This window comes from Neomonachus schauinslandi, chromosome 4 (assembly GCF_002201575.2).
Source record: "Neomonachus schauinslandi chromosome 4, ASM220157v2, whole genome shotgun sequence".
In the NCBI taxonomy this organism is placed as follows: domain Eukaryota; kingdom Metazoa; phylum Chordata; class Mammalia; order Carnivora; family Phocidae; genus Neomonachus; species Neomonachus schauinslandi.
This window is the reverse complement of record NC_058406.1, coordinates 64,220,230-64,292,318: the sequence shown is the minus strand read 5'-3', so window position 1 is coordinate 64,292,318 and position 72,089 is coordinate 64,220,230. Positions and strand designations below refer to the sequence as shown.

The window sequence follows — 72,089 nt, the reverse complement described above, 5'->3', positions numbered from 1 at the left end:
AAGTTTGCAACGAAATCTAAGGTTAGATAGAACAACTATTTCAGTCCTAATAGATGGCGCGAACTTTGTTGCAGTCCCCTCAATCTATTCTTACTTATAACTTACTTATAACTTACTTATAACTTCTTGCTTCGAAGTTTTTCTTCTTAATTCTGTTTACCATTATGTTATGATAGCTGTTTGTTAACCTGCTTCCAAATCTTTTGTGGAGGCAAGGCATGAATAAATGGGAATTTAAATTACATGTGTACTTTTTGTGAAGGCATCCACAGGCAAACCTCCACCTGCTCCTCAGCATATTCTTAGTGTGCGTGGGGTCTTAAAATTACTAAAGATGAGGACCATCAGTGACAAGGGGAGGCCACCATCATCCTTCCCAGGTAATACTTCATTCTAGCCAGTTTCTTAAGCAAGCATGACCTGTGCATCTGTTTCTTATTGGTATGAGCCTAGGCATAGTTTTAACCCTTGACTTCTGCATCCAGTTAACGGGACTTATGGTGTCTATGAAACAAAATTTTCATCAGATTCAATAGTGTCATCAGTGTCTTAAAAAAAAGGGTGAGTTTAATTTTATAACGGTAGGTCAAACTACAACTTCTTGCCAAGAGATAAGAATATCCACTATACTTCTTTTCAAAAACAGCACTTGTATTTCCTTTTAGCAAATTCTGATCTAATTTGATAATCTCTTCCCTTGAGGTTTTGTCTCAAATGAGTGATCCCTTCTAACCAATTAGCATGGCAGGAATCATCTCAGCAGAATACTGATGAGTAAGGAAAACTCCCTCTTGTCCACCGAGGGCACCGTTTGCCCTGCCTACACCCCCACTGTCTCCACATCTCACCTCCGCGGAAGGCACTTGTGACTTCACCTCTCCCCATCTCTGTTCCACTTCTAGGAGTCCGGCACTTTTAACCACCTGTCTTTCCCACCTCAACCATATTTCCTTCACTCCATAAACAAATATTAAGTGGCCCCACCTACTAGGCACTAAGTTGAGGTACTAGGAATACAAAGAACATGGTGGCAAACAAGCTAGAGTAAATGCCTTCAAGAGGCTTATAATCTTGAGTATCCTAGGGAAGGGGAACATCAGTGAACATGGGAGAGGTTTCCATTGGGAATTTAATTTGCTCCTCACTTCTCTTCCCACTGGGTTCTTCTCTAAGACCTGTTTAAGACCGTACCACATCATATCCCAGGCCTCACACTTTTACTTCCATTCCGTTATTTAAATAAGCTCTATTATCACACACACAGACACACACGTCTCATACACATGTACCATGGACTTTATATCAAGGACTATACAGACTTCTTCTCTAAGGTGATATTCAACTTGAGATATGTTTGCCACACAGAAATACCTAAATTAAACTGGTAACTTAATTAACTGAGTAGAGAAGTAAGTGCTCATAGTAATTTTGCTCACAGTAGTAGTTCCTAACTAGGGGACCTTTTAGATCTATGTGAGTAACAGTGAGAGGGACACAAGTAGGTCCTTGAGATACAAGCAATAAATAATAAGACGGGCAAAATCTTATCCACCAAATTTTATTCAACATTAAATTTTTGAAATAAATGTATAAATATATTGTTTTGGGGTGTGCCTCCAAAAGAATGATCATGCAATAAAAAGTGGTAAACTGCTTCCTAGGAGTGGGGGTCCAGACAACTGGCCAAACAATGTGCTTCATTAACTACTATGTAGAGGATTGAGTAGCTAAATTTAAAATCTCAGGAGCTGGATAAAGCTGAATAGCTATGCAATTTCCAAAGGAAAGCACTGAAATAAAAAATAACAAAGCCAGGAGTTTCTGTGTGTGATCAGTAAGGGAAGGGGACTGTGGATACTCTCTACTGCCATCCTTACCCCATCATTCTTCCCATTCGTTGACTTGACAAAGCAAGGAGTTTGGAAAAGAATGACTAAAAATGATTTGCTTTGTTGTGATGAATTTAAATCCACCACAATGACCCCATTGCCCCTTCAGAAGTCTGAGTTAATCTTCAGTAGAAAATTGATGTTTTTGCAGGAGTTGATTTTTTAAGATCTGAAAGGTGCTAACTGCTACAAACATAGTGACCACTTGCATGTGCACAAGAGCCAGTGGACAGGAAGGCAAGTGACCTTTAGTATACTGATAGGGTTTAGGACATGCTACCCAATATGGCACCTTGGCATATTGGCTATCTTAAGCTGAAGGAGTTTGGGAAAATGGCAGAAGCAGGAAAGTCACTCTGACCTCCCCACTTTACCTCTCTTCCCTGAAACAGGTCATAAAACTTCAATGTGAAAGGCATCCTCCCTGTGCCAGACGGAAGGAAGACATTCTTACTACCCGAGTCAGGAAATTTAGGGCTAAGAAATCTATGCAAAAAAAAAACTTGATGAACTAACCTTTATCGTCCTAGTTACTTCACCATTTACTATCTTTAGCCCAAACCCCTCTCTTTTGTCAATTCTTCACAAATTTATTTTTCTTTATCTAAAAGGTATAAAAGCTTTCTGCTCTGGTCACTTTTTTGGGTCTTCATTGTCTTGGGAAGGATCCCATAAACATGTAAAAATTCAATAAAATTTGTATGAATATGTATTGCCTATTACTTCTTGTTAGTTTAATTTTTAAATCCAGCCAGGGACACTAGGAGAGCTAGGGCAAACTTTTTCCTCCCCTACAATAAAGATGTTGAAATTCAAGTTGAATTGACACTCTACCTTCAATCTAGCCTCATTCTAAAAGAAATTTCTAAAAGAAATTGCTTTGATTTGACTGGAAATGCAGCAATTCTTTATGATAACCTTGTTACCTCATACTGTTCAGATGGTCTGATCTATAAGTGTCCACACACATGTGCCTTTGCTTATGGTGTGTCCCTGGCCATGAATGCCCCCTGCCCCTTGCTCAGATGGCCTTCATCTCTGGGCCCCTGGGACCATGCAAAGCAGTGTCCATTTTTCCTCCCAACCAATCTAGTCAATACCAACACATGCTACAGAATCCAGCTTACATATCATCTCCTTGTCAGATCTTCTTCATCCTTCCAAGGCAAGGTTGTTAAATATGTGTTGTTTTATTCTTTTGTAATTATTTTTCAAATTCTCTCATCAATAGACTAGTCCTTTAGTTCCTTGAAGGACAAGTCCACAGCTTACCCATATCTGTATCATTAGATCCTGATAATTTTAGGATATTATGCTTTGTTGAAAGATTAAAATATGAGTAAAAGAAACAGTAGGTGAACACCAATTAGGCTTAAAACAAGGCTCAAAAAACAAGGCTAAAAAAAATACCTGTTCATGACCATAAATTTATCAGAGCTGCAAAACTCATAATATGAACACAATCATATATAATAGTAGAAATGCAAATCAACTATATTGCACCAGTCAAAAGCTAGAGACTCAGTTATTCATTGGTGAACTAAAACCCTTTAATCATTATGTTTTGGAGTTAATGATCATAAGCATTAATTTCAGTTCTATACCATTAAGTCTTTAAACTGGACCTTAAGTCTTTAAACTGGACCATTTCCTGACAATTGTAGAATGCTTTCATCAAGACTATTGGTTTTATTCAGAATCGACTATAAAATTACCCCCCCTTACCTCAGAGGCATGTATAAAATTTTTCTGGGTGTTAAAAGTATAATTACGACTATTTAATTTGTTGGAAATAGTACTGTCTATGAACTAAAATTAGTACTTCATCTCATTCCAGAATATAAAGATATATCTTGCATCATTAAATCACTATTTAATTTTGAATATCATGCTGATATTGATAAGTGGTTCTGAATATGAGGGTTGATGTATTTTTATTATGCCTTCTACCAAAAAGGAATTTTAAACTAGTTAATTAAACCATACATTACTACAATTTGTAAGGTGGTGAGATTCTCTTAGAATGTTATAGAGTTCTTTACTTACAAATAATTTTCTCTTGAGAATGAAAGTCCACTCTTAATATGTAATAGTTTATTTCTAAGTGTGTTTTCATATATTAACTCCATAGAATGCTATATTTAATGCTGTAAAACTCAGATTTTTTTTTTCCTCAGGACATATCAGCTTCATATTAATACACTAAAGTTGATGTGCAATAAAAGGACAGTATCTGTCCCTATCAACATGAATTATAATACCAGATAACACCCATTTAAAATTTTAATGCACTTTAAGCTTCTCAAATACATCTATTCTGACTGGCATTGTCCATCTGTGTTTGTTCATAAATATAAAAAAAAAAGGAAAACCTAAAATTTTTTATTACATTGATTATTAACCAACTGCTAAATCTCAAAAAACAAGAGGCAATTAGCCACATGTATGAGGTGGGAAAAGGTAATGTAGCCCAGTGGTTCTTAGCAAGGGAAGATCATGACAATGATCTATGACCCTTTTTCAAAATACAGAGGTCTTCATCAACCCTCTGAAATACAGATACAGTTATTTAAATGTGAATCCACAGTTGAGAATCACTATGTTAGGCAAAGATAGTGGCAAATGCTAACAGAAAGGTATGGAATAAAAAAATAAAGGAAGAAATATGAATATGCAAAAGCAATCAGAAAATCTCTAAATTTTACTTCTACAATATGAACTAGAGATCTAGAGTGATATCCTAATGAAAAATTATTTAAATTTTAATTCTTTCTGATTTTTAATGTTATCCTTGTGTATTCTTAATGTTTTTGCAAATGAATTTCATTAATTCTTTCACAAATATTACTTGACTTCCCATTGCAAACCAACAACACATAAGGTGCTGGGGACATAAAGAAAAATAAGATGAGGCTGCTCCCTCACTGGAGACATGATTTTTACTGGAAAAACATGAATAATCATTTTTATTTTAAACTCCATACTTGCATGATACATCTGACTTAATAATTTGTCCAAAGTCTGCATAGTTTTGAAATTCATATATTTTCCTTAACAAATATTCAGATTCTAGTAACATCCATTTCAATCATCTCAGCTTCCTAATCTCAGAATCACTCAATCGCTAATTGCTCATTCCGGTTTTGTCTTCGATCTTGACTTTTTGCTAGTTTTATCTTTTGTTATGGTTCTGGCCATAACGCCATGGTATTTCACCTCACCCAACATAATATCTTAGTTTGCAAAGAAACTAACCTCTTCCTTATAGTGGTCATGTGATGGTATCTTGTTCCTCCTCTTTTTTTTTTTTTTTTTTTTTTTTTGGTGTTTTGGTGTTTTGGTTTCTGGGAGTTTAACCCATCAAGGACCTTAAGAGATGACTGATCAAAGAAAACCTAAAGAAGTGAACAAACTGAGTTCTAAGAGAAGTTCCTGTTCATTAGCACAGGATCTCAGTAAAACCAAGACCCAGAAGAGGACAAAAGTGAAAGTCTCTGAGTAAACAAGGTGACATGTAATTGCTCCAGCCTACTGCCTACGCAGGCTAATAAATATTCATTAAGCAAGTGTCCAACATTTATTTGTAAATGGGTTACGATATAGAAAGCTCTTAAAAACACCACCTGGCACAAAGTAAGTGGCCAATAAATGTTAGCTGTTAGAGAAAGGGAAGGAAGGGAGTGAGGGAAGGCTGAACAGCATTGGAGAAAGTAGAGAATGACATCCCCTTGGGACAGAGCCTAACTTCTCTTCTCTTAAGGCCCCCAGATTGAGTGCTATAAACCTGGTTCACAGTCTTCACTCCACAAAACCAAAGCCCTACCACCTTAGAAGACAATTCTGTTTCCAGCCCTTGTTGGGTTTCATGCCCCACCAAAGGGGCTTGTCAAAGTGCTGTATTCCTTTTATCCACACTTCTCCTGAGAAGTATTGATAAATGCATTCCATTTTATTTCACCAAGGTTCTAGCACCCTGGCCATGTTTGAGAATCTCTCATGGATTAGAACCTATGAGCTTTCTCCTTGGCCTGTTCATTAACAATTCTTTCATTTCTTCATCTAGCCATTCATTCAGTTATCCAGCCTGAAAAGCAAGTCCATGAGGGGTTAAATGATGTGCCTGGGCTGCAGAATTGGTGGTTTGATAGAAACTTAAACCTAACTCTCTGCCATCATTCGAGGACTCTTGCCTTCCCATTATGATTTCTTAAAATTCAAAGAGAGAACTTTTTATGCTATGTATTTCAAATGTAGAAATTAAAAAATCATTTTTAAAATATCTTCTGAAATTGTAAAAACTAACAGAAAATAGATAAGTGGCCTTTAAAAATCCTTTTCTGATTTTACTGCAGTCAGTGTCAGTGGACTCTGTTATTATAAGCTAGTGCATTAACTTATGTGAGTAGCACATGAATTCAATAAACCTTTATTTACAATATGACCTGACAGATGCTATTCTCGACTCTATAATTGTGGTGAAGAATCCTTTTTTTTTTTCCTGACCAGAGACACTATGATCTGTAGAGCACAACCTGTAAAGTTCAAGGGTATAATGATAATGCATATTATCATAGGGCAATGGCCTTTTCAAGGATTGGGCTGGAATTTGGCTAATAATATAGCAGAATATGGTTCTGAAGTTTGCCATTAAATTCTCATGTTCTCTATGACCTCACTGATAGGAGGAATTCTTAATCTCAGGAAACAAACTGAGGGTTGCTGGAGAGACTGGGTGATAGACATTGGGGAGGGTATGTGCTATGGTGAGCGCTGTGAAGTGTGTAAGACTGATGAATCACAGACCTGGACCTCTGAAACAAATAATACATTATATATTAAAAAAAAAAAGATAGCAGGAGGGGAAGAATGAAGGGGGGGAAATCAGAAGGGGAGACGAACCATGAGAGACTAGGGACTCTGAAAACTGAGGGTTCTAGAGGGGAGGGGGATGGTGATGGGTATTAAAGAGGGCACGTTCTGCATGGAGCACTGGGTATTATACGCAAACAATGAATCATGGAACACTACATCAAAAACTAATGATGTAATGTATGGTGATTAACATAACATAATAAAAAAAAATTCTCATGTTCTTCAGATAATATTGTACATCAGGTTCTTCAGATAATAAGACAGTAGATTATGAATGTTTTTATTCCACTTTCTCCACTCCTCTAAGAACTAGAATTTACCAAAAATCAAAACTTAAAATTTTTTCAGGGTTGGTAGAATGTAAATAATCTTGCATCTCCCTAGAAACATTAAATGCGAAATTCATGTTGGCCAGAATCCTAAGTGGTCTTGTAAAAATAATAAGTTTTTTATTCACTTAAGTTTTTGTTGCTTTTTCATTTCTAGAAAAGAAAGATTGGTGGATTTCTGATTTAAAATCCTCCTATACTCTCCCGAGTAAAATAATAACACGAGGTTGAGAATTGTGACAGATAGTATTTTTCTAAAAATGGCTACACCCAGACGTAGTTCATTCCACATGTTCTTACAATATGATGTTCATGTTCCTTCATCAAGAGGTGGGATCTAGGGCGCCTGGGTGGCTCAGTTGGTTAAGCGACTGCCTTCGGCTCAGGTCATGATCCTCGAGTCCCGGGATCGAGTCCCGCATCGGGCTTCTTGCTCAGCGGGGGGTCTGCTTCTCCCTCTGACCCTCTTCCCTCTCATGCTCTCTCTCATTCTCTCTCTCAAATAAATAAATAAAATCTTTAAAAAAGAAAAGAGGTGGGATCTATGAATATTCCCCTATAACTTGGGTGGACCTTTGTAACTGTCTCCACCAATAGAGTATAGCAGAAATGATGCTATGTGACTTCCCAGACCAAGCTACAAAAGATAATTCAGCTTTTTTTTCTTGAGACACATGCTTTCGAACCTCCAAACCACTCTATAAGAGCCCAGCTATAATGAAACTTCAATTCAGCAGAGACTACAAGGAGAAAGAGAAAAATGCCCAAGAACTCCAGCTGTTCTAGTCCTCAGCAATTTGAGTCGTTCCAGTCCAGCCCTCAGACACACTGAGTCAGAAATCTTCAGATAATTCCAGCCCTCAACCACTATACTGGCTCCGCCATGAGTGGAAAGAAAATGAGGTGCTCTCAACAAGCCCAGCCCAGACTGCTGATTCTTGTTATGTAAGCAAAATAAATGTTGTTGTTTTATTTTTTTTAAGATTTTATTTATTTGTTTGTTTGCTCGAGAGCACACCTGAGCAGGGAAGGGCAGAAGGGCAGAGGAAAGGGAGAGAGAGAATTCTAAGCAAACTCCATGCAGAGCCCAATGTGGGATTCGATCCCATGACCCCGAGATCATGACCTGAGCCAAGATCATGACCTGTGCTAAAATCAGGAGTCAGATGCTTAACCGACTGAACCACCCAGGCACCCCTGAATGTTGTTGTTTTAAATCACCAAGCTTTGGGTTTGTTACACAGTCACAGTAACTGAAACAGAGATGTCCATTCTATGCAATTACCCTGAGTCAGGCAAATATGGCAAAAAACAGCTATATCATTCATTCATTCATTCATTTCCATAAATATGTATTAAGTGCCTAATACGTGCCAGTCACTATGCCAGCCAAGTGGCTTTATAGCAGTAAGCAAAACAGGCAGTGTTGGCCACCATGGAATTTAAACATTGGAAATGTGCTGACAATAGGCAGGCCTATGCACAATCTGATGTCCTATCACAGTGGGCATTACTAGAAGATGATTGTTATAGAAATAGTAATGGAAATAGCTGATATCTTTCTTTTCTCAATGGTGACAGGTCCTCCCCTGCCAATCAAATCTCCCTGTGCACAAAACAGAATACCAACCTTGGTCAAAATTTACACTAAAGAACAGTAGGGAAGAAGAGCAGGTGAATGAGATAACTCAGAATCTTGCAGTCAGACATCTAACTCTAGACATCTCTTTCTTTAGATCAAATTGTGTATAACAGACACCATTGGGATAACACTTTATGTGTTTGAAACTTTGGGGTTAGATTGATCAGAAAAGCATAATTCTAAGATGACCTTAATATTGCTTGATTTGGCAAACGGATGATGCTGAGAGTCCCAACTCAAATCTACAGTGTAATTTGGATTGTTTTAAACAGTTTTAAATTTTCTTCATATGCAATATATTGCTCATAAATAGCAAAGCCAGGAAAAAAAATTAGGGAAGCTTTGCACATTCTAGTTATGCAAACTTAATCCAAATGGAGGCTCTAATACTCATCTCTATACCATGATAAACCTCCAAACAGTTGAAAATTTTTATTGGGAGGATGAATCATATTATTCCGTTTAGATTATTTCAGCGTTAAAGGATATGGCTTATTCACGCTGCAGATGATAAAGCCATGTGGTCAGGTTAATGCTAAAACTGACAAATGCTATGCCAGATTTGAGAATATATGGAAATTTTTAATTAGAAGTTTATAAAACTCTGAAAAATCTCCAAAGGTTTTATCCTTATGAATGAACTTAAGATAAATTCAGAGCTAATATATTAGCTAATATGCAGGCAGTGATTAAGGGAAAACAGGTGGCTGGTGCATGATTTCCACAACGGTCCCCTTTCTGAGGCTGGCTGTGGAAGCTAACTCCAGTTGCCTGCAAGAGGTTGTTTGTTCTCAACAAAGAGCAATCAGGAGTAGGCTTCACTTTGTCAGAGAACATGACCCACTCTCAAGCTTGCTGCTACTTCTGTCGGACTGAGACATTTGGCTCCACCTCTACAAACTATTTTTAGATCTGTTTATTTCTCCTACTATTAATTTATAATTATTCCACTTTCTTCACAGATTTGTCAGTAAACTTGACTGACTAGAAGATTACAAAAGAAAAAGAAGCATTGTTCAAAGAAAAGGGAAAATGGGGAGACGAGAGATGTTGATTATTGATTATGCATGCCTGAATGACCTTTTTTTCCCTTGAATCACATCTTACAAGTTGCTCTAAAATGCTAAACCACTATTACCCTGGAGTAACACCCTAGCTATAAATGGGTTATAATAGATGCAGTAAAACATTTTTAAAATATGCTCTAAAAGAAAGATAAATCCAATGCAATTCACATAAAGCCTAATGCATTATGTACCGTCTGTGCTTAATAATTGCACTACTCATAAAATAAACATTCACACGTCCTCCTTTCTTATCAATAAAGCAATCAAACTGAGCATAAGATTTTCCAGAAATTCTGCTCCCTCCTCTTCAAAGATATAATCATATTATCCCCTTTTTAAATCATGCTCAGATGAAAAGAAACAAGATATGGGTACCTTTAATATTTCATTGTATAAAGTATTTCATATTTAGCCTACTAAAAATACTGCATGTGGTTTGTTTTTTGTTTTTTGGTTTTTGGTTTTCTGTCTTTCATGTTTCCCAGCATAGAAGAGAAAAAAAATTGCAACTTTTTTACTCCTAACCCAGGAACTAATCTTAAAGTATAATACAAATCAGTGATTGAGACTGGTTAGGGTTACCCTGAAGCTTTCAGGGACTTTCTGTGCTACAAAGACCATTTTTTGATTATTAGTAAATGGACATAATGCTAGTTCCTGATCTCTAAAGGTATTTGACTCTGTGTTTGTTTCTTTTAATATTCTTCTCCATTTGTCAGATTGAACAACCCATATCCACTGTATGAGATGTTTGGTATCCAAATAACATTTCTCCAACAGAATTTGCCCAAAGCATTTCTTAAGCTAAGATCAAGATGGTCTTCAGAATGAGGATTAAATTGGGTCCTGACAATATGGTCCCCGCTTGTCTACTATTTTTCATCTGGATAAATGACCCCTTAACTCTTGGGTGTCCTCATATCTCTGTATTTTTAAAGCCCCTTTCTACTGATAATTAATTGTCAGGTTAAGTCACCTGTGGTTCATTCTAGTATATAGTTAGGCAGATTCTATAGAATGAGTGAAATGTTGGTAGTGTTCTCACAGTCAGTGTTATGGTTTATCATTATGGGAATAAAAGAATCTTTAGAAAGACAAAACAATGTGCAACAGCTTTTATTTCCTCCCACCATCACTTCGCCCCACCCCAAGTTCAGATTTTTTGGGTAACTTGCTGCACACCAGCAGACCCTAAGGCTCTCTCCAATACCTGCCTAAGACATCTTTGTATACTGGACTAACAAACATGTCATTTGGAAAGGCAAATACCAATTTACATGAGGCAGGACTTTGTATATCTCTCACATTCTTTTTTTTCTCTAACAGGCAAGACATTGTAGTTCTCATTTTCCAATCCTTATTAAAAAGTGTGATCCTGGTTGTTTAGAAGGCTCATTAGTGGCATTGCTCTGTGGTGGACTGCACATCTTTAAAAGAAAGACAGATTGCATGGATGCATCAGCACACCAGCCATAATGAAACCCAAGTGCAACCCCACAAGCCTCGGAATTCAAATCTTCATTTGCTTTTGTGAAAAATGATGGCCATGACTGTGGGCATTTGAAAATACAGCTACATCTTTGTCTTCCCAGTAACAGGAATGCACCACTATTGCCTGCATGACCTTCAGGTAAAGTAAAAGACAAAGCAGTTAGCCATGGACTGCTTTGCAACTAGGGCACTGAGGCCAGACAAGAAGCATGCTCAGTAGATGGGCATTAGCAGTGGGTTAAGAACGTACACAGGAGTAAACTCAGAGACTTACCATCTCATCAGTAATGAAGCACTGGTCTCTTGGGTGATAGCATCAAAGGCATTTAATTTTATCTGGTCTTCAACTTCCCATTCCAAAAAGATTGTTATATGGCGACTTTGTCTTGGTCACAGGCTGTCAAAAATTTAGTTAGATGAAAGCTTATTTTTTCAAAATAAAAGAAATCATGGAAACAATCTTATCAACAATAAAACAATTCTAGTAGTTCTGATCCTGGGGAAAATGAAGCAAAATGCTGCTGTAGAGTGAGTGACTATTCCAGAGCTCCTTTTGATTTTTTAAATAAATGCTTTTCTCCATCTCTATGAGCTGCATGTGTATGTTTCCCATTCTTAGCGTATTTCACAGAGGAGGTCACCATGGAGTGAGGAGTACACTGGTCTTGCAGTCCTAAGACCTTATTTTGCCTCAGAGCCTATAACTTACACACTAGGTGTCATGGATGAATCATTAAACCCCACCGAGCCACAGGCCTTACCTGCCTCATGGAGTTGCTTTTTCTAAAAAACATATATCAATATATAAATACATTTCTCAAAAAAGAAACCAAAAAATACCTTGGGACAAACCAAAATGGAAACAAAATATGCCAGTATTTATGGGATGCAGCAAAAGTAGTTCTAAGAGGAAAGTTTGTAGCAATAAATGCCTACCTCAGAAACAAAAAAAAAGTCTCAAATAAACAACCTAACTTCATACCTCAAGGGACTTGTAAAAGAAAAAAACCAAAAGTTAGAAGGAAGGAAATAACAGAGATTAGAACAGAAATAAATGAAATAGAGACTAAAAAGACAGTAAATAAAATCAATGAAATTAAGAGCCAGTTCTTTGAAAAGATAAACAAAATTGATAAGAGTTTGCCTAGACTTACCATGGAAAAAAGAAATGACCCAAATAAATAATATCAGACATAAAAGAGAAGATATTACAATTGATACCTCAGAAATACAAAAGATTATAAGAGACTACTATAAATAATTATATGGCAACAATTTGGACAACCTAGACAAAATGATAAATTCCTAGAAACATAAGTACCAAGACTGAACCATGATGAAATAGAAAATCTGAACAGACCAATTACTAGCAAGGAGATCGAAATCAGTAATCAAAAACCTCCTAACAAAAAAAAAAGTCCAGGATCAGACAGCTTTACTGGTGAATTCTGCAAAACATTTAAGGAAGAATTAATACCAATCCTTCTCAAACTCTTCTAAAATAGAAGAGGAGAGAACTCTTACAAACTCATTTTATGAGGTCAGCATTATCCTGATACCAAAACCAGACAAGTATACCACAAAAAGGAAACTTAGAGGCCAATATCCCTGACAAACACATGCATAGTCTTCAGCAAAATATTAGCAAATTAAATTCAACAATATATTAAAAGGATCATATACCATGATCAAGTGGGACTTATTTCAGGAATGCAAGGATGGTTTAACATCCACAGATCAGTCAATATGATATACCACATTAACAAAATGAAGACTAAAAATCATATGATCATCTCAATAGATGTAGAAAAAGCATTTGACAAAATTTAACAACCATTTACTATAATAAATCTCAACTAAGTGGGCATAGAAGGAATGTACCTCCACACAATAAAGGCCATATATGACAAGTCCAAGCTAACATCATATTCTTTGGTGAAAAGCTGAAAGCTTTTCTTCTAAGATCAGGGACACAAGAATGTCCACTCTTGCCACTTTTATTCAACTTAGTATTGGAAGTCCTATCCAGAGCAATTAGGCAAGAAAAAGATATAAAAGATATCCAAATTGGAAAGAAAGAAGTAACTGTTAATATTTGCAGATGACATGCTACTATATGTAAGCGCCCACCCTAAAGACTCCATCTTCACTATTAGAATTGATAAACACATTCAATAAAGTTGTAGCATACAAAATCAATACACAAAAATCTGTTGTGTTTCTTTACACTAACAGCAAACTATGAGAATGAGGAATTAAGAAAACAATCCCATTTATAATTGCATCAAAAAGAATAAAATACTTAGTAATAAATTTAACCAAGGAGGTAAAAGACCTGTATACTGAAAACTACAAGACATTAATGGAAGGAATTGAAGACACAAGTAAAAGGAAAGATATTCTGTGGTCATGGATTGGAAGAATTCATATTATTAAAACATCTATACTACTCAAAGCAATCTACAAATTCAATTCAATCCCTATCAAAATTCCAACAGTGTTTTTCAAAGAAATAGAACAATCCTAAGATTAAGTGTATATGGAACCACAAAAGACCCCAAAGAGCCAAAGCAATCTTGAGAAAGAACAAAGCTGGAGACATCACACTCCCTGATTTCAAACTATATTACAAAGCTATAGTAATTAAAACTTCATGAGACTGGCATAAAAACAGACATAAGTATCAGTGAAACAGAATAAAAAGTCCAGAAATCAACCCAAGCATATATGGTTAATTAATTTATGACAAAGGAGCAGGAATATACAATGTGAAAAGGACAGTCTCTTCAATAAATGGTGTTGGGGAAATGGACAGCCACATAGAAAGCAATGAAACTGGACCACTATTTTATACCATACACAAAAATTAATTTTGAATGGATTAAAGACTTGAATGTAAGACCTAAAACTATAAAACTCTTAGAAGATAGGTGATAAGCTCCTTGACATAGGTTTTGGTGATGATTTTTTGAATCTGACACCAAAAGTAAAAGCAAAAAAAGCAAAAGTAAACAAATGGAACCGCTTCAAACCAAAAGCTTCTGCACAACAAAGAGAACCATCAACAAAATAAAAAGGCAACCTACTGACTGGAAGAAAATATTTGCAAACCAAATAACTGATAAGAGATTAATATCCAAAATATATAAAGAATTCATACAACTCAAAAGCAAAAAAAAAAAAAATCCAATTAAAAATGGGCAGAAGATGAATAAACATCTTTCCAAAGAAGACATACAGATGGCCAACTGGTACATGAAAAGATGTGTAACATCATTAAACATCAGGGACATTCAAATCAAACCCACAGTGAGCTATCATCTCACACCTATTAAAATGGTTATTATCAAAAAGACAAGAAATAACTAGTATTAGCAAGAATGTGGAGGAAAGAAAACCCTTATGCACTGTTGGCAGGAATGTAAATTGGTGCAACTACTATGAAAAACATTATGGAATTTCCTCAAAATATTAAAAATAGAACTATCATATAATCCAACAATTCTACTTCTGGATACTTATCTGAAGAAAAGAAAAACATTAATTCAAAAAGACAAATGCACCCGCATGTCCACTGCAGCATTACTTACAATGGGCCAAGATGTGGAAACAACCTCAGTGTCCATTGACGCATGAATGGATAAACTGTGGTATATATATACATAATGGAATATTATTCAGCCATAAAAAAGAATGAATTCTTTGCCATTTGTGACAACATGGATGGGCCTCAAGGGCATTATGCTAAGTGAAATAAGTCAAACAAAGACAAATACCATATGTCTCTCTTATATGTGGAATCAGAAAATAAATAAATAAATAAATAAACCTAATCTCATAAATATAGAGAACAGCTTGGTGGTTGCAAGAGGCTAGGGGTGGGATGGTAAAGAAATGGGTAATTTTTTTTTTATTTAAATAAATTGACTAAAAAATTTTTAAGTTTAAAAAATGAAATAAAAAATTATAAGTGGGGGTGCCTGGGTGGCTCAGTTGGTTGAACGTCTGCCTTCCGCTCAGGTCATGATCTCAGGGTCCTGGGATCAAGCCCCGTGTCCCGAGTCGGGCTCCCTGCTGATCGCAGAGTCTGCTTCTCCCTCTTTCTGCCCCTCCCCCCATTCGTGCTCTCTCTCTCTCACTCTCAAATAAATAAAATCTTTTTAAAAAATTATAATTGAAGGGCGCCTGGGTGGCTCAGTTGGTTAAGCGACTGCCTTCAGCTCAGGTCATGATCCTGGAGTCCCGGGATCGAGTCCCGCATCGGGCTCCCTGCTCAGCCGGGAGCCTGCTTCGCCCTCTGACCCTCCCCCCTCTCATGCTCTCTCTCTCTATCTATCTCATTCTCTCTCTCAAATAAATAAATAAAATCTTTAAAAAATAAAAATAAAAAATTATAATTGAAGCCAATTTTCTGTTTATCCCATGGTGCTCCCACTTCTTAATCTTTTAAGGAGCCCTACATTTTGTGACACACTAAAATGGAAACAGGAAAAGCCTCAATGACTAGAGAAATATTACAAACATGACTGACATGCAACTCAGAAACAGAGTTTAAACCAAAGGTAACAGGATTATCACTTTTTTCCTGAAACAATTAAATATTTCAAATCATGGCTAATTTCTCCCTACGTTATCAACATCACCAGCCTCCTCCCATCCAGGTTTAGAATGTGATTTAAGTTACATGACAACCCCCCTTCATTCTCTCTCTGTTTCTAACCTAATGGGATATATTCCTCTTCTAAAAAGTGGACAGTAGGGGACCTGGCTGGCTCAGTCAGAGGAACATGTAAATCTTGATCTTGGGGTCATGAGTTCAAGCCCCATGTTGAGAGTAGAGATTACTAAAAAAAAAAATTTTTTTAAAAACTTAAAAGTGGACAGTAAATGTCATTTTCTATGGAACTGTGGAATATGCTACAGTCCTGCACACTGGCTGAACAGGCTATTTCTCTTACTCTGTAAGGATTTAATGAGCACTAACTATGTGCATGGTACTGTCCTTGTACTTTCGAGGATAAAAAGAGGACTCAGACGTGAAACATGCTCTCAAGGAACTTACCATCTAATAGAAGAAGAGCCGTGCCCCGCAGAACTAGCCCAAATACAAGTTGACCAAACAAACCAGCATGGATCTGCTGTCAAAGAAGGAAAGTTTGTTGCGAGGAGAAGAGCAAAGACTTCAGCATCAGGCCCCGTGAGAGACCATGCACAAAGCATGGTTCCTTCCAGCAAGCGTGTTCTAGGCTAGAAGAAGGAAAACACATACAAAATTAAACTTGGGAGAATAATTGTTCTGCTGCTACAGAAATACAAGATGCTTGAAAAGGAAAAATATACTTTGGACTGGGAGGATACACTGGAAAAAAGAGATGAAGAAGGAAGGAGAGAATGAACACGTGTTCAGTAACCACAACTTGTCGGGGACGGCTGGACACTGCGCACGCTTCATGGAGGTGGCAGGTCAATGGAATCCTGAACCACGGGTGAGATGTCAGAGCTGTGATGGCAGACATGGACATTCCAGAAGGAGGAAGTGATGTGAGCCAACTATGGAAGTGAGAGAATCCAGAGGAAGTTGAAGAACATTGAGAAACTTACAGAGGACTGAGTGACAGGAGCACACACCAGGGCAGTGGAAAATGCAGATTTCCGCCAGGTGCTAGAGGGTTTGCAGTCCATTCTAACACGACTAGACGCCATGTTCAGTGACAGAAAAACCATCCAATGTGTTCAGCAACAAGGATAGTAAAATGGATAATCTTTCTTATAGGATAGAATCTAACCACGCACTATGCATCAAATAAGTGTACTATAATATCAGTTAACTTACAACTACTTCCATTTCACAGACAGACTATTAAATATCCTGTTATGATAGCAATCATAGCGGTTCACCTTTCTTGTCAGATATGGGACATGTTTTAGAAAAATATGCATGTTTAGGCTAATCCCAGCCAGCCAGAATGAAACTAAAGTGTAATTTTCATAACTGCACTCAGTCTCAAACATCAAACTCATTTGTAAAGCCACTTTTCAAAAATAAGTGGAAGGATTTATACTCTTTATAAATGACAGATTCTAAAATGCTGCAGTACAGTTCTCCAAACCCAGAGGATCACTCTTGGAAACATCACCCCCTCAGGAAAACATTACTCAATTTATATCTTCAGAATCAGTTGAAAGCTCAAACAAAATGTAAAGAGAAATTTCATGTAATAAACTCTGTGGCATAATGAATAATGAAAAGACTACAGCAAGCCCTCTTTGCACTTGATAAAAGGTCAGAGGTCCACCTGGAAGACTTCTGTGTGACATACTTCCAGGTCACATACAAATCTGAGCGGGGTCTCAACTAAAACCTTCCACAAGTTCGTCAGGCTTTTATGGAAGATGATGAATGGTGGACCAAAAATGCTACTTTGTAAGCCATAAGTAGTGCTTTCAAGGGACCTGCCTAAAAACACAAGTACAATACTTATGGTAAAAGAAGAAAAAATGGGGTAAAGCATAGACGGAAGTTGAACTTTGGCTGGCCAAAGCTGTGGTTTCTCAATGACACTCTTTGGTATTTACACTGAGACTAGAAGATGATGCCCAGAGATACCTCTGAGGTTCTTGTGAGACTCTGAGGTCAGCTGTACATGTTTTCTTTGTGTAGAGGCATCATTTCCAAACCACACTTCCTCTTCTATCCCTGAGCGGAGTGTTCCTCTTAAGCCTTAAAAAAGCAATCCTTAAATTTACCAGCACCTATTGAAACCAAATGGTCTAATCCATTGACAAATGTAATGCTCTATAGTTATCAAAGTGTGTTAAGACCTCCAAAAAAACTTATTTTTCCAAGAGAATTTAAGAAAAATATTTAGCAGACTTAAGCCATGCATGATTTACTGTGAAAATAAATATGAAATAAATAAAATGTGGAAAATATAACTCAATAAAATAAAACATAGGGGATTTCCAGGATTAACTGGGCCTTCAAGACCATCTAAATTTATTTTTATATGATCAAATTTAAGCAAAAAAAGTTAAATAACTTCACCAAGGTCAACCAGTATTTAAGTAACAAAAATTAAGTGAATGTCAAACTATGATTTAACAAGATAATTTGTATATTATTTGTATTACTCTTATACTTACACAAATTAAAACTAAGTAGCATTTATCCCAATTAAACTAAAATCCAAACACTTAAATGACTGTACATAATTAATGGCATTTATAATGTATATCATGTCTCTCCTGAAAAGATCCTGACTGAATAAATAATCATAGTTTCTGACCTCACTCTACTTATTTTCTCGAGCAATTTTAGAAATACAAAAGTGTGTTGGGACATTCTACAGACAGAATACAGCCATATTAATGGGACCTAAGAATCAAAACTTTCTAATTTCTTGCCACTTTTGCTTAATTTATCAAAATCAGTGTGTTATAAACAAATCAATGGTGGTTGGTTTCATTTTTTCTGAAGATTTATGTTTTATGAATATATATTTTCTTTTAAAAATAGAACTAACTAAATGCAATGCAATATCTTGCATTGGATCCTGGCATAGAAAAATGACACTGAAGGAAAAACTGGTGGACTCCAAATAGAGTTTTTAGTTTAGTTAATAGTAATATACCAATGTTAATCTCTTAGTTTGGACAAAAGTCCCATGATTAGGTAAGACATTAACTTTAAGGGAAAATGGCTGATGGGTATATGGGACATTCATTTTACTATCTTTACAACCTTACTCTAAATCTAAAATTATTCCAAAATAAAAAGGTTATTTTTAGAATATAGAAATAGGGACACCTGGGTGGCTCAGGTGGTTAAGTGATTGCCTTTCGGCTCAGGTCGTGATCCTGGAGTCCCAGGATCGAGTCCCACATCGGGCTTCCTGCTCAGCAGGGAGTCTGCTTCTCCCACTGACCCTCCCCTCTCTCATGTGTGCTCTCTCTCATTCATTCTCTCTCTCTCAAATAAATAAATAAATAAAATCTTTAAAAATATAAAATAAAATATAGAAATAAAATTAAGAAATATCAGTAATATTTGGGGGTGGAGGACACACTGGACCAATCAAAACAATCTTCATTGATCAGAAAAATGATGGAAAATGGTAGTTTCAAATAAAGGAAGGAACAATGGAGGGAAGGAAGAAAGAAAGGAAGGGGGCACGGAAGGAAGGAAGAAAGAAAGGAAAAAAAGAAATTGTTCCACTTCCTTCATAAGGAGTTATATCATAGTAATACAGAGCCATATTTTCTCTAAACCCACAAATGGTCTAACTCCTATATTTATTCACTTAATCCTAACAAAACAATGAAGTAGTTGCTTTTATTACTCCCATTTTAGAGATGAGTGAACAGAAAGTTTGGTTACTTGCCTGAGGTCACATGGTTTAAATACATCGTGGGAACAGGATTTGAATTAGGCTCTATTAGACACCAGTCTTTGTAACAAGAGAATGACTTTGCTTCCCTTTCTATGAACTTCCGAAGGTCTCGTGCCCTAGTAATGATTTACAGTGCGAAGTGAAATTTTTCTTTCAGTTTTTCCTCGCAGCCTTTTTATATACTTATGCAGGAGGCTGAGCCTAGGTTTAGGCTCACTGAGGACACCGGACTTTAGGAGCCAATAGAGTGGGCAAGCAGAAAGTGGAGAAGACAGAATCGTATGCTTGTGAGCTTAAATAGCTCTGCCTTTTAGGTTGAATCCTTGAAGTTTTTGAGAGGCTAAATCTCTATGAATAGAAGCATCTTTTAGTACATCTGGCAAAGCCTCAATAAATATCCACTGCTATTTAGCAATTTCAAATTTACGAATTAAAAAAAAAAAGGAACAAAGGATTATGCTTGAAAAGCAGCATTTTCCCCAAGGTGGTTCCAGGTGCATGGGTACCTGGATTTTCTACCCCTGCAAAAGCAACAGTCCCAGGAGACACCGCTCATTAAGTGATAGAGCAGAGCCACACTTCCACAGCTGCAAATCTCAGCTCCACCCCAGAGAGGAGAGCCACCTGTGAGAATTCAATGGGATGATGTTGTGAAAATACGTGAAAACACTGAGGAGTCTTACCATTGTAAACCATGACTGTTGTTCAAGTATGATTTTCTCATTTCCTAAAACTGTTGAGAAGGGATGATACAGGGAGATATTGACTGGCATATTGTTCTCTTCCTTCCTTCTTGCCCTGTGATCATCTTTTCTTTTTTTTTTTTAAAGATTTTATTTATTTATTTCAGAGAGAGAGAATGAGAGAGAGCACATGAGAGGGGGGAGGGTCAGAGGGAGAAGCAGACTCCCCGCCGAGCAGGGAGCCCGATGCGGGACTCGATCCTGGGACTCCAGGATCATGACCTGAGCCGAAGGCAGTCGCTTAACCAACTGAGCCACCCAGGCGCCCGTGATCATCTTTTCTTAGGGCAACTCATCACCTCTAGGATGAGTAGGATTAGTGAAGAAAGAGGTCACATTCTTGGCTTCAAAGATCACAAAAAGCCAGGTCATTTGGTAAATTTATGGGAAAGAGTAGAAATATTTAAAATAATATGGGAAAACACTTTTTCCTTGGCATCTGTGGCCCACTTAATAAAGATCATCCATGACCTTTGGATGAAAGAAGAATTGGAGAAAAAGGAACCTTAGTTAGTGGCCCACTGACCTAAGCCCTACCTATAGCCTTGCGGGGAGGAATAATCAAAGGCCAAGATAAATTGAGGGATCTATGGACTGGGAGGTATGTGACTCATTACCTTTCTGGAGTCATGGGGAATATCCTAGGAGAGAAGAGAGAGCATCTACACAGAGATACCCAAGAGAAACACTCTAAGCCATCCTCATAGGGCTTCAGCATGCACCCCGACAGGATGCTGAGAAATGCCAACATTTTTTGTTTGTTTTTGCTTTTCATATCTCCAGTGTGGCATGAGTTTGCAAAAACAAAGTACACCAAAGGATCCTCAGAATCGGGAAGGGAGAATTTACCTACAGTCCAATATCATGCACTTGACTTCCAAACTCAGAAGACATAAAGGGATGACACCATGTGAAGGCGCAATAGGTGGTCGGACTACCTCAATGGATGCCAGCAGAAGGCAGGCCCCTCTGCCCACTGACACCACAGCAGTGGGTCATTGCCCCGGGACTGAGAATTATAATCAAAGAGAACAAGGAGGAGGGAGAAAATCTTGATTTCCTTTTAGTTGAAACTTGAAATGATCCCTCACCAAAAAAAGAATCCCTGAATTTGATTGAATGTACCTGTAAGTGTAAGGAGGAAAGTAAACACCTCTCCTGCCTTCGGACGGGAAGGTGGCTTGAAAGAGAAGTTAAGTCCAGTGATAGGAAAAGGAAGTTATATTTTTGCACAAATGATTATATATTCTGTACAAATTAATATCTGCTATGCTACTATTTCTAATAAGACACCATTCCATAAAATGGTGTAGTAATGTTTCCCTCAGAGATTCTACCTCAAATTTCTTGCAATGCATGTATCCTCTCTGGACCCCAACAGCACTGTGCCTCATGTTTTGCCCAGCCCATAAACATTAACAAATCAATTGATGAATTTTTTTTAAAAGACAGAAACAATAAAATTAACATAGGGAAGTTTTTCATGGTGTTTACTTGATTAGTAACTTCAAAGCTTTGTTTTATCCCTAGAGCCCCATCTCCACAATTAAAAAATTCCCCCCCAAAATGCATTCTGTGGAACCCCTCCTTTCTGGAAGTACCAACACATACAATGGAAACATAAATATCTAGAAAAAAATAATTCTGCTTATAATCTTATTCTTCACAATATTCCTCTTCCCTACCCACCTCAATGGAAGAAATATACTTCCCTGCTATACCATGACTTCAGAAAAAGTCCCACGACTTACTTTGACCAACAGGATGTTAGCAGACCTGACACAAAATGAGCCTTGGCAAATGCTTGGGAGTCTGGCTTTACTTTGTGCCTTTGATATCACTATACGAAGAGCTTCCCCAGATTAGCTGCTGCCCCCTCAGCCTGGGCCCAGAATAAACACAGGTAGAACAGATCTGAGCTCGGCCCTCAAAACAATTTCAGCTGGATCTGCCGTTTGAAGCGGAACCAGCCAGTTGCACTCACCCTATATCTATTTATCCCCATGACCGACATGGGCACATAGGCAGGAATAAATTATTGTTTGACATCTGAATTTTGGATTGGTTTGTTAAGCAGCAATAACTGATGATACAGGACCTAGTGTCATTTGATTCTTAACCTTCAGCTTATAATAGTAACTTTGCCCAGAATGGTTGGGTAACTTGTCCCCATTCACCTGGTGAGATAGTGGCAGAGCTGAAATCCCTAGGCACACCCAGACTGATGCATGCTCATGAAACCACGTTTACCTTGAACCATTTGGGCATACTTTGTTTTAGAAAATCATAGGCAAAGGAGAACCATGATTCATGCCCCCCCCAACCCCAACACTGTGCATGGGCCCGGAGTCAGGTCCACTCCTAAAGATAGACTCCCCAGCCAACCATCATCCCCAGGACCTTCTTCCAGGATGCTCAGCAAGCGCTGGAGGTGGGTGCTCCCTCCCACAATGAAAATTACTCATGCTTTTGTTTTAACTAACAATATGGGGGTGTCCAAACTTCTCATTAGGGAATATCAAGCCCTTAGCAGGGGAAAAGAAAAGGAAAAGGAAGGAAGGAAGGAAGGAAGGAAGGGAGGGAGGGAGGAAGGAAGGGAGAGAGGGAGGGAGGGAGGGAGGAAGACATGAGGAATACTGATAAGAGATCTAGTAAGTTTCTACTGCTTTATTTTTTTTTTAAGATTTTATTTATTTATTTTGACAGAGAGAGAGACAGCGAGAGAGGGAACACAAGCAGGGGGAGTGGAAGAGGGTGAAGCAGGCTTCCCGTCGAGCAGAGAGCCTGATGCGGGGCTCGATCCCAGGACTCTGGGATCATGACCTGAGCCGAAGGCAGACGCTTAACGACTGAGCCACCCAGGTGCCCCAAGTTTCTACTGCTTTAATGGCAAGCGAAATGCTGGCCTGACAATATATGTGGTTGTGCCCTATAATAGAAGGCATCTAGGTGCAAGAGACTGTGTTCATTAGTGGAGAAGGCGGTGGAGAGTGTAGGAGATAAGGTGACTGGAATGGTGAGTGGATATTTGGGAGGAAAACGGAATTCACCTCCTTAGCATATCTCATATCTCATGCAAACATATCTCAGGAAGTTCACAGACTTCAGACACTATCAACACACACATACATACACACAAATAAACAAAAACAACAATAAAACAGGGTGAAATGTGGACGAAGTATGAGTAAAGGGATTCTGTAGATTCTATGAAGATTGTTCTCTTGAACTTGTATCAAACCTCAGACACAACTTGTGTTATAGTTCTCTTGAAAATATGATTCTACACTGAACTTGTCCAAAAGCAATAAACATTCTAAGCAGAATTGTAGTAGCTTTATGTACACTTTTTACAGAAAATAAAGTAGAATAGGATGATCCCATCACACTGTAAAGAATTAGAGTTTAAATGTTTTAGGAACATTCAAGGAAATAACAAAAGTCATAGTTTCCCTTTGCTATATGTAAGGAATTCCCATTGAAGTCAATGGGGTTTTACATAAAAATCAATGGCAAATTATGGCCCTTAATGAAAGAGGAAATTATAATTATAGCGCTGCTGGTAACATCACTATAGTTAAGGCTGAGCAGTCTTTTCCATTATCACTTATCAGGATTTAATAGCTCAGCTGTTTTGAGCCCTACTTGGCTGAAACATGATATAAAACTCATCAAGCTGGATGTAATTAGTTATTATTATCATTATTACATAAACAAATATTTTAATCAGTAAAGCATTTTTTAATTATGAAGCTTAAGGGGACTATTTTTTTTTTTCTAGTGACAGGTGCAGGGGTGGGGAAGTAGACAGAAATAAGGACACGTGTTTAAAAGAAGGCAAATTGAACGTGGCAAGTCTCCCAGTTGGAATAACTCAATTTCCTTTGATTGTGGGTACCAGCGTGGCCTGCTATGAAACTGAATCTCCTGGGGGGAAGAAATACTGTTGAAGACTGAGGGAAACCACTCACCGGCTCCTTCAGCCCATTTTTCTATTATGGGCATAAGCACACGTGCAATGCAATTAAATAGGAACACACAACGGACCTCCTACAACCTCTCAGCACCAAATCTTTCTTTTCTGGGAAAAGTACATCATCTTTGGCTTATAAATGTTCTATCATCACTCAGTCCCCAGGCACGTACACCTTAGATATGGATGGACCTCAGATCAGAAACATTTGACAGATCCCAAGGAGCATTTTCAGGATCTGGTGCAAACATCCTCTTGCTCTCCCATGTGGGTGGCCTCCAGGAACTGAGATGGAGGTCTTTATGCTTAGTGCACATCATGCACAGGTAAGGAAACCAGAGCGGCAGAATCTTTTTTTTTTAGGAGTTTTTGTATTCACAACACCAGAGTTCCCTGGCGCTTGGAAAAGCCAGCTGTGACTATCTACATTGGAGACCTTCATTTCCTGAAGAAGAGGGTAGATTGAATGACTAGAATATGAGAGGAAAAAGTCAGTGGTACTTGTAAAGTGCCTATCATGTGCATTATGCACTTTCCTGCATTATTTCATTTAATCCTCATGACAAACCTGTGTGTGCTATTTTACACTCAGTTTACAGAGAAACACAATGAGATTCAAAGAAATTAAATGATTTTTCCCAGATCAGTCAATTAGTAAAAGCGGCAGAGATTAGCTTCAGTCTCAGGTCTCATGAGGCAAGTTCAGTGCTTGTGCTATTTTCCTTCTGAACCTTCAAATCCATACCCTTATTCTCTCCTCAACGTTGTCCATTAGGGCTTCTCTCCCCTCCTGTTAGAAGAGAAACTGCTCTTGTCGGTTCCATAGACAACCACCAATGACAAACCCAATGGTCATGCTCAGTCTTCATCCTTCATATACATATGTTCATTCCATTCTTAAATTTATTTTCTCTTGTTCTAACAGTGGAATTTGATGAGAGGACAAAAGCGAGAATGTTATAAAATTAAAAAAGCTGGTTAGTGTTTTATAACTAACATCACAATTATTTCTCACCTGACTCCTCTCTACATACATAATACTTTTTATGGAAAATGCATATGCGCTCTGCAACATTAAACACCAGTAAAATATTTATGCCAGATAGATGGGCAATGTGGTAGAGTGGAAAGATGAGATTTTTTGGTATAGACCAGGAGTGTCAAACTTTTTCTATAAAGGCTGCTATGGATGAATTGTGTCTTCTCAAAATTTGTGTTGAAGCCCTAACTCCCCATGTGACTATATTAAAGATGGGGTATTTAAGAAGGTTATTAAAGTTAAATGAGGCCATAAGAATAGAGCCCTGATCCACCAGAATTGGCGCCTTTATAAGAAAAGGAGGAGACAATAGAGCTCTCTCTCAACCATGTGAGGACACGGCAGGAAGGCAGCCTTCTGCAAGCCAGGTTAAGGCTCTCACCAGAACCTGACCTGCTGCCACCCTGATCTCAGCCTTCCAGCCTCCAGAACTGTGAGAAAAGAAATTTCTGTTGTTTAAACCACCCACTCTATGGTATTTTGTTACGGCAGCCTGAGCTGACTAATGCAAATGCCCAGATAATCAATATTTTAGGCTTGTGCACCAGGACCAGCATTACAAAGCTTATTCTGGAATGCCTTTCTAAGAAGGTGACAGCTGGCTGAGAAATCAATAATGAGCGGGATCCAGTTATGCAAAATTCAAGGTGTTCTTGGCAGAGCAAACAGTAGGTGCAAAGTTCTCAAGGTGGTGGAGGTGGTATCCAGCTGGTGGGGGGTAAGGTGTGCTCAGGACCACAATGGACCCAGTGTGTCTGGTTTAGAGTGTGAAAGTATGAGACATGTGGAAAAAGGAAAGAGAACGAGGAGGGTAAAGTCATGGTGAGAAGATGGAAAGAAATTTGGATTTTCTCATAAGGGTTGTAGGAAGATTTTGAGTGTGTGCCTGTGTGATCTGTGTTTAACTTTGTATTTCTTTTGGACATTTTAAAGCCTGGAAGTAATTTGATCTGATTTTTTTTTTAAGTCCCTTTGACTATTAAAGGGATAAAGGCATAAAGGAAAGGAGGGAGGGAGGGAGGGACAGAGGAAGAAGGAAAAGAAGGGGTTAGAAAGGAAAAAGAGCATGGGGGTATAGAAAAATAACGCTGGTAAATATAATTCTCTTGATCTCGTCAGTTCATTGAGTTTTTGGTCCTAAGTACCTCAGGATGTGTTTGTGGGACCGTTCTTGAACGTGAACTAAAGTCGCAACAATAGCTCAGAGTGCTAGGATCAGAGAGGCAAATAGTCCAGCTCAGACAGAAGCATTAGACATAAAAGTAAGGAGCTGCCAGAATGTTCTTTTCCTTTCCTTGAGCCTCTGAGTCTATCCTGACTTATTTATGCCATCTACTGGTCCTTTCAGTTAATGGCCTTTGCAAAACTCTCGCTTGCTGCTGGACTAGGACAACTCTACCGTGATTTGAGAGCCAGTACCGTGAGTCTTTTCACTCAAATACTCCATTTCTTGCCAAGACACCCTCTCTGAAGCAACCTCTTACTGTTGTCTTAGTATGTTCCGCCTTAACCTTTCTCTATGTCAGCGAAACTCCTCGGACTTAACGCCTTTTTTAGAAGTACTCTCTCAGGGAAAAACAGGAGGCCATTTTTTGATAGAGGTGAGAAAACCATTTCCCAAATTTGCTATAAACATCAGGTTTGATTTTCTTTTCCAAAACTGGAAACTTGCCTTGGAATGGGGTATCCTCACGTCCGCCTAAAACTCATTTCTAACACTTTCTCATTTGCATTGAAAAGATTTGCATAAACTTATTATAATCTTAGGGATAGATTTCTGGTTGGGTTTTTTTTTTCCACTTGAGTATAAATCTCTGAACTACAACAATCTTACAATTGGATGCGTACTATCGTATGCCCTTATTATCTTACTGCCATTTCGCCTTTCTTTTTTTTTGCATTTATCAGACTGTTCCTGGCTCGACTCATAAAGAAAAGATACATGTCAGTATGTTTAATGTTGCTTCAGCCAGACAGCTAGTCACTCGCCTCCTCACTGATGGCCCCCCCGGGCACGTGTGCAGGAATCTAGTGGTCTTATACCTGTTCATTAAATAGAAGCCATTCATTAACAAATGTAAAATTTCAACGACAAAAACATAAATTATGTCTCACTCCACATTACCTTCTTGACAGTACAGTGCGTCACATGGCATGATTTCTCATTCATGTTTCGAGCCTGTTACTCTGAAGAAGGAGAAAAATCAAGCAAGTTATTTCTGGAGCCACCACTGAGAATAACCATGAAACTAACAAGCCATCTTCTCTTCCTTGATGATGTGGCTATTTAGCAGCTGAAGTCGATTCCAGGAACAGATTATCCTCAAGAGTATTTCCCTGAAATTCCATATGACCATATGCCTTCATTACAGAGAAAGAGTACCAAAACTCCTGAGGATCCTGAATATCAGGGAGGACTTGAACCCTAAGGCAGAGATCAGAAAACCATAGCCATGGGTCCAATGCATCCATTACCTGTGTTCGTACAGCCTGTGACTGAAAAGTCGGGATTTTAAAAATATTTTGTTTATTTTTTTAAGTTTTTATTTAAATTCCAGTTTAATGGAATTTAATGGCTAATGCACAGTGTAATATCAGTTTCAGGTGTACAATCTAGTGATTCAACACTTCCATTCAACACCCGGCACTCATCGCGGCAAGTGCTCTCCTTAATCCTCATCACCTTGTTTTTTAGATTTTCAATGGTGGAAAAAAAAAGATATCAAAAGAAAATAGTAATTCATGATGCATGAAAATGAGATGAAATTTATTTAAATTTCAGTGTCCGTAAATAAAATTTTATTGGAACACAGCCATTCTCATTATTTACGTTTTGTCTCTGGCTGCGTTCCTCCACAACAGCAGAGCGGACTAGCGGCGACAGAGACTAGATGACCAAAAAAACTGAAAATATTGACTACCCAGTTTCAACAGAAAAAGTTTGCTGACTCCTACCCTAAAGTCACTTTGGTGAGAGGGTGAGGTGCTATGAAACCTTTGGTGGTCTCTACAACCAGATACCCAGGAACCAGTTTCCAGAAAAAAACATGAGAACTGATGCAGCCAGCCCCTCACTCGTCAAAATGCATTGTTCTTTCGTCTTCGTACATTTATTTATTTTTTTTTAAAGATTTTATTTATTTATTTGAGAGAGAGAATGAGAGAGAGAGCGAGCATGAGAGGGGAGAGGGTCAGAGGGAGAAGCAGACTCCCCGCCGAGCAGGAAGCCCGATGTGGGACTCGATCTTGGAACTCCAGGATCATGACCTGAGTCGAAGGCAGTCGCTTAACCAACTGAGCCACCCAGGCACCCCGTCTTTGTACATTTAATCCTTTCTTCATCAGATGTTGGTCTCAAGACTCTTGGGTTTCTTTTATTGTTGTTTCCATGGTGGATTAGTTCACCTTGAACTACACACACAAAAAAGGGAAGGGCTTGTACTGGAAATTTCCCCCTGTGGTGGTCTCTGGAGGCTAATTCTGAACAAAGAGTGGGAAGCTCCAGGTATTTCCACAGAAAACAAGCTGAGGTCCTTCAGAGTAGGCTCCTTACTCATTTTATAAAATATTATGAGGGCAAAAGCCAACTAGAAAGATGGCTTCACTTCTCCATGGTTCCCTTTTCTTCAGGACCTTGCCAGTGAAGTCAGGAATTCCTGGGTATTTTACATCACTAGCCAGGTGAGATTACAACAAGCTTTAAGCCTGTTTTATTTAGATTTTGACCTTCAAACCTGTTCATCAGCAAGTGCCTCAAGGGGCAAAAGTTGCAGAGGAAGAGGAAGTTACTTCAGTGTTGTTGTTTTTTTTTTTTTTCTTATTTCTGGTTGCCTTGGTTCCCTTCCAATGTTTTTATTTTTTTTTCCCCAGTGCTTTTAAATAGCCATTTTCATTTACTGATTTTTTTTTTTTATTGTATCCAGTGTTTATTGCTTGTTTTAAGACAGGAAGTTTGCTCTGATGCAAGCTACTCCCTTAAAACCAGAAGTGGCACTTTTTTTTTTTAAATCTCTTTTTAAAAGTAAATAATAGTCTCAAGACTTTTGCTACTAGGATTGCCAAATGATAGAGCTGTCTGTTTCATTCCAAGAAAAAGTGACCTTAGGCTGGAAATCCTGAGAGATGTCTTTACAATATAAAGTATATTATATTTTCACTGAGTGTCCAAGGGATTCACTTTGTGATAGTAGAGATAATACAATTATGTGACACAGAAGAGTCCAAACTATGACCTACCTGAGAATGGAATCTGGTCCCAAGGAGATCTTTGGCAGGTGAAATGCCACGGAGAGAGTATGAAGTTATGATGACTACTCATGTCTGAAATGCCATTGGATACCCTTTTTCATCCCTTTTATTATATTTCCATGCAGATACTGAGCTCTATGACAAAGTACTCAGAACCCAATTACTTCTATCTCTCTTCACTATTGCTTGCTGCTTCTCAATAACCATAGAATGCTTATTTTCCCAAATTATGGAAGTAGAAGGCTTCAATGTAATGTTAATTTCTTAAAGGCAGGCCTTGCTATAAGAGAAATCATAGGCAGTGCTGTGTTTTCAATGGCATTTCCCTGATGACTGCTGGTGTTGGTCATCCTTTGTCATGGGTTGTGATGTAATTGGCCACTTTTGTGAAGTATCTCTTCAAATCCTTTGCCCATTTAAAATTTTTTTATCTTTGAGTAAGAGTTCTTTATATGCTCTGGATGAGGTCTTCTGCTTATTTTTTGGCTATTGGCTCTTTGTTGACATAGATATTTCAAAAAGAAAACATTTTTGATTGGGTCTAGTCCATTTTTCTTATAATTCTTTTTTTAAAAGATTTTATTTACTTAGTTGACAGAGAGAGAAAGAGCACAAGCAAGGTGAGCGGCAGAGGGAGAGGGAGAAGCAGGCTCCCAGCTAAGTGGGGAGCCCAAAGTGGGACTCCATCCCAGAACCCCGGGATCATGAACTGAGCCTAAGGCAGATGCTTAACTGACTGAGCCACCCAGGCGCCCCTGATCTAGTCCATTTTTCAATTTTTGTTTCATGTGGGGTTTGGGTTCTGGTTAGGAAATCTTTGTCTAATCCAGTATTATAAAGATTTTCGTTTAAGCTTTCTTAAATAATTTTAGCTCTTACATTTAACTTTATGGCCCATTTGGGGTTAACCTTGGTATATGGGGTAGGATAAGGGTTGGAGTCTCTTTCTTCCCCCTGCATGTATTTATCTATTTGTTCCAGCACTATTTTTGAAAAGGCGATATTTTCCTGCTGAATGACTTTGGAACTTTGATTGAAAATCCACTGAACATTTAAGTGTGAGTGCCCTTTCTGATGCGTTTCTACAGCTCCAGCTAGGAAACACCACATTAAAACAGCAGGTCGCCCATTTGAGCCTAGGTAGAGCCGCTTGTAATGGGTCATTTTTAGGAAGAACTCTCAGAAATGTAGGCAGGTTTCACTGGTGACTTATACAGCCAAGAAGCTACCTGATTCTCCATCTCTGCATATTCAGGCACTTTTTGGCAGGCACCTGGGAAGAATGAAGTAAACAACATGTTTCTTTAGATATTTTAAGTGTAGTTTGGCTGTCCTTAATCTTTGATTTTGGTGAGGGGATTTGATCACTCTGAAGCATCATATAAATTAATAAACGATGATTGAAAAGAGTGCACGGGTTACGATCAGCCCTTGTGAGTCTTTGTCTTATAATCCTGCATATTATTCTAAATTTTTGCAATGTATTTATAATAACTGGCATTAAGGGAAAACAACAATAATAAGTGTGGTGCAGGGAAAATAACAATAATAAGTGTTGTGCAGGAAAATATTATTGTTGTTTTCCCTTGTCGTTATATGACTGATACTGGCTCTTAATGCAACTGATTCATTTTGTGACTAATGGCAAAAAAGAAAAAACATGAAATTAGCAGCTGACAGAGCCACCTAGCCATCATCCTGATCAATGATCACTGTTGAAGCTCCCAGGGCCTGCATTCCCATGATTCTTTCCCAGTGCAGATGTGTTCCCAGCCTCTCGAGTCCTCACTGCCCCGATCTGCCTGTCCCTTTCTATCTGCTCCATCTGTCACTCTCCTGCCCTCCCCACTGCCCAGGCCTCACTATGGATTATGAGCTTGTCTCTTCCTGTCTGCACAGACTTCACCTGCCTGGAGTAATGAAATGATATTCTCACTTCTCTGGACATACAGTCTCCTCATTTGGGCCCACAGATGACACACCGGGACCAATTACAGATCCTTGGCACATCATTTGGTAATTTTAAATGGTCTATGAAAACAGAATAAACATGGATTGATTTTTATGTCCGGCTTTGATTCTACTCAGCTGCAAATTGTGATAAAACTTGTTTTGAATAGAAAATGAGGGAAAAGTGAGATAAAAGTCACAGAAAGATGGTCTGGAACCTACAGGTTGCCAATGTCTTTCTGTATTTCTCCCACCACTTGCTCATCGAAGATACTTGCAAAATCAGGTTATATCACTTAGGACCTCATGTGTCAGAGGTGTGTACTTCATAGAGGTTTAGCTGCCTGCCCCATATATGCAAATATTTAAATCATAATATCATAGAATTTCAGAGCTGGAAACAAGCTTAGAATTAATCTTGTAAAGTCCAACCTCCTAATTTTACAAATAAACTAAATCTTACAAAGTAAAGAAATTAACCTCAAATCACAGAACTACTTAACGATAGAGCAAAATCTTGAATCCCTGCTTCCAAAGTCCCATTTTAATGCTACTTCCTCAGACTCTAGAATCTGGAACAATACTCTACATTGTAGAGAATCTCACGAATAATAATCTTGAAGGATGGAAGGAATCCATTTTCTCGGATACAAATAAGAGTCCATTCTTATAACTTACGATTTACATGATTTTCAGGATAAGCATATTTTCCATGCATAGAAATATGGAATGCATAGAAAATGTAGCCCAGATGAGTGCTAAATGTTTTAAAAGCAAAATATGCCTGGAAAAGAAGCAAAATTAGAACAGTACAGGAGAGAGTCTCACAAATCCATAGTCTGAGACTTTGAAGAATATCTCAAGTCTGTGACATCACAAAATAGTTGCAAGTTTCTAGATGCTGAGATCTTGGAATGACTAACTAAGGCCTATCTGTTAAAATGCATGCCCTTGGCATTGCTATGATTCAGTTAGATGGTATCATTTTAATTCAAACGGGGCCCTTGATAGCCCCAATCCACACACTGAAAGGAACCGCCTCACCATCCCGGGGATCACCGTAACCAAACTTTGTGCAGAACTAACCCTCCTGAAACATTTGCACGGTCCATGGCACGTGGATGCTTAATAGAGAAGGTTGTTGAACAGGTGAATTATCTGTTCGCAGAATACTGAGAAATGTGTAGTATGAGACGTTGGAAAACACGTAGTTTGAAGGTACATCTGCAGATTTTGACCAACCCTGATACTGGTGTTAATAAATCAGCCTCCTTTTCCTTGTAAAGGAAAAACATACTGACTATAACTTTCTCACCCTCTGGAGACTTGTCTTGAAAAAGAGATAGAAACCTTCTCTGTATTTCGAAGAAAACAACAGTCTTTAAAAAAATTCAATGCCCTGGAGTGCCTGGGTGGCTCAGATGGTTGAGCTCTGCCTTTGGCTTGATGATCGCCGGGTCCTGGGATCAGGCCCCACATTGGGCTCCTGGCTGGCTCAGTGGGGAGTCTGCTTCTCCCTTTCCCCCTGCTTGTGTGCTCTCTGTCTCTCTCTCAAATGAATAAATAAAATCTTTTTTAAAAAAATTCAATGTACTTATTTTTCTAACTACATTAGTTTCGTGCCAAAAATGGATTCTCCTAAAGAGAGAGCAAAATCTTGACATCCATTGTAGCTTCAACCTCCCCATACCTCAGGAGGAAATTTCTTTTCCTGTGTCTTGAACTAATAGAAGTTTGCCCTGATGCTGGAGTCCCTGGGCCATGGATGGAGGCAAACAATCTCAGGTAATGCCCTTTGGACACAACTCACAATCCACACATTTTGGCATCAAAGAAAGTGTTGAATCGGGGGGGGGGCTTTTTGGTCAAGCATTAGCCAAAAATATTTTTAATATTAGGAGAGAAGGATACATACATAAGTCACCATACTCTAAAGCAAAAATTATTGCTACAAAAGAAATATAACCAAAGTACTATAAAGTACAAGTGGGATACTCTATGTAACTGATAGCATGAGAAAAGTTATAAAATGCAGTCAAATTGGGCTTTGAACAATTTGTTAAATTCCAGTAGGAAGAAACAGAGACTGCATGCCATGATGCAGTAGTGAAAGCATGAACATTTATCCTGTGTTTAGGAATGGAGAGAAGACCAGAGGTCACAATGTTAAATCGTGGGGAAGAAAAGAGGTTATGGGATGATCCGCTGCACTTTGCCTCCAGATCTGTTCCTCAGGCAGGCACCTCATTCCACCCAGTGTCACAGAAAAGCCCACTTCTGGGCATCTGGGTGCTCAGTCAGTGAAGCATCTCCCTTAGGTTCAGGTCGAGATCCCAGGGTCCTGGGATGGAGCCCCACATCGGGCTCTCTGCTCAGCGGTGGGGGGTCTGCTTCTCCCTCTCACTCTCCCTTTGTGCTCTCTCATTCTAATAAATAAATAAATAATCTTTAAAAAAGGAAAGAAAAGGAAAAAAAGAAAAGCCCACTTCTGCAGGCTGCTTTCTCCAGGCTCCCACCTCAGTGGGTTTATATCTGGGTCTGGCCAGTGCGAGGTACCTGCTAGAGATGGGAGGGCAGACGTGGGAGATCTTGGGCTCCTCTCTTACTCTTGAGCATGACCTCTGGCAGCAAAAGCATCCTCTTCCTGGCTCTAGCTTCCTGGGATAGCCCCACCCGGAGCAGTGTCACTTGTCACAAGGAAGTTCCCACTAATGTTAGCTTCCTCCAAAGAGCTTTGCCTCTTGGTCCTGGGAACTCTATCTTGTCACATTGTTCTTTCTGCCCTGAGGGTGGTAGAGGCTTCCTGTTTTAGTTGAAAGAAATTAGAATACGTCACCCCCAAAATATGCCTCTTGGACATAAAAATTATTTTGAGCTAAAAGCAATTAAGAAGTAGGGAACGCAAGAAAAGCTCTCCCTATCCTCCCCCTTTCTGCCTAAAGGTAAGCTATAAATTCTCCTTTTACTGGAGACAGTCTCGTATCAGCCCAGAGCAATCTGCAAACAAACCTTACTTGATGAGAGCCCTCCCATGTATTTACCATCTCACAGCTTGCTATCCTTGGAAGCCTAAAACTGCTCTCCTTATCCTGTTATTTCCCTACAAATTTATTGTTCTTCATTGAAGATGCTACATAAGCTGGAGTTGTAAGCCATAACTTTGGGTGTGTGTGTGTGTGTGTGTGTGTGTGTGTGTTTTTGAAGTTGACATACAATGTTATATACATTTCAGGTGTACAACATAGTAACTCAATAATTCTGTACATTACACAATGCTCAAATGTAGTCACCATCCAATGTTATTACAGTATTATTCACTGTATTCCTTATGCTGTACTTTTCATCCCCACAATCTATTTATCTTATAAGTGGAAGTTTGTACCTCTTAATCCCCTTTACTTATTTGCCCACCCCCCACCCCCAACCCCTCTGACCATCAGTTTGTTCTCTGTATTTGAGTCTGTTTATAGTTTTTTTGTTTGTTTGGTCATTTGTTTTGTTTCTGTTTTTCTAAAGATTTATTTATTTATTTCAGAGGTGGGGTGAGGGGCAGAGGGAGAGGGAGAGAGAGAATCCTGGTGCAGACTCCCTGCTGAGGGCGGAGTTCAAAGACACCGGCTCAATCCCATGACCCTGAGATCATGACTTGAGCCAAAATCAACAGTTGGACGCTTAACCAATTGATCCACTGAGGCACCCCCGTTTTGTTTTAGGATTCCACACATAAGTGAAATCATATGGTATTTGTCTTTCTCTGTCTGACTTATTTCAGTTAGCATAATACCCTCTAGGTCCAACCACATTGTCGCAAATAGCAAAATTTCATTCTTTTTATGGCTGAGTAATATTCTGTTGTATATATTTTTTTTCTCCATTTATCCACTGATGGGCACTTAGGTTGCTGCCATATCTTGGCTATTGTAAATAATGCTGCAATGAACATAGGAGTGCATATATCTTTTTCTAAGCCACAGCTTTGAGTTACTCACTGAGGTTTCTCCCTCATGATGTGCAGTGTGCATGTGTTAATAAACTGTTTTTCTCTTGCTGATCTGACTTTTGTTAAAGAGACCCAGCTAAAAACACTTAAGATGGGTAGAAGTAAAGTTTCGTCTCCCATATTTGGCTAAACTATGGTTTGCTTCTCTGTCTTTCATTTGACTTCTTGGCTTTCCATCACTTGCGTAGTCAAATTTCTACATTAAATTACATTGCTTAAACGACCTGGAGTTCCTTCTATTTTCTGCCGGAGTCTGAAGAATGCAGATAGCCATTACGACTGACTATTAAAAGGAGTAATGGCTTCAGTTCCGCCTTTCTTTGCCTTTTCCTACTTTAGTTTCCTACATTTAAAAATAATTTTTTGTTATTGTTCTCAACTGGCATTAAATGAATCGGGTTCACATTCCATCAACCTTCATATGTTTTCTAATCACTTCATTTAGTCTCCCAAAACATTACTGGACATCTACTATGCACAGAAACTGTGTAATTGGAATCCTGCCCACAAGAAGCTGTGTGCCATGTACCCAGTCATGTAGCGAGGTAATTCACATAGAGTGTCATAATGCTTGAGTGGTATCTACAGAGTCAGCAGAAGGCCAATGGCAGAGAAAACAATCTGTTATTGGTAGGTGGTAGATGGGAGTGGGGGAGGAATATTATACAAGATCAGGGAAAAATGAATAATGGTTAACTGCCTTAACTTATAAAGACAGTTATTTAGTGCTTAATGTGTTTCAGAGGCTTTTCAAAAAAGTACTTTACATATACTTTCTCATTTAATCCTCAAAATAATCAATGTAGGTAAAGTATCCTATTTACCAGATGAGAAGACAAGGCAAAGAGAAATTAAGTAACTGCCCCCAAAGTATGAACAAAGCCATGGAGACAGGAGGATGCACAAAACAGTGAAGAGGAGGAAGTCACTCAGTTGAGCTCTTTTTTAGGGTTTGAGATCAAATATGTCCAGATTAGGAAAACCGTCCTAAGAAAGGGTTGGACTCAATACTACGTAGCTGAAAGGAATCCACTGTAAATCTCAATGAAGGCAGCACTGACATGGAAACGGGGCATATTTTCATGTTTTTATAGCAATTTACTATAGTAACTAATTCGCAAACTCTTGGTTCATATGTAATAATCCTAAATCAAATAGAAATTCAAATTGAGAGAACATGGCACTTGAAGTATAATGTTTCTCCTGTTCCCCACAACTGTGATTTATCTATACAAATTAACTCCTGTATAAGTGGGTTCAAGACTTCATTATCCAAAAGTAATATAATTGGGGGTCACATTTATGAAAAGCAAAAGGCAAAAGTACCAATTTTGTGTGTTCGTTGGTCACCATAAGCCTTAAGTATTACATATTAAATTTCTATTCTGCAGGTTAGCAAAAATGCTAAAATAGGACACATTAATGTTTAGCTTAAAATGCAAATATGCGTACATAATAAGTCTAATATAATGCCAGAAACATTAGAGAATGCAAACCACAGCATTTCCAAGTACTGCCACATCTTCAACACCAGGAGAAAATTATCTTCTATTTAAATGTTGCGTACCTTTAACAAAATTACACATTTGAAAATTTGTCTGTTGTGATAGTTTTTTTTAAGATTAGAAACCTCAGCACTTTCTATTCAAGCTTCCAAATTCAACCTTCAGCATCCTTTCCACTTTGTAAATTAACCAGTAGGGGGCAGACGTGACCAAGCCATTTAATATGTTTCTATTTGCTATTATAAAGCAAATTGAATTTGAGTTACAGTATGCCCTTGAAGCCAAAGGTATATTTTTTTAAAAAATCGCATAGCAAACAACCAAAAGCAAAAACTCTGATAATTTGGCTTTCGGTCTCTTTCATTTTTTTATGAGCTATCAAAGTCCAAGTCTTACCTTTGTTTTCAACTACAATAAAGTTAAATTTACAATAGAGAGACATAGTAACTTATCAGTTTGTTGTTATACAAGATTGGCAATGTCCATCAGCACCTGCGTTTCTAAGTGCCTGCACTGATAATCTAGCTGTATATATTATCTAATTTAGCTCTTACAACATATCTATGAATAAAGTGTTACCATCATCTGTAAGACAGGAAAATGAAAGACTTCTTAAAGTTCACCTATTATGTAGCAGAGACCCAGTTTTGTCTAATTCTAATGTTTGTATATAATATCACTTCTCATTTTTTCTGTTTTAATTATGAAACATATAATACATGCAGAAAAGTACATAAAATACAAATGTAGAACTTAAAAATAATTATAAAGCAAAGATCCATTTTACCACCACCCTGTTCAAAACAAAGGACATTTTTAGCTTCTGCAGAACCACTAGGTGAGCTCCTGACTCGTCACAACCCCAAACCCTTGAAAGGTAATTACCATCATTTCCTCTCTTTTATTCAGAACTTTTGTGAGATTTATACAAATCTATTTATAATGTATAGATTCATTCATGTCTTTATCCTTTTGGTCAATATTATATTTGCAATATGTACACTGATATATATAGTTATAGTTCTTTAATTTTCTTTGCTATATGAAATGAAGTACTCTATATAATATACCACAATTTATTATCTTTTCTACTATTGATGGGCATGTGGGTTGCTTCCAATTGGGATGCTACTACAAAAATTCTTATACATGTATTTTGATGCATACATAAAATGTACCCTTAAGATATGTAACTGAGAGTCAAAATGGTAACTCATTGGGTCTGTCTGTATAGCATGTCCTTTACTGGAAACAATCCAAAAGTCTGTTAACAGGTGAATGGATAAAGAAATGTAGTATATTCACACAACGAAATACTACTCAGCAATAAAAAGAACTATTGTTACATGCAACAGCATGGTTGAATCTCAAAACATACTGAATAAATGAAGCCAGACGCAAAAGAGTATATTCTTTACAATTTCATGCATACAAATTCTAAAAAATGAAAAGTAACTTAAAGTGACAGAATACAGACCAGTGGTTGTCTGAGGACCGGAACAAGAGGTAGAATAAAGAGAATGGATTACAAAGTCACTCTGTCATTTTTTTTGGGGGGGGGGGGATAGAAATATTTGTAATCTTGACTGTCAAGACTATTTTACAGTGTATTCATATGTCAAACCTCACTCAATTTTTACACCTTAAATATGTGTACTTTATATGTCAATTAAATTTCAATAAAAGTAAAAAAGAACCAAATTATTTTAGTTTGGAACTTTATATATATAGGTAGATATAGATGATACAGAACATGTTTCTTCTGTACTGGATATTTGAATTTCCTTTTTCTTTAGAGCACCTTCGCAAGTCTTTGGTTCATTTTCTTTTATATTTTAGCTTTCTTCTAGACCTGTAGGATTTCTTTGTACACCCTTTTATTAGTTCTTTGCTAATATGTTCTCCCACATTTTGCTGTGTCTTTTCACTATCTTAATGGGATTTGTTGAATATAAAGGTTACTGATTTCAACGTAGCTGAATTTTCAATCTCTTCTGAAATTAAGCTTTTGTATCTGGTTTAAGAAATATGACTTAAGAAATATTCCCTTACCCCCGAGTTATAAAAGTACCCTTCTATTTTATCTTCTAAAAGCCTTTTAGCATTTAGGTGCTTAGTCCAACTAAAGTAGACTTTTGTGTATGATGTGAGGAATTCAGTTTTATTTTTCCCCATATGGATGACCAATTGACTAGAACTCTTATGAATTGTCTGTTATTTTTCCATTCATCTGTAATGCTACCCTTATCATAGAACAAATGTCCAGACATGTTTAAGTCTGTTTCTGGACTCTCCATTCTGTTCCATTAATTTATTAATGCACCACAGTCAACTTACATTTTTTAATATGTCTCTTTATACCTGTTTTCCCACTTCGTTCTTCAAGAACATCTTGGCTATGTTTGACCCTTTACACTACCCTGTAAATTTTAGGATAATGTCAACTTCTTCATAATGCTACTCCTCATTTTCAAGCTATACTTACAAATTGAAATATAGTATGTTCCCATTATGGAATCTTTACTATTATACAAAATTGGAAAGACCCAAAATCATATGGTTTATTTCTATGTAGTTATAAATCAGAAAAATGCTTAATGCAACATATATGGAATGTATTATTGACCTATAAGGAGAGTATTAGAACTACCCATTAACATCACGATAATAGGATAGATGAGAATAAACTATCTTTACCTATGTGCAATAAAATGAATCTAACAAATACATTATCTCATGAAAGAAGTCAGACCCAAAAGGGTAAATAGTGCATAATGTTATATAAGGGATAAAAAAGGACAAGACTAATCTATGCAATTAAAAGTCAGAATAGTGGATATCCTAGGTAGCTAGACTGGGGCTTAAAGGGGACTTCTAGAATGTTCTGTTTCTTACCTGAGTTCTAGTTTCATGGGTTAAGTCTATCAAAATGTATTGAGCCATATAATTATGAACTGTGCACTTTTTATATGTATACGTTACTTTAATAAAAAAAAACTTTTTAAAAGTAATTATTAATCATTTTTAGACTTATTAATAAGACTTTCTTTATAATCTAAGTGAGAAACTAGATAGAAAACTTCCCTAATCCATAAGATAGATATTGAGGTGCCTCTCCAGCTCAGTTAATCCAACAGTGCCCAGGTCCATGTTTAACTCCCTTCTAATAACAAATCACTCTTCCTGGGAAAGTATGACTTAAGATGGGATGATCATATTTCTCTCTCTTCTGCAGATAAAGTGATTGTTCCTGGGGTAAGCATATGATTTAAACTAAATCAATTGCAGTCCTTTTTTGGATTATTTCACAGCGAAACTGGAAAAGAAAAGCCCTCTTCCTTTTTGGGTCACAAGACTGAATGAATGTCAACTTGAAGCTTGGATTCAAATGGCTTAAGATTTATCAAGAATGCTAGACTGAGAGAATGACAGCAATAGACACGAAGAAGGAACCAGAATGTGTGTGTGTGTGTGTGTGTGTGTGCGTGCATGTGTATGAGAGAGAGAAAGAGAGAATAGCTTTTGAATCCCTAGATTCAACCATTTCTGAGGCAGTTAAGTTCAATCCCAGCCTTTTATATGGTTTGATTATTTTTTAATCATGTAATTCAGGTTGAGGTTTGTCACTTGTAACTAAAATGGTCATAATTGACAGAAAAAATCAAACAATAGTCTTTGTCAGTTTTAATCCTCTCAAACTCTTACCAATATTGTCACTTCTCAGAAGAGGGTTTCAGATATTAAACAAACAAAAAAATGGCTTTAGGTTAAAGAATATAACATTAACTGGAGACCCAAAGAGAAGATCAAATACTTTAGAAATAAAACAAGAAGACAAAATTAAGATGATGTAGGTGAAGACCAGAAGACTCTGACAAATTAAAATAAACTTTTCCAAAATCACACACACACACAAGTTAAATTCAGATTTTCTAAACAGAAACTTTCAATTTTCACGGATACAGAACATAAATCCAAAAAAATTATGATCATTTTTTCCCACCATTAATGGCTTTAAAGCCCACTGTTCCTCGTTAGTTGCAGGTATTATGATTTTATATATGTATCTTCATCCCAGACATAAATAAAACATGTCCCTTCTGTTTCAGCTACTTCTCTTTTTCCTGTGTTTTCTTATTTCTCAATTTTCAATCTTCTATGATGAGATAAATATTATTAGTATGTGAAGGGTTCACATATTTTTTCCTTCTTTTACACACTTGATTATTCCTTTTCTTTGATCTCTGAGAAAAGAGAAACAAAATATTCTTACTGGATAATCTAGGGAAAAGCAACCAGGAGGAGGAACATTGGGCTACTGGGGGGTCTAAGCCAACCAGCCCTGACTTTGGGAGTGAATGCTCCATGAAGGAGAGAAGACATGGAGAAACCAAGATGGTGGAGTCAGTAGTAACCTGAGAGTTTCTTAGTAGTTTGCAAGTGAGAGAGAATAAAGAGGATATGATATTCTAATTTGATTTCTCACAAACTAACATAAGATTTGAGTATAAATTGAAACTTCTGTCTGATCTTTGATTGAAACAGTACAGCATGTATTCTTGAGAGAATTTGAGAGAGAATACATGTAATGCTAAAATCTGAGGCCATAAATATGAAAGGCACATACATCTACCTAGCACTGACCACATGGCATTAAGAGAAACTCTGAGGCGGGAGACACGTCAAAAAAGTCAAGGCAAAAAAGGCAAAAACATAGGTCCCAAGAAAGCAGCAAGTAATCAAAGATCACATCTGATCAGGAACAATGCTGATCCAATCCATTTCTGGGTCACAAGCAAAGAAGCATATTTTTTGAAAGAAGAGGGCAAGGATACAACTTGGGGTGTTCAGACAGTAGAAATGACAGAGGTGCATCATTTCAAAGATTCTATCTTAAGACATGGGGGAAAGAGAAGTAGTGCAAATTCTCTAAGATGTACCTTAAGTGTGGGAAATCAGGAAATGTGAGGGGAAAAAAACACATCCAGCCAGTTAATTAAAGGGTAGGACTACTCACAAGACAGCGACCTACAGTGACACAGTGAACTGCCACATACCCAATAGATCCAAGCAGGAATAGCCATACAGGACACCTTCAAGTGTCGATACCACCAAATGCATCTACCTGTTTTCTCAAGAGGCAAATCCTCTAAGAAGTCATCTGCAGCCCACAGCATCTGTCTCAGTGCAGAGAGGATCAGAATGTCTTTATGGGGTCCAACTCCCACTCTGAAGTGTAATTACTAACCACCAAGATGTCAGAAAGAGCAAATCCAAGTTCTCTGTGGACGGTCTCTAACTGCAATATAGAAACAGTGACAAAGACTATTTTAGGTCAATATATATTGTGAAAGCAATAACAAAAAGCAGGAGCTTGGCAATAGTATTCCTATTGGGGAAAATGAAGATAGAGATCTGATCCCATAAATACTTTCTTAAAGAGCTTCACAAGTCAATCTCCAATATCACTATGAATTTTCATCAAGAATGCACATAATAGATTCCATATGATTTAGAAATGAAAGGTAACTAATAGTTCCATATAGATTACTTTGAAACTGAAGCATTTTTAATACCCTTATGCTAGAATCTGTAATTTCCCTGTTTCCTATTAAGAGTTATTCTCATGATTAGTCAAATTTACTAGACTAGTTTAATAACGATATTTTAATTCTTGCTTAGACTACTTTATCTGGGAATGACACTGTCTGGGTTCAAAATAGGGCTCACTGTCAAAAACACTGGCAAATGCTTTACTCTCTATGCTTTTGTTTCTTCATCTATAAAATGTGGTAATGACACAAGGTTGTTGTAAGTATTGAATAAGAAAATTTATCACGGGCGCCTGGGTGGCTCAGTTGGTTAGGCAACTGCCTTCGGCTCAGGTCATGATCCTGGAGTCCCTGGATCGAGTCCCGCATCGGGCTCCCTGCTCGGCAGGGAGTCTGCTTTGCCCTCTGACCCTATCCCCTCTCATGTGTTCTCTCTCATTCTCTCTCTCTCAAAATAAATAAATAAAATCTTAAAAAAAAAAAAAAGAAAATTTATCACATATTTAGTGCTCAACAAATACTAGCTATCATTACATCTTCCCAACTGATATCCCAAGTCCAGGTTCCTTTCGACTCAATTCATTCTGCATGTAGGTAGCAGATTAATTTTTGTGAAGCTTCAGTTTGGTTATATCACTACTTTTTATAGCAGCATTATCTACAATAGCCAAATTATGGAAACAGCCCAAGTGTCCATCGACTGATGAATGGATAAAGAAGATGTGGTGTGTGTGTGTGTGTATATATATATATAATGGAATATTACTCAGCCATCAAAAAGAATGAAATCTTGCCATTTGCAACAATATGGATGGAGCTAGAGAGTATTATGCTAAGTGAAATAAGTCAGAGAAAGACAAATACCATATGATTTCACTCATATGTGGAATTTAAGAAACCAAACAAATGAGCAAAGGGTAAAAAAGAGAGAGAGAGAGAGAGACAAACTAAGAGATAAACTCTGAACTATAGAGAACAAACTGAAGGTTACCAGAGAGGAAGGGGTGGGAGGGATGGGGGAAACAGGTGATGGGGATTAAGGAGGGCACTTGTTGTGATGAGCACTGGGTGATATATGGATATGTTGAATCACTATATTATACACTTGAAACTAATATTGCACTGTATGTTAACTAACTGGAATTTAAATAAAAACTTAAGAGAAAAAAATTGCTATGATTCCCCATAATGCACCTAATTAAGTAAAGTCACCTCATGCAAATATAACTTCTCTATCTCCCCCTACAAAGATTCAGCCCTCCACTAAACTGAATGACCCCATGCTTCCCATTCACACTGCCTCTTCCTACACTGAGGTATTGACTTAGGCTATCCTCATAGCCTGAATTTTTTCCGCATTTTGTCTCTTCACCTCCTGAAATCCTCCTCCTCTTTGAAAGCTATTTCCCAGTGACACTCCAGGAATGAAATCTTCCCCATTCCCTTTAACACAATATTTTCCTCCTCTAAACTTATTTTTAAAGATTTTATTTATTTATTTGACATAGAGATAGAGCCAGAGAGCACAAGAGGAGAGAACAGCAGAGGGAGAGGGAGAAGCAGGCTCCTCACTGAGCAGGGAGCCTGACGCAGGGCTCGATCCCGGGACCCTGGGATCATGACCCGAGCCAAAGGAGACGTTCAACCATCTGAGCCACCCGAGCTCCCCACCTCCTCTAAACTTTTGATTTTGAGTCCCTTCGTGAGATTTATCATACTCATACTCTGTCTATTCTTTCCTATCCCACTCCCCCCAACCCCTCACCTCCACTAATAAAATTATAAGCTTTTGAGTGCAGAGAAATTGTTTTAGTTTTCTGCGTATCTGGTTAGAGACTATCACACTGACTCAATTATGACAGGCAATCAATAAGTATTTGTTGAATTGAACCTATTTGGGTTCAATTATAATGAATGGAATGATCTGTGTCCTTGTAAAGATGAATATATATTTAATTTTTAAATCTTGAGACATAAGTCTGAATTACCCAAGCAATTGTTTTAATTCTTAAGTTCAGTAGGTGTCCATTTTTATTTTTATTCACAGTAATATCATGTGATTACAGTGACATATCCCAGAAAATGTGTCTACAAAGAGGAACATCATTCATTAGCTTGAGCTTCACAGGCATATATCTGTATATGTCTCTAAGGTCACCTCTTGTAATCAGATCCATTCTATCCACATGAGTGAGCAAAACCACATGTGCTACACCTAGGCCGAACAAATACATGTCACTTTGATCATTAAAGACAGTATCAGTAAGAAAGAAAGAAAAAGAAAGAAAGAAAGAAAGAAAGAAAGAAAGAAAGAAAGAAAGAAAGAAAGAAAGAAAGAAAGACAGCATCAGTATGTTTCAGTTAATCAGCTATAAATTATGCAAAAGGATATCTATGGAGCAATTTCAGAGATTTGGGGAGGCCCACCACCCCTAAAAATAGCCCGCTCAAGTACTCATCAGTACCTGGAATTCGTCTGACATAGGAAATTCCCTTCATTGCTTTCCATGGTAAGAAATGAGGCTCCAAATGAAGCCATCTCTTGGAAGAGATAACTAAAGAGAAAACTATTGATGTTACAATATTGTTGATTGGTCTTCTATCCTGTCCAAACAGTTGTTTTTATGCAGACTAGAGAAAAGAGATCTCATAAACAAGATGGGGGAGAAGAATCCTCAAGAAGGAAATAGCATGTGTCAAAGCATCACAAATACATTGCTCTTCTGTCACAAAGTTAACAGGCAGCTCCCTGCACCCCTCCCTGGCAAAATCTCAAATTTCAGTGAGCAAGTAAATCACTCCATGCTTCTAACTTAACCAAAGTTGTGATAAACTGGCTCTCTCCCAGACAGAAAGGGGAATAAAGCCAAGAAAAGCCAGTATGGGGCACCTTAATTCCCCAATCCTGTTTATCTTCTCCAAAGCCTTTATGCTACCCTGCCCTACCTAACATCTTACTTCCCTGCTGCGTTTTCTTACTGAAATACTGTTTTCCATTTCTAATCATTTAAGGCCCAAGGGGAAATCTAGAACTTTTGGCAAATTAATTCATGTTAGGATACAGTGGTAGCAGGTAGTGAAGACTGTGTTAAACTCTTCAAATATATTGATTTGTTTAATCCTTATAATAAATTTCTGAGATAGGTGCTATTGTTATACTAATTTTATAGATTCGGAAATTGAGACATAGAGAGTTTAGGTCATGGCACGAAGTCATACAGCTATCAAGTGCTTGATTTGCTTGAACCACACTGATGGGCCAGGGAAGATTCATATATGCAATTTCTCAAATTTTTCATCCTGTTCTAAAATCAATCTATAATATAGTCTAATTAATTACCCTTAATAGCAAAGTGGAATGAGACTCACCACACTTTATCAACTCCCTTTGAATTTTTTTGATCTTTGCATCATGTCACAAGAGAGGTATTCAACAGAGTTGATGTCGAACACAAATGCCACACAATGGATTCTGTCCTTCAGCAATGGGTAATCAATATAGTTACTATGACCTGGTATGATTGGTTTAGTGGAATTAAACTGTAAGGTAAACACAAAGCAACATATTAATTCCATAGATATTCATGAACACATACTATGTATCAGACAGTGTGCAAGTCTCTGATAGTATGAGGCTAACAATCCGGTAGAGAAGACAGTCTATGCAAGTAGCTAGCAGCCCATTCATGCAGTCAGGTAAAGTTTCTGCAAGAAAGGGACAAGTAATCTGGGAGCTACAAAGTAGGGGGAGTTAGTCTGATAAAGGGACTGAGCATATGGACGAAAGTGTTCTAGATAGAAGTAATGTGGTGGAGGTGAGAGCTTTCAGAAAGAAATCTGGTATCATCACACAGAATGTAAGGGCCGAAAGTAGTTCAAAATGAAATGCATTTACTCTTCAACTAGCAGTCCCTCTGCTGGGAATCTGTCACAGGTATACTGGCAAAAATACAAAATGATGCATGTGCAAGCCTATCAACTTCAGGACTATTTGTAGTGGCAAGATTCTAATATATCAATAACATAGAGTATTTCATGAATTCTCTAAAAAGAGGAGAACCACAAATCTGTAAGTATTTTCTTATGTAGTGAAAAAGGAAAGTAAACTATAAATTGTTATATGGTTGCTTATAAGAAAAGGGAAGAAATGTATTTGAAGGGCCAGAGAAAGAAAATGGATTCTTTGACTATGCCTTATTTTGTAAAGTTGACTTTAGACTATATTTCAGTACACCAAAACTAATTGCATGTGGTTTGGGTAAGTGTTAGTTGATTAGTAAGGGTGGGTTAGGTATTTGTCATCAGAGTTTTGGTGTACTTGCTATGATTTATGGATTATATGTTATGATGTATTAAACTCGATTCCAAGTAATACAGGAAAGGAGAAAGTGGATAGACACAGATGATGGGCAATGAGTCAAAAATTGTTGAAGCTTAGTAAATGGGAATTCATTAAATAGTTTTGTCTACTTTTGCATTAGTTTAAAATTCTCTATAATAAAGTTGTTTTTTAAAAAAGAATATTTAGGGGGTGGAGCAAGATGGCGGAGGAGTAGGAGACCTGGATTTCGTCTGGTCTCAGGAATTCAGCTGGATAGGGATCAAACCATTCTGAACACCTACAAACTCAAGAGGAGATCGAAGAAAAGAAGAGCAACAACTCTCTCATCAGAAAAGCGACCACTTTCTGGAAGGTAGGACGTGCGGAGAAGTGAATCCGAGGCGATATTCGGGAGAATAGACGGCGGGGGAGGGGCCTCCGGCGGCCGCTTCTGGCAAGTGATAGAGCCGCGGAGCACAAAATCGGAACTTTTAAAAGTCTGCTCCGCCGAGGGACGTCACTCTGGTGGCTAAGCGGGGGGTGGAACCCTTGCGGGACAGTGTGGTCTCAGGACCCTCGGGGTCACAGAAAGACCGGGGGTGCCCGAGTGCGGCAGAGCTCCCAGGTATCAGAGCGGGGAAGCCGGCTGCAGAGACAGAGCCAAGGCGCGGGCTCTCAGCTCGGGGTTGTCATAGACCGTGATCCGGGGCACAGTCGGGCCACTGCTCCTCCAGCAGGGACCCAACAAGCGGCAGATCTGGGGAGAGTCCCCTTCCTCCCCTGGGAGGAGCGGCACGGGAGTGCACTGCAGGGATCTGCTGGGTTTGGAGACTCCACCTGGGGTCGGGTGCCAGAGATAGAAACACGCGGTCACAGGCCGGGTGAGCACGGAGTGCGGCCGGAGACCAGGGAGACGGGAGTGACTGACGGCTTTTCTCTGGGGGCTGAGAAGCGGGGCCCCGAGTTCTCGGCTCCTCCGGGGCAGAGATTGGGAGGCCGCCATTTTCACTCTCCGCCTCCAAAGCTGTACGGAAAGCTCGCAGGGAACAAAAGCCCTGGAGAGCAAACCTGAGCAGATTACTTAGCCGGGAGGGGGCAAGGGCGGGGCAGTTCCGCCTCCGGCAGAGACATTTGGAAACCACGGCAACAGGCCCCTCCCCCAGAAGATCAGCAAGAACAGCCAGCCAAGACCAAGTTTACCGATCAATGAGAACGGCAGAACTCCAGCTCTAGGGGACTACTGCACATAGAATTCATGGCTTTTTTACCATGATTCTGTAGTCTTTCAAAGTTAATTTTTTTTAACTGTCTTTTTTTCTTTTTTTTTCTTTTTGAATTTTTCTTTTTCCCTTTTTCAACCAACATCTTATCAATCCCTTTTTTTAAAAAAAAAACATTTTTATTTTTCATTTTTAGAGTCATATTCTATCCCTTCATAGTAGTTACCCGTATTTTTGGCTTATATATAAAAGTTGTTCTCTCTTTAAAATTTTGAGATAGTTTCTTCTAACAGATCAAAATATACCCTAAATCTCTAGTATATGGTGTTTTCTATTCCCCTGCCTGATCATATCCTCTCCCTTTTTTTTTTCTTTTTTTAAATCCTCTTCTTTCTTTTTTCAAACAACTTCTTATCAATTCCTTTTATAAAATTTTTTATAATTTCCATTTTTACAGTCATATTCCATCCCTTCATCATATCAACCCTTATTTTTGTACATATATAAGTTTTTCTTTCTTTAAAATTTTGGGAGGCACTTTCTTCTAAAAGACCAAAATACACCCCAAATCTAGTGTGTGGCACTGATCTATATACCAGCCTGATCATATTTGATCACATTCTGGTTTTTTTGTTGTTGTTGTTTTGTTTGTTTTTGTTTTTATCTTTATCTTTTTCTTTTTTTTCTTTTTTCTCTCTTTCCCTTTCTTTTCCCACTGCTTCAGGTTTTTTCTGATTTGTTTAGAGTATATTTTCTGGGGACGTTGTTACTCTGCTAGCATTTTGTTCTCTCATTAATCTATTCTCCTCTGCACAAAATGACAAGACGGAAAAAATCACCTCAACAAAAAGAACAAGAGGTAGTACCGACTGCCAGGGACCTACTCAATACGGACATTAGTACGATGTCAGATCTAGAGTTCAGAATCATCACTTTAAAGATACTAGCTGGGCTTGAAAAAAATATGGAAGTTATTAGAGAAACCCTTTCTGGAGAAGTAAAAGAACTAAAATCCAACCAAGTAGAAATCAAAAAGGCTATTAATGAGGTGCAATCAAAAATGGGGGTGCTAACTGCTAGAATAAATGAGGCAGAAGAGAGAATCAGTAATATAGAAGATGAAATGATGGAAAATAAAGAAGCTGAGAAAAAGAGAGATAAACAACTACTGGATCATGAGGGCAGAATTCGAGAGATAAGCGATACCATAAGATGAAACAACATTAGAATAATTGGGATCCCAGAAGAAGAAGAAAGCGAGAGAGGGGCAGAAGGTATAATGGAGCAAATTATAGCAGAGAACTTCCCTAATTTGGGGAAGGAAACAGGCATGAAAATCCAAGAAGCACAGAGAACCCCTCTCAAAATCAATAAAAATAGGTCAACACCCCGACATCTAATAGTAAAACTTACGAGTCTCATAGACAAAGAGAAAATCCGGAAAGCAGCTCGGGAGAAGAGATATGTAACCTACAAGGGTAGAAACATTAGACTGGCAACAGACCTATCCACAGAGACCTGGCAGGCCAGAAAGGACTGGCAGGATATATTCAGAGCACTAAATGAGAAAAATATGCAGCCAAGAATACTCTATCCAGCTAGGCTGTCATTGAAAATTGAAGGAGAGATAAAAAGCTTCCAGGACAAACAAAAACTAAAGGAATTTGCAAACACAAAACCAGCCCTACAGGAAATCTTGAAAGGGGTCCTCTAAGCAAAGAGAGAGCCTAAAAGTAACATAGACCAGAAAGGAACACAGACAATATACAGTAACAGTCACCTTACAGGCAATACAATGGCACTAAATTCCTATCTTTCAATAGTTACCCTGAATGTACATGGGCTCAATGCCCCAATCAAAAGACACAGGCTATCAGACTGGATTAAAAAACAAGACCCATCGATATGCTGTCTGCAAGAGACTCATTTTCGACCCAAAGACAGCCCCAGATTGAAAGTGAGGGGGTGGAAAACCATTTACCATGCTAATGGACACCAAAAGAAAGCTGGGGTGGCAATCCTTATATCAGACAAATTAGATTTTAAACCAAAGACTGTAATAAGAGATGAGGAAGGACACTATATCCTACTTAAAGGATCTATCCAACAAGAAGATCTAACAATTGTAAATATCTATGCCCCTAACATGGGAGCAGCCAATTATATAAGCCAATTAATAACAAAAGCAAAGAAACACATCGACAACAATACAATCATAGTGGGGGACTTTAACACCCCCCTCACTGAAATGGACAGATCGTCTAAGCAAAAGATCAACAAGGAAATAAAGACTTTAAATGACACACTGGACCAAATGGACTTTACAGACCTATTCAGAACATTCCACCCCAAAGCAACGGAATACACATTCTTCTCTAGTCCCCATGGAACATTCTCCAGAATAGATCACATCCTAGGTCATAAATCAGGTCTCAACCGGTACCAAAAGATTGGAATCATTCCCTGCCTATTTTCAGACCACAATGCTTTGAAACTAGAGCTCAATCACAAGACAAAAGTCAGAAAGAACTCAAATACATGGAGGCTAAAGAGCATCCTACTGAGGAATGAATGGGTCAACCAGGAAATTAAAGAAGAATTTAAAAAATACATGGAAACCAATGAAAATGAAAACACAACTATTCAAAATCTTTGGGATGCAGCAAAGGCAGTCCTAAGAGGAAAGTATATAGCAATACAAGCCTTTCTCAAGAAACAAGAAAGGTCTCAAGTACACAACCTAACCCTACACCTAAAGGAGCTGGAGAAAGAACAGCAAATAAAGCCTAAACCCAGCAGGAGAAGAGAAATAATAAAGATCAGAGCAGAAATCAATGAAATAGAAACTAAAAGAACAGTAGAACAGATCAACGAAACTAGGAGCTGGTTCTTTGAAAGAATTAACAAGATTGATAAACCCCTGGCCAGACTTATCAAAAAGAGAAGAGAAATGACCCAAATCAACAAAATCATGAATGAAAGAGGAGAGATCACAACCAACATCAAAGAAATACAAACAATTATAAGAACATATTATGAGCAACTCTATGCCAGCAAATTAAATAACCTGGAAGAAATGGATGCACTCCTAGAGATGTACCAACTACCAAAACTGAACCAGGATGAAATAGAAAACCTGAACAGACCTATAACCACTAAGGAAATTGAAGCAGTCATCAAAAATCTCCCAACGAACAAAAGCCCAGGGCCAGATGGCTTCCAAGGGGAATTCTACCAAACATTTCAAGAAGAATTAATACCTATTCTTCTGAAACTGTTCCAAAAAATAGAAATGGAAGAAAAACTTCCATACTCATTTTATGAGGCCAGCATTACCTTGATCCCAAAACCAGACAAAGACCCCATCAAAAAGGAGAATTACAGACCAATATCCCTGATGAACATGGATGCAAAAATTCTCACCAAAATACTAGCCAATAGGATCCAACAGTACATTAAAAGAATTATTCACCATGACCAAGTGGGATTTATCCCTGGGCTGCAAGGTTGGTTCAACATCCGCAAATCAATCAATGTGATGCAATACATTAACAAAAGAAAGAACAAGAATCATATGATCCTCTCAATAGATGCAGAAAAAGCATTTGACAAAGTACAGCATCCTTTCTTGATCAAAACTCTTCAGAGTATAGGGATAGAGGGTACATACCTCAATATCATAAAAGCCATCTATGAAAAACCTACAGCGAATATCATTCTCAATGGGGAAAAACTGAGAGCTTTCCCCCTAAGGTCAGGAACATGGCAAGGATGTCCACTATCACCACTGCTATTCAACATAGTATTGGAAGTCCTAGCCACAGCAATCAGACAACAAAAAGAAATCAAAGGCATCCAAATTGGCAAGGAAGAAGTCAAACTCTCACTCTTTGCAGATGATATGATACTTTATGTGGAAAACCCAAAAGACTCCACCCCAAAACTGCTAGAACTCATACAGGAATTCAGTAAAGTGGCAGGATATAAAATCAATGCACAGAAGTCAGTGGCATTCCTATACACCAACAACAAGACAGAAGAAAGAGAAATTAAGGAGTCAATCCCATTTACAATTGCACCCAAAACCATAAGATACCTAGGAATAAATCTAACCAAAGAGACAAAGGATCTGTACTCAGAAAACTATAAAATACTCATGAAAGAAATTGAGGAAGACACAAAGAAATGGAAAAACGTTCCATGCTCATGGATTGGAAGAACAAATATTGTGAAGATGTCAATGCTACCTAGAGCAATCTACACATTCAATGCAATCCCCATCAAAATACCATCCCCTTTTTTCAAAGAAATGGAACAAATAATCCTAAAATTTGTATGGAACCAGAAAAGACCCCGCATAGCCAGAGGAATGTTGAAAAAGAAAAGCAAAGCTGGCGGCATCACAATTCCGGACTTCCAGCTCTATTACAAAGCTGTCATCATCAAGACAGCATGGTACTGGCACAAAAACAGACACATAGATCAATGGAACAGAATAGAGAGCCCAGAAATGGACCCTCAACTCTATGGTCAACTCACCTTTCACAAAGCAGGAAAGAATGTCCAATGGAACAAAGACAGTCTCTTCAACAAATGGTGTTGGGAAAATTGGATAGCCACATGCAGAAGAATGAAACTGGACCATTTCCTTACACCACACACAAAAATAGACTCCAAATGGTTGAAAGACCTCAATGTGAGACAGGAGTCCATCAAAATCCTAAAGGAGAACACAGGCAGCAACCTCTTTGACCTCAGCCGAAGCAACTTCTTCCTAGAAACATCGCCAAAGGCAAGGGAGGCAAGGGCAAAAATGAACTATTGGGACTTCATCAAGATAAAAAGCTTTTGCAAAGCAAAGGAAATAGTCAACAAAACCAAAAGACAACCGACAGAATGGGAGAAGATATTTGCAAATGACATATCAGATAAAGGGCTAGTATCCAAAATCTATAAAGAACTCATCAAACTCAACACCCAAAGAACAAAGAATCCAATCAAGAAATGGGCAGAAGACATGAACAGACATTTTTCCAAAGAAGACATCCAAATGGCCAACAGACACATGAAAAAGTGCTCAATATCGCTCGGCATCAGGGAAATCCAAATCAAAACCTCAATGAGATACCACCTCACACCAGTCAGAATGGCTAAAATTAACAAGTCAGGAAATGACAGATGTTGGCGGGGATGCGGAGAAAGGGGAACCCTCCTACACTGTTGGTGGGAATGCAAGCTGGTGCAGCCACTCTGGAAAACTGTATGGAGGTTCCTCAAAAAGTTGAAAATAGAGCTACCATATGATCCAGCAACTGCACTACTGGGTATTTACCCCAAAGATACAAAAGTAGGGATCCGAAGGGGTACGTGCACCCCGATGTTTATAGCAGCAATGTCCACAATAGCCAAACTGTGGAAAGAGCCAAGATGTCCATCAACAGATGAATGGATAAAGAAGATGTGGTATATATATACAATGGAATATTATGCAGCCATCAAAAGGAATGAGATCTTGCCATTTGCAACGACATGGATGGAACTGGAGGGTATTATGTTGAGTGAAATAAGTCAAACAGAGAAAGACATGTATCATATGATCTCACTGATATGAGGAATTCTTAATCTCAGGAAACAAACTGAGGGTTGCTGGAGTGGGGGGTGGGGTGGGAAGGATGGGGTGACTGGGTGATAGACACTGGCGAGGGTATGTGCTCTGGTAAGCGCTGTGAATTGTGCAAGACTGTTGAATCTCAGATCTGTACCTCTGAAACAAATAATGCAATATATGTTAAGAAAAAAAAAAGAAGAAGAAGAAGAAGGTAGCGGGACGGGAAGAATGAAGCGGGGGAAATCGGAGGGGTAGACGAACCATGAGAGACGATGGACTCTGAAAAACAAACAGGGTTCTAGAGGGGAGGGGGGTGGAGGATGGGTTAGACTGGTGGTGGGTATTGAGGAGGGCACATTCTGCATGGAGCACTGGGTGTTATGCACAAACAATGAATCATGGAACACTTCATCTAAAACTAATGATGTAATGTATGGGGATTAACATAAGAATAAAAAAAAAAAAGAAATTAACACCAATTCTTCACAATCCCTTCAAGAAAATGGAAGAGGAACTCTTCCCAACTCATTTTATGAAGCCAGTGTTACCCTAACACCAAAACCTGACAACAGCAGGAAAAAAACAAAACAAAACTACACTACAGCTCAATATCCCTCATAAATACAGATAAAAATATTTCTAATAAACTATTATCAATAAGATTCAGTAATATGTGAAAAGAATTATATATCATGATTACACAGGTTTTATTCTAAAGAGACAAGGCTGGCTCGAGATTCAAAAATCAATGTAATCCAAACAAAAAACAAAAAAAAAATCAATGTAATCCACCACATTAAGAAGGCAAAGATCAATTTCATGATCATATCAAACTGTGGGGAAAAACTATTTGATAAAATCCAATACCCATTCATGATAAGGAAACAACTCTCAGAGAACTAAGAATAAAGAACTTCCTCAAACTGACAAAGAACAACTGTAAAAAAAAAAACCTATAGCTATCTTTGTAATGGTGAAACACTGAATACTTCCCCCCTAAGATCAGAAACACCACAAGGGTATGAGCTCTCACCACTATTATTCAACATAGTACTGGAACTTCTAGCCAGAACAATATGACAGGAAAAGGAAATAAAAGGCATGCAGATTAAAAAGAAGGAGTAAATTATCCCTATTTAAAATGCCATGAAAATCCCAAGGAATAAAAAAAAAAAACTTTCCTAGAACTAATAAGTGAGTTCAGCAAGATCACATGAAACAAGATCTACATACAAAATTCTATTATAAATTGATGTACCAGCAATAAGCATTTGGAAACCAAAATTACAAATATGATACCATTTTTAAAAATTAAACACTTAGGTATAAATCTAGTAAAATATGCATAGGACTTGAATGTTAAAAACTGTGGAGCACTGTTGAAAGAAATTGAAGATCTAAAAGAATGGATGGACATATTATGTTCATGGATTAGAAGAACTCAACAGAGTAAAGATGTCAATTCTCCCAAATGTATATATGTGTTTAATGTAATTACTATTAATATCCAATCAAAATTTTTTTGTAGAAATAAGCAAAGTAATTCTAAAATTCCCATTCAGGGGGAACTGAAGATGGCAGCATAGGAAAACTGTGAACCCACCTCCACCTACAGACACAACAAATTTACAACTACATATGGAATAATCTTCCTCTGAAAAGGACCTGACAACTAGATGAATAGCACCTCCACAGGAAAAAACAAAAGCAGTGCATCCAGAAGGATATGAGAGGCAGAGACACTGTCTTACCCAGGACCCCACTCCAGATGCAGTGACCCCACAATCAGGTGGGATTCAAAAAAATATGAACTCTTTCTCAAGGAATGAAGAGATTGTGCCCAACATCAGGCACCCCAACCCTGGGGGTTGGCACCAAAAAGACAAGCCCCAAAATGTCTGGTTTTGAAAATCAATGGGGATTAAGAGCAAGAGAATCATAGAACTATAAAGACCAGGGATCCCAATCCTAAAGGGCTCCTACACAAACCCAGTCGCTGAGATCCAGTGAGAAAGCAACAGACTGAAAAGCACCTAGACTGTAAGTGAGGCAGACCCACTCACTACTTTGAAATCTACACGTGATAAAACAATACAGAGCTACACGCACACATTATAACAGTGTCAATTTTCTGGTTTTGATCTTCCTCGTCAGGTCACATAATGTGGAGAGGTGACTATCATACCAAGCCACTTGAAAATCACATGTGACAACAAAATATGTGAATGATCTCTGTCTCCTATTGCCACCAACTAATGTGGGACTCAGGAAATTGGGTGAAGGGTCCATAGGACCTCTCTGAACTCTCTTTGCAACTTCCTGTGAATCTGTAATTATTTCAAAATAAAAGTTTTTTGATAAGGACAATGAGACTCACCACAGCTCAAGACTTCTTTTTGAACTTGTTTGAACTTTGCCACCATCTTAGAGGAGAGATCATTGATAGAGTTGATATCTAAGACATAAGCCACACAGTGAATCCTGTCCTTCAGTGATAGAGAGCTGATGAAGGTAGGATGATTGGGCGTAATTGGTTTATTGGGGCTCAACTGTTACAGAAACATAAGATAATATTTAGAGAGTCTTTGCTGAGTTCTTTAAGACACATTCATGCTTCAAATGTGACTACCACTAACCTCCAACCTGAAACTGTCCTCCCTCTAGCCACTCTTCCCCCAGGGTAATTAGTAGTACCCTCCCATACCTCCTCTCCACTATGAGTGTAATATTATATCTTTCTCTTTTTTTTTAAGATTTTTTATTTATTTATTTGGCAGAGAGAGAGACAGCGAGAGAGGGAACACAAGCAGGGGGAGTGGGAGAGGGAGAAGCAGGCTTCCCACCGAGCAGGGAGCCCGATGCGGGGCTCGATCCCAGGACTCTGGGATCATGACCTGAGCCGAAGGCAGACGCTTAACCGACTGAGCCACCCAGGTGCCCCAATATTATATCTTTCTTATAGAAAAACCACTTCATTGCACCGGTGAAAATGAGAATTACACATACTTTACATTATCCATAATGGAAATATTTCAGGAAAGTACAATGTTTAAAAAGCTAATTTCAAATCCCAGTCTCCAGAAAAGAAAGAAAGAAAGAAAGAAAGAGAAAGAAACTACCATTGACACTGATTACACATCATTTAAGACTTCTCTCTAAACATTTTGTGTACTCAAATGGACTAATGGATAGAGAAAAAAGGAGAGGGGAAAATATATTGAAAATGCATTTTTAAATAAAATACTATAATTTCTTTAATTTCACAGAAGAAAAAGAAATGAAATGAAACAGAAGAAATACCAAATTTTAAGTTAGTATCTCCTTACCACAAAACAATAATTTTTCAAGGATAAAAAAAATAGATAAAAAAAAGAGGGGGGGGGGGGGGGGGGGGGGAGGCACCTGGGTGGCTCAGCTGGTTTCCGATCAAGCACAACTGAGAGGCAATGGAAGCCACTGTTCAGAAATTGAGGCTGATTGTATTATACCCAATACCTAAAAGAAAGGGAATAATAATGGTTGACCTTCTGAGAATGTAAAGTACATCATCTCGTTTATCTTCTCAGGTGCCCTATGAAATGGGCATTATTATTACCTACATTTCACACATAAAAAAGGAAGACTTACGGAGACAAGTATGTTACTTGCTTACAGGTGCACATCTAGCTAGTGGCAGAGCCAACCTTTGGATGTAGGTATTTAGGTAGCATTTAAGTAGTGAAACCTAAGTACTTACAGTATAATAATATCACACTTCAACAAAAAGTGGTTAATTGTTCCAAGATTTTGTCTAATTGATCAAAAAAGTACATGAGATTGAACTATTACTTTCCTATCTATTTTACAATAAAGAGTGAAATAAACACAATCCCCTCCTGTCCTTTTTCTGGGATCTGTATGAGTAAAATACTGCTTTTTGGCTGTATTTCTTTTCTTTTCTTTGTTTTTTTTTTTTTTTTTTCTTTTGAGATCACCTTATTTTTTTTAAGTTATCTCCACACCCAGTGTGGCGCTCAAACTCATGACCCTGAGTTCAAGAATCACACGTTCTACCGACTGAGCCAGCCAGGCACCCCAGGCTTTCTTTTTTAATGCTGTAGAAAATAAGTTACTCTACTTTACTTATATGAATACTTATTCATTTAAAGCAGAGTAGTGTTGGTTGATGTTGAAAACACCTTATGACAGTTGAAACTGCCTTATGGGGTAAAAACTTAACAAAAATAATTGATGAAACTGATTTTAAATGTTTTAGAGATTGGAGAATTCTTACCTGATTATCTGTCTGGCACACAGCCTTTTAAGATGTAGGGTATGTCATCCACACACAAACCTACTCCTTCTTTCTCATGTAGCCCCATGGAGTCACACAACCTAAATGGCAGATATTTGCCATCTTTCCCATCTTTAATAGGATATATCCTATACTATAAAACAAAGTATATCAAAGGTAAAAATTCATTCTTCAACTAGCATTCAAGACATGACAAAAGGAAGAACAGAAAGTGGCTAATATTTTAACACTGTGGTCCTCAAACATTTTGGTCTCAGTATCACCTGATATTCTTAAAAATTATTGAGAATCTCAAAGATATTTTATGTATGTAGGTTATATCTATTGATATTTAACATACTAAAAATTTTTTTTAAAAATTTAAATATTTCTTAAATCATTTTAAAATACAATTATGAATCTATTGCAATGTTAACCTAAAGGACATTTTTATGAAAAAATTATTTCCAAAAAAAATATTAAAAAGAACAGGATCAATTTACTTTTTGCAATTCTCTTTACTATCTGGATTAATAGAAGATGGCAGGATTCTCATATCTGCCTCTGAATTCAATCTGTTGTGATATATCATTTTGGTTGAAGTGTATGAAGAAAATCTAGCCTCACATATATATAGTAGTAGGAAAAGGAGAGAGTATTTAATTTAACAGCTTTCAGAGAATTGTGGATATTCCTCATTAATAATGCATCAAAGCTCAATAAGTGATAATTTCTCCAAAGGTTAGCTAGGATCTGTGACATTTTCATACTCAGCTACATTAAATTCATTGATCTATCTTATGCTTTGAATATATTTTTTATCCATGCATGACTTACAAACCCAATGCATTTGGTCATTTGAAAATATTGGATCTAGATAAGATCTTCCAAATATTGGTACATTTCACCACACAATATTAAAACATCATATTTGTTACTAGCACCATTAATCTCATCAGGTAAGTTTTTAAGTATTGAGAAGTTATGAAGCTCAAAGTGGTGGATCCAAGTTTCCCAAAGTTCTAATTTTTGTTTTCTTAAAAGCTCAGATGTTATCATTGGCAACAAACATTGCTGGTTCGTTGTTTTTCTTGTAGTGATATGCTCATTTTGTGCATTGTCCATAAATGTCTACCGAATACCTAAGTATGAATAATCAAGTCTGTCAATTGTCTTCTCATTTATAAAGGATGTTACATGAAAAAAGTTCAGCTCACAACTCAATCGCACCAGTGTCTTTTCTTGACAACCACCATATCTTGATATGCCTTAGAAATCCTTTGTATTTCCCATTTCATCACACAAAAATATATATAAAATAATAAAAAGTTGAGTTTAAATAAAATCAATGGCGTTACTTAGTCATCAATTACATTCTTAAATGAAACTAGCATTTTTTTTACTGCAAGTGCTAGGAACGTATATAGCGATTACTAATAGAGCTTGGTGCCATTGCTTGATTCATGCTAAGGTACCACCCAACAAATAAAACTACATGTGTATGATCAGTTCAAATGCCAATACTCTAGAAAAAGCAAAGCCATCTAAGCATTATTACACAAATAATTTTAAACTCATAGATCCCCTAAAATGCCCTCAGGGACTCTTGGGGGTCTACAAACCTCACTTTGAGAAGCTCCACTTTTTTTCAGAACTCTGAAAATTTTTTATTGGTCAAATATACTTCCACAGAGGCATAACTATGGAACACTTAGGAAGATTCACAAAGAGAAGTACTTCTCAGTGATACCAGACAACACTTGAATCACAAATCTCCCATTCCACACTAGGCAGTTGAGAACCCCTCTACGACCTATTGTAATCTGTACTGGAGTCAAAAGTTCCCACTGGTCCATAAGTCCAATGGCCAGGAGCAATCCCATTAGATATTTTGATCTAAATGAACAGGACTTACTGGTGCCTCCACCTGAAAGGACTTACACTGAAGCAGTAGAGTTACACACTTAAAGTGCACTGTAAAATTTCAAGATCAATAGGCACACTCATAGTTTTTATTAATCTGTTTACTTCATAAATTTAATTCTCTAGGGGTGCCTGGGTGGCTCAGTCAGTTAAGCATCTGCCTTTGGCTCAGGTCCTGATCCCACGGTCCTGGGATCAAGCCCCAAGCCCCGCGTCAGGCTCCCTGCTCAGCGGGGGAGCCTGCTTCTCCCTCTCCCTCTGCCGCTCCCCCTGTTTGTGCTCTCTTTCTCTGTCAAATAAATAAATAAAATCTTTTTTAAAAAAAATTTAATTCTTCAAAAAGAAGGGTCTCTGAGAAATGAAATAAAATACTGTTTCTCTGACAAATATTCTGTCTTGTATTCCTTCAGTTTATATAGTAGTATTTGCATTTCATTTGGACTTAAGGATCTACATCTTCTCTTAGAGCAATGCCTTTGGAGCTTTCAACATGAAAAGGAGGGAGACAGAGCCTGTCCTGATGAGTACCTCCATTACAGCACCTATCACATTGAACAGTACTTATTTGTTTATTACCTACACTGAAATCCTTGAGTAAAAAGACCAGCTCTCATTTGTATTTAGGTCTTTATTGCCAACACAATCTTTCACAAATAGAAACATTTCAATCAATGCTTAGTGTTTTGAAGTGCCGTTGCGGTACCTTGCTTTGGCTTCTGAGACTAGGCTAATATACCAAAATAAAGTCAGTCAAATAGATAGAATCTAGCCAACATCAAGAAATAAGATGTGATTCTTGAAAGTCTTAGAAAATGTTTTCAGTTATTAAATGTGACACAAAACTAAAATGAACCATTACTGTCTTATGCTAAATTTTGCATTGACAGTGCATGCATATTTCCAATCAGAAGATAACAATATTTGCTTGTAGCAATCACAGAAAAATACAGCTTGATGATGAAATGTTCTATTCATTCCCCTTAATTTTTTTATTTGATTGTGTAACATTGACAAGCATAGAAGGGATGAAAGTTTTTACACAGTAATTTGTAGATCTAGAGTAACAGTTTTAAAAATGGTATTAGTACTTACATTTGTTTACAAATAAGATAGTGTTTGTAGGACCACTGATAAATTTACCCTTTGAAGGTTGACCCACCAAAGTGAATTGCTGTCTTGCTTTTCACAATCATTTCTTATAAAATGGTCTTGTAAAATGGAAAAGTGTTATAATACATAATTTTCATTATTTTATTACAAAAAAAAAAGAAAAGAATTTCAATCCAGGTAAAAGCATGTGGGATATAAGTAAAAACAGACTTCTAATATAATGGACAAAGATTTCCACAAAATTTTTAAAATTTTAGTGCTGTTTTGTTTTTTTTTTTACAAGTACCAAAAAGCATTCTTCATATAACTGCTTCTTGCACGCATAAAAATGGAAAGTGAAACACAACTCAACGGAGGGAATTCTGAATCAAATTTTACTCCTTTTTTACATTTGATTTAGCATTTAATTGCTTGTAGATCAGGAGGAGGTTAATGTTCTAAGAGAAAATGGCAAAGAAATGAACAAACCTGATCATTGTAATTGATAAAACAAAATCCTCAGGAAATCTTTAAATAACTTACCTGTCCAGTAATGCTGGTGACATCAGACGTCACTGTGGCTTGGCAAGTCACCTGGCCTCGGAAAACAGACTTCACTGAATTGATAAAACTAGACTTTCCAGACCCAGATGGACCCAGCAAGAGAATACAAACTTCTGAAATAAAGTCTACACAGGGCTTGTAGGCTCTGAGTTCGGCTAGAAGTGGATTTCTGTGCCTGTCAAATAACATGCGGTAGGTACTTAAAGACAAGAGCCAAACTTCCATAGGAACAGTACGATTCTGCTGCTTCTTTCCTTCCCTTTAAAAGTATGTTTTAATTACTTATTATCTTGGCATTAACATCTATCATATGATTTGAAATGGTCTAAGGTTATGCATTTTGTGCTTGAAGAAAATGCATTTATCTATATCCGAATAAAGAAACATTAACCAGCAACCAAATCATTGTTAAACTACGAGCCTTAGACCACACAAATCTAACAAATAGCAGTAACAATGAAGATGAGTATTATTTCAGTAATAATATTATATTAAGGAGAAATAAAATATATGCAAAACAGATATTTATCTATAAATTGGGGAAAGGGGGCTTTGTTTTTAAAACTTACTGAAATTCCCCCAAAAACTTTATTCCCAGGGAAAGGCTTCGGACAAATTATCTGAAATAGTCATCTAGACTTTTCTGTCTGGAAAACTTTGAATCTAGCAAGTCCAAAGAGAAACATAAAGCCAAACTATTGCCTGGTAGATTTTTAAAGGTTCACAGTTGGTAGTGATTTTGTCTCTGTTGTTGCCATAATTGCCTCGAAGGTATTACATAAGTAACATTATAACTCATTTTTATCACTCCAAGTTATATGATTTTTATTTTACTATTTCATTTCCAATGCCATTTATAGAAGTGTTCTAAATAAAATGAGTAATAGATAGTCCAAGAACCTAACTTACTTCGTGGCTCTTGTTATCTGGCTTATGTAGTTCATATCATCCTCAATTCCTGTAGGAAATAAACATAGCATAATAAGTTTTTTAACTTGCCTGGCTAAATATGCCCAAGTCTACCTTCTAAATGAGGCAAAGAGTCTGCTTATATAAACCAGGGCTGAGCTGTCCAGTTGGGAGTTAGGGTTGGCAACATCATGCAAAGAGAAGGGAAAATTAACCTCCCTGCACAGTAACTCGCTCTGGAAACTCTCATATAACTAGGCCTACAGATCCTAGAGCTGACCCAAAAGGGGTCATTGTGCCAACATAAACCCCGCCCTCACTGGCTCTCCCTCTCCATGTCTCCACTTCTCCTCAACCTATTTTGTTCAAAGCTGCCTATACTTTCTGAGTAATACCTCATAACTTTTATGCTTCCTAGGTTTCATTTTGAAGTTTATGAAAGAGAAATTTGATGGCATGAAATCTGATGTTCCTCTCATTTTTCCTTGTTCTTGCAGCTAAATTGTGACCACAAACACAAAGAAAGACTAGAATCAGAATGTAGGATTATCTAATTTAACATACTTTCAACTCAAAAAACTTCACATTCCAAATACTTGATGTCAGACGGGATATATACTCCTAAAGCTTTGCTTAATGAAGCATCCTAGAAAGTCTGGTTTTGCCTGGATCTACAGACAACATCTCTTGGCTAAAGGAATAAAATACCAGTTATCCAGAAGCAATTTTTGTTTCTGTTTCTAAAACTGCAGTTGTCATTTCAGTTGCATTATTCTTTTGAAATGAAAAACAGAAGGAGGGATCGGGCCTTTTTAAATAGTCAGACATTTCAGGATAATGCCCAAGCATAAAGACCACAAAAGTAGTCTTTATATTAAAGTAAATTATTGTTGCAGTAGGTCCCTGACAAGTGCACCTATCAAGCATACCAGAAATGTTACTGTCATGGACACTAGACTTATAAAGAAGTCTCAAGGAGACATTCCCAAGCATCTTCTGCAGACTTTTCTCCTCACTCCATGTCAATCTGGTTGTCACTGCCATTGTTCTGTACCTGATAGAAAAACAATAATAGATTGAGAAGCTAGTTAGTATATAATAGTGGTTTAAAGCACAGATTTCTGCTTCTAGCTTTAGCATGTTATTTTTTTTTCCTCTGGCCCAATTAAAACATGTTATTTGTTTATACACAAGGCAAAATATATATATATATATTTATATTTATATTTATATATATAAATTGAACAATAGTAGGTACCTATAAAAAATAGATAATTTAGAAATAGAAAATACCATTACATTTTTTAAAGTCAGTAGACAGGGGCGCCTGGGTGGCTCAGTTGGTTAAGCTACTGCCTTCGGCTCAGGTCATGATCCTGAAGTCCCTGGATCGAGTCCCGCATCGGGCTCCCTGCTCAGCAGGGAGTCTGCTTCTCCCTCTGAACCTCCCCCCTCTCATGTGCTCTCTCTCATTCTCTCTCTCTCAAATAAATAAATAAAATCTTTAAAAAAATAAAAAAATAAAAAAAAATAAAGTCAGTAGACAAAGTAAATGGAAGCCTAGGCAAAGAATAAAGTAAAATTAATAAATCAGAACAGCGATCAGCAAACTTTTTTCTTAATGCAGAGAGTAAATATTTTAGGCTTTGTGGGCCATATGGTCCCTGCCGTAATTACGCAACTTTGCCAATGTGACACAAAAACGGAGACAATATATGAACAAATGGGCATGACTGTGTTCCAATAAAGCCTTTTTTATCAAAACAGGTTGATGTCACACAGACCATAGTTGGCCAACCCATGAATTAGAAGGTAGGAGAAAGGAATTTATACAGAAAACGGTTCCCAAAGAAAGAAACTGATATATGAAAGGAGTTAACAGACATTGAGGTCCTACAGCAGCAGAATAATCCATGAGCCATCATGCCAATTCTTTCAATGAGAAAAATGAGAACACAGGGTGCACTGTAAATACATGTATTTGAAAGCATTGGAGGGCTAAGATTTGGAAAAGAAATGAACACTGAGAGGTAAGCTTGGCATTTGGGAGCACATTTCTCTGAGGAACATCTGTTAGCTTTAGAAGAGGTGCCAGAGATGCTGAGATATTGGGCAAAACTTTTGCTGGACTCCCAGAGCTAGGGGAATAGAGTGCAGCAAAGAGGATGCCTTGGCAACCCTCCTCTAAGGCCGTGGGCAAGGAAAGAGAGAGAGTTAGCAAGCCAGAAAGAGAACACAAGCTGCGGGGAGAAGCAGAGGGGGAGGGAGAAGCAGACCCCCCGCTCACTGAGCAGGGAGCCTGACAACTTGGGGGGTGGGGGTGGGAGGGCTCAATCCCAGGACTCCAGGATCTTGAGCTGAGCTGAAGGCAGTCACTTAACTGACTGAGCCACCAAGGCGCCCCCGTGGGCAAGGATTCTGAAGAGCTACAGGGAAGAAGGAAGGGTGGACTGGAAATGGACAGACTTAACTCCATCTCCTAAGTAATTTCAGTCTATGATTGGGTTAGTATAAATGAAGTTTGCTTTTGCCCCCAGCTGCATGGCAGATGCAAAACAGATCTTGTTTAGACGAAGAGAACATCTTTCTAGGTTCAATTTTTTTTATATTCAGTGACTCGTATTCATCATAAACACAAGAGAGGAAATGAAACAAAAGGATAGAAAACCAAGAGAAAAAGCAGAACACAGAAATAAACCATACTGTTTATTCATTTGTTTTGTTTTTTAGATTCCACATGTAAGAGAAATCAGATGGCATTTTTCTTTCTGACTTATTTCACTTATCATAATCCCCTCGAGATCCATCCATGTTGTCCCAAATGGCAAGATCTCATCCTTTTTTATGGCTGAGTAATATTACTCTGTGTGTGTGTGTGTATCTCACATCTAATGGAAAAACTGTCTCTAATGGAAAAGCAGTCAAAGTATATGAAGAAGACATTCACAGACGAGGTAACTCAAATGAATTATAAACATACAAAAAATGTTCAATTCTAGAAACAGAGAACTGTAAATTAAAGAATGAGATATCATTTCACATCAAACAAAAGTCCAGCAATACCAAGTTGACCCGGATATGGAGATTCAATAATATTCACATTATTTTGAGACACACATCATTTTGGGGAACAAGTACATTCATAGCAGCATTGTTTAGGATGACATTAGAAGATTGCATGTACAAATTTTGGCATATTCACACAATGAAATACTAAAGAGCATTGAAGTGACTGAACTAGACCTATTTGTATCAACATTGATAAAGCTCAAAAAACTAATCTTGAGTGGAAAAAAGCAAGTTGAGAATGATACACCTAGTATGATATTATTTAAATAAACTGTTGGGGCACCTGGGTGGCTCAGTCATTAAGCGTCTGCCTTCAGCTCAGGTCATGGTCCCAGGGTCCTGGGATCAAGCCCCACATCGGGCTCCCTGCTCAGCAGGGAGCCTGCTTCTCCGTCTCCCATTTCCCCTGCTTGTGTTCCCTCTCTCACTGTCTCTCTCTATCTCTCTCTGTGTCAAATAAATAAATAAAAAATCTCTTAAAAATAAAAAAAATAAACTGTTAACTCAAAGCTATACTCGAGATCACGTTTAGATACATACGTTATATACAGCAAAAGCATAAAAACCAGCAAAACAATACTTTATCCCAAAGTCTGGATAATATTTCCCTAGGGGGAAGGAAGGGAAGAGAAAGGAATGTAGGAGAGATTCACAGAAAACTTCAACATTATCTGTAATGCTTTCGTTTTTCAGGGGTAAAAAACAATTCCAATTCGATAAAGCAAGCGATTTTAAAAAATCTGATACAACTGAGTAAGATTACACTGGAGTTTACTTACTCTCTGGAGTTCCCTGTGTTTGAAATATTCATTAAAAACAAAACAAATTCAAGGGGAAATTATGATCATTAGCAGCAAGTTTCCTCTGAAATTCTTTTTCAAAGAAAGGCAAACAAGCAATTTTCTTTACACACAGCTAGGAAATATTGGATGGCAAAAAGTCACTTACCTGTTTTTTAAGAGTTGGATTGAGCTTACATGTGGTGTTAGCTGTTCTGTTTCATGTATCGAGCAGCCCCAGTTTGGAGACTGGAAGGTTCTGCTGAGATTTGTGGCTTCCTGTTTGAAAGAAAGGGAAGTGAAACTCAAAGCAGTAATCAGCACGCAGCATGCGGCCTGTCATTTTGTTTTACCTTGCTAGAAACAAAGAGAGAAAACGAAAAGGAAAAAAAAAAGATTTCTGCCATGAGAAAGATCTTTGGTCCCCTCTGTAGCCCATATGTAGGCATGCATGAAATGGCAATTAATAAAAAACTGCACTAAAAGTAATAGCTAACATTTCTTTACATTTAACTATGGACTTGGCACTGTGCAACTGTATGCATTTTCCTCATTTCTTCTGGAAACAATCTCATACAGTAATCACTCTTAGTATGTTTATTTCTCAAAGTATGCAAATGAAACTTAAGGACATTAGGTGACTTTGGCCAAACTAATTCTACGAGCAGAGGGGTGGCACTGGCTGGTATTTAAAACGAAGTCTTTCTGCATGGGAACAAACAGATGAGGATTTGACTTTTCCTGAATTCATTTATAAGACAGTGCACAGCTTCGTTTCCCATTTACACATTCAATCATTCAACACGGGCTTAGACCCTGGGGAAGGATAATGCTGAGTAAGATAAAACACTGCCCTCACATCGCATGCTGTGTGCTCAGGGAGACCGTCAGGTACACAGATAGTTATATTCATGTCCTATGGCTACAAAAGGGGTAAAAACCAGATCCCCTGGGGACCAGGATGACAGTGGACTCACCCAGTCTTAGGGCACTAGTAAAAGCTAGCAAATCAAAGTTTAGACTGAGACACGAAGTTGTAGCGCAGGAAGAAATTTCCTTCTTCCCTCCAAGGTTTTTCCAGCTGGTTTAGGAATTAAACTGACATGAGACAGATTAACAAAAGGAAAAAACAAAGTTTTAGGATATGTACATGGAGGCCCAATAATAAAATTGAGACCCGAAGAAATGACAAAGGCAGGCAGTTTTTATACAATTTAGACAAAGAGACAATAAATTCGTGAGAACTTGGCAGGATAAAGAAAAGAGATGTTTGGGAACTTTCATTAGTAAGGAACTCTAAGTGGAATTTGGGCTGAGGTAGCTATAGATCTATAGATTGGTACATACACACATATACACACATACAAACACACACACTGAGGTTTATTTCTACTGCTTTCTTGGCTTTAAAGTCCCTCTCTTTGGTGATAAGGATGTCTTTTTACTTCTTAGTACAGGGAGGATATTATTCATGTAAGAGATTTATTTCCTGCTTTCTGGGGTCAGAGAAGGTCTAAGTATCCTTGCACCAACTGTTTCCCAAGTAGCTTCAATTCAAAATAATCAATATGTCATTGTGGCACATTTGCGGGCAGCCCACCTTGGGCCCCTACAAAGTACAAGGAAGAAGTGAAGCAAGAGAGAGCACAGTGTCATCAGGGACCTCCAAGGATTTTAGCCTGCCTGGAATGGACTGACAGCATCAAACTGGCAAGCAATGAGGCTAGGGAAGTGATTAGGTTTTAAAAGTCTTTATTTAAGTTGGATTTTATCATGAAGACAATATTAAGATTCTAAAGGCAGAAGAATGGCATGATCAAAATTCAAAGTCTTAGGAAGAAGAGTTAGTTTTTTCTTGCTTTGTAACAAATATCATAAACCTAGAGGCTTTAAAACAACTCACATTCATTACGGCACAGTTTCCATGGATCAAGAAATCCAGCATGGTTCAAATGAATTTTTTGCTCAGGGTGCCTCACACAAGGCATTGGCCAACTGTGGTCCCATCCTTCTCTGGGAAAGAATCTGATGCAAAGCTCACTTAGGTTACTGGCAGAATTTAGTTCTTTGTAAGTGTAAGACTGAGGTCCCCTTTTCTTTGCTGATTGCCAGCCTGAGGCTACTCTCAGCTCCTAGTCGTTGCTCTCAGTTTCTTGACAACAGCCTTTGCACTCATCTTATACAACATGGCAGCAACAGAATCCTCCAAGGTCAGCAGCAGAATCTTCCCTGTATCAAATCTCCTTCATGCCTTGAGTCTCTGCCTTCAGAAAGAGTCCCTTTCTTTTAATGGCTCACCTAATTTTTTCAAGGCCACTGAAGATAATCTCTTTCTTAAAGACAATAAATGAATCATGGAAGTGATATCCCATCATCTTCAGATCTCTGCCGCACTCAAGGGGAGGGAGTTGTACAAGGAGGTAGGCCATTGGGGGGCCATTATAGATTTCTGACTATAACAAAGGACAAGACCAGAATCAAAGAGACTAGTTTTTAGCCTTTTGCATTTACTTATTCATTCATTCATCCATTCACCCATCCATTCTTTCTTCTTTTAATAAAAAATATATTGAGCACCAATATAACACACTCTGTGTTAAACCCTGGCGACATAAACAGACATAGATTCTATGCTCATAAAACCAACACAGGGGCGCCTGGGTGGCTCAGTCATTAAGCGTCTGCCTTCGGCTCAGGTCATGATCCCAGGGTCCTGGGATCGAGTCCCACATTGGGCTCCCTGCTTGGCAGGAAGCCTGCTTCTCCCTCTCCCACTCCCCCTGCTTGTGTTCCTGCTCTCGCTATTCTGTCTGTCAAATAAATAAATAAAATCTTAAAAAAAAAACACACACACACACAGCACGAGATCAGGTGAGGCAATGCATCAACCTAAGAATAAGATTAGGTGCAATAAAGAATTTAAGCAAACACCAATGGCATTTTTCAAAGTGCTGGAGCAAACAATCCTAAAATTTGTATGGAATCAGAAAAGACCTTGAATCACCAAGGAAATGTTGAAAAAAAACAAAGCTGGGGGCATCCCGTTGCCTGATTTCAAGCTATATTACAAAGCTGTGATCACCAAGACAGCATGGTACTGGCACAAAAACAGACACATAAACCAATGGAACAGAATAGAGAACCCAGATATGGACCCTCAACTCTATGGTCAAATAATCTTCAACAAAGCAGGAAAAAATATGCAATGGAAAAAAGACAGTCTCTTCAATAAATGGTGCTGGGAAAATTGGTACAGCTATATACAGAAGAATGAAACTCGACCATTCTCTTACACAGATAAACTCAAAATGGATGAAAGAGCTCAGTGTGAGACAGGAATCCATCAAAATCCTAGGCATAGCCAGTAACCTCTTCAACATCGGCCACAGCAACTTCTTTCAAGATTCATCTCCAAAGGCAAGGGAAACAAAAGCAAAAATGAACTTTTGGGACTTCATCAAGATAAAAAGCTTCTGCACAGCAAAGGAGACAGTCAACAAAACAAGGAGGCAGCCCACAGAATGGGAGAAGATATTTGCAAATGGCACTACAGATAAAGGGCTGGTATCCAAGATCTATAAAGAACTTCTCAAACTCAACACCCAAAAAACAAATAATCAAGTCAAAAAATGGTCAGAAGACGAATAGACACTTCTCAAAAGAAGACATACAAATGGCTAACAGACACATGAAAAAATGTTCATCATCATTAGCCATCAGGGAAATTCAAATCAAAACCACATTGAGATAACACCTTACACCAGTTAGAATGGCAAAAATTGAAAAGGCAAGAAACAACAAATGTTGGAGAGGTTGTGGAGAAAGGGGAACCCTCAGTTTGTTTCCTGAGATTAAGAATTCCTCAAACAAACTGAGGGTTGCTGGAGTGGTGGGGGGTGGGAGGGATGGGGTGCCTGGGTGATAGACATTGGGGAGGTATGTGCTATGGTGAGCGCTGTGAAGTATGCAAGACTGTTGAATCACAGATCTGTACCTCTGAAGCAAATAATACATTATATGTTAAAAAAAAAAAAAGAAGATAGCAGGAGGGGAAGAATGAAGGGGGGGAAATCGGAAGGGGAGACAAACCATGAGAGACTATGGACTCTGAGAAACAAACTGAGGGTTCTAGAGGGGAGGGGGGGTGGGAGGATGGGTTAGCCTGGTGATGGGTATTAAAGAGGGCACGTTCTGCATGGAGCACTGGGTGTTATATGCAAACAATGAATCATGGAACACTACATCAAAAACTAATGATGTAATGTATGGTGATTAACATAAATAAATAAATAAATAAATAAATAAATAAATAAATAAAAAGAAAGGGGAACCTTTTTACACTGTTGGTGGGAATGCAAGTTGGTACAGTCACTTTGGAAAACAGTGTGGAGGTTCCTCAAAAAATTAAAAATAGAGCTACCCTATGACCCAGCAATTGCACTACTGGGTATTTACCCCAAAGACACAGATGTAGTGAAAAGAAGAGCCACATGCACCCCAATGTTCATAGCAGCAATGTCCGCAATAGCCAAACTGTGGAAAGAGCCGAGATGCCCTTCAACAGATGAATGGATAAAGAAGATGTGGTCCATATATACAATGGAATATTACTCGGCCATCAGAAAGGATGAATACCCAACTTTTGCATCAACATGGATGGGACTGGAGGAGATTATGCTAAGTGAAATAAATCAAGAAGAGAAAGTCAATTATCATATGGTTTCACTTATTTGTGGAAAGAATTTAAGGCAAACACATAATAATCTTCTGGTTCTTTTAAAAATTTAAAATATTTTTAGTTATTAGACCATGGGCAATAGAATATGAAAAAGCTACCTGCACAGAAAAACCACAGAATGAATTAATGTCACCTTTGCTGGATTAGGAGGTAACACAGCCATCTTTTTTGAGTTACTAGCATACTTACAAGATCTGCTGTATATACCTTTCATCAGTTAAAAATATATTTTTAAAAAACCACATATATAAAAATATATTGATATTTTCATAAAGTTTTGAGAATGCCATTTATTGATAAGGGAATAAATCTTCTTAAAAGATATACAGAGGCTGTTTAAAGAGAAAGAAATGGAAGATGGAGAAATATGAAGAGAGGATATTTCCATCTCCCAAGTCCTAGGTTGGTGGCAATAATGAGTGGTTGAAATCATTCCTGGGCCTCCCTGGAGTAAAGCCCTAAATCCTACACTCCAGGCCTCAAAGACTGAAATGGCCAAAGTTTTGTTGGTTTGTTTGTTTTTGTCACTTGAGATATTCCTGGAGCTGGATAAGGGAACCCCCTCTCAAAGCAGGGAGCATCACCCACTTCGTGTGGCCAGTCGGGAATACCGGGGAGCCAGGGCTACCTCACCTGAGGGAAATCAAAGTATGGTTCTGCCTTCCCTCTCCTTCATGTCTCTCCCCGTTCTTCTTCTGCAGCCTCTTCCTGCTACAGACTTGGGGTCATTTATTTCCCAGTACTGTCTTGCCTCGAAGATTTCATTTTCCTGCCATCCCCTTGGCTTCCCATCTCATAGTTCCTTCTTATTTTATTCTGCCTTCTCAACATGTTTCCTTCCTTGGCCTTCTCCTTCTTCCTCTGTAGTTTTCCTCCATCTCTGCTTGCCATACCCTAGCTGCTTGA

General features: G+C 38.0%; 1 protein-coding gene across 1 annotated transcript; it reads right to left on the bottom strand.

Moving 5' to 3' along the window:
- Positions 1–17,666: 17,666 nt before the first annotated feature.
- Positions 17,667–63,641, bottom strand: IFI44L (interferon induced protein 44 like). Its single transcript, XM_021690317.1, is given in 11 exon segments — positions 17,667–17,747; positions 42,196–42,350; positions 42,353–42,431; positions 44,793–44,905; positions 56,217–56,388; positions 57,242–57,245; positions 58,118–58,266; positions 61,668–61,863; positions 62,598–62,646; positions 63,162–63,243; positions 63,453–63,641. Coding segments are annotated over 11 exon segments (1,269 nt in total).
- Positions 63,642–72,089: the final 8,448 nt, after the last annotated feature.